The sequence below is a fragment of the Amphibalanus amphitrite genome, unplaced genomic scaffold, assembly GCF_019059575.1.
Source record: "Amphibalanus amphitrite isolate SeventyFive unplaced genomic scaffold, NRLGWU_Aamphi_draft 001914F_arrow, whole genome shotgun sequence".
Classification (NCBI taxonomy): domain Eukaryota; kingdom Metazoa; phylum Arthropoda; class Thecostraca; order Balanomorpha; family Balanidae; genus Amphibalanus; species Amphibalanus amphitrite.
Window position 1 is genome coordinate 148 of NW_024883407.1, and position 72,089 is coordinate 72,236.

Genomic DNA, 72,089 nt, shown 5'->3' on the forward strand with positions numbered 1-72,089 from the left:
ATTTGGACTGTTCCCAAGCGTACACACGTATCTAGAGGCATTTTCATTTTTCTCCATTGACTTATAATGGTAAGGTCACGCTACTGACCTGACCTTAGGTCACGGATATAAAAAATCCGAGATATACAAATTGTAGGCGCCCATAACATCATGCAATCCACCAAGTTTAAAACCTTTCTGACAAACACTGCAGGCTGGACATGATTGCAAACTTTTTTTTAGGCCTGGTCAGTTAACTTGACCTGGTGACCTGACCTGACATGACCTGGGGTCAAAAATTTCACACATTGTCCAAAATTGATGTACAAAAAGCTATGCCAAGCGGCGCGGCGCTGCGCGCCGCGGTTTTTTATTTATACGCAAAAAACGCGACAGGGTGGTAACATATGCCCCCCCCCCCACTGGGGCGAAGGTTAAATCAGTCAGCAGTGATCAACGTCAGACATGGGTGTGAAGATCAGATATTACTTTTCGCACCATGGCGGCACCATTAGGGGAGAGTGGCCATATTGCGCCACGTTAAGCGAAACTGGCTTCAGCTTGGAATACAAAGACAGCACAGGTTAGTTGTTTTCACATTATATTCAGAAACCTTTTCCCTACCTTTTTAGACACTAATTTATCGCATACTTCAACTAATTAGCCAGACACGGTCTTTTTAGAAAGTGTTGCAAAGGGCGCAATTTTCGAATGCCTTCGATAAATGCGCCCACACCATGGCGCAACTGAATTCAAATGCGCCCACCGCAAATACATGCATTAGCTATGAGCTGTAAAGATAAGAGTGATAAGTAGGTAATGCGTTGGATGATGTGTCATTATTTCATTAATTTACCATCTGTTTTTTAGAAATTTTATTAGAAGTGCACAGTGACCTCAAATTGCTTATGGTTTTGTCATCTACTAAGCCTTTCGAATATAAGCCATCATTATTAATGTTACCCATTTCATTAACATTAGCCCGGGTGTGGCGCATTTACCCCGGTCGCATTTGAAAAAACGTAGTGGTGTGACAGAACATGGCGTCCCTATTCACCGCAGCCACTATCTCTTGCATGGAGGTGCTCAAATCATTCGAAATTAACCATCTGTCCGAAAGATCACGGGCGTAGGAACGTCATGAAAAGTGGGTGGGCCGCCCTTTCTAGGGGCCTCCTTTTCTAGGGGGCCCCCTATTTTCAGGGGCCTCCAACTTTTGCCTCGTCTTGCTTTCAAGTATGACTTCCAAGTTCCAAATCCAGCTTCTGAGATCGGGCAGATGTATAGTCGACTACAGAATGATGTTCCACTTTTCACAGGCTATTATTTGCCTGGAGTGGTAGGCTGTGCCGCATCACAAGGGCTGAGTTCACAAATTATAGCTTTATCCCAATGCTCACCATCGACACGAATTGCGTGATAAACGGCACAACTTAGCGCTCCGGTCAACTGATAGCTTCTGAGGAGTGGAACATCATTCTGTAGTCGACTATACCCAGGGGCGTAACCGCTTTAGAAAGCAGCGCGGAAAGTCCGTCCTAATTTTACAAGTATTTTTTTAGTACAAGTTATTTTATAAGTGTTTCAAGTTACCTCTCTCCAATTTTTAAGAATCGATTTGACCTTAAAGGAAAAGGGCCACCTTTAACATGGGGATTGAAACTGAGATAGCCATCTTGTAGCCCGTGTCCGAAAACCTATCTGTCTACCTCCTTACGGCCGATTTCGGCCTCCATTCGTAGTTATCGGCAATTTTAAAAGAAAATACGCCAGGAATGCGTCCTTATCCCAGGAATGCGTTCTTATCCGACAATACAGCCACCCGCGGCGAGGCTTTGGTTTTTTACCAATCAGCTCCAACCAGCTCAGCTTTAACCAATCAGCTTATCTGACACAATCCGACGAGTCTGTCTTCTGAACGCTGATTGGCTTGAGTGTGACGTCATCGCTATGCCATCATACAGTAGGTGCCGTAGAGAGTATCAACATACAATGTAGTACCAATATGTTAAATAGTTTTAAATACTTTTTAGCGAATTGTGCACTTCTGGCACCAGTTTTAAAAAGAAAATGAAAAATAATAATGTCAAAATGAAAAACAACGATATCTTCATATTTCACGAAGGTGGCCCTTTTCCTTTAACGGTGCATGGCACCTGAAAAAGTTACACAAATGTCTCCCTCGCTTCCCAAGCGCCCCGTAAGCTTTATATATTATATAGGCGCCCTTCTTTCGCACGTAAGCGCCCTTTAGCCATCTGAGACATCCCTATGTCTCACAGGCACCCCTTTGTTGCATACAATGTGCCCCTATGGGTTTCAATGGTGCCCATCCTCTATGGACCACCTTGGAGGCGCCTCTCTATAGCATACCGGCACACCTATTTCGAATGAAGGCACCCCTATGGCATTGCTGGGCGGTCCTCTATTCTATTGCATTTGGGCGCTCACATAGGCCTCAACGGCGCCCCTCTTTTGCATACAAGCGCCCATATGGCCATCACAGGCATATGGGCATCCTTAACCCGCGCCCTGCTGGGGGGGGGGGGTGTTTGAACACCCCCCCTTGTGGTTTTTCGCGAATACCTCAAAAACGGCGGCGCGGAGCGCCGCCGTTTTTGGTACACCTTATCATACATCAATTCTACACATGTTGTGAAAATTTCAGACCAAGGTCGTTCAAGGTCAGGTCACCAGGTCACTTGAAGTGACCTCACCTCATAAAAAGTTTCAATGTCTGTCATAGCTACACCGAGTGACCGATCGCTTTGAAACTTTCAGCGATTGCTAAGAGCAATAGCATGTACAAAATGTATATCTCAGAATTTTGATATCGATGACCTAAGGTCAGGTCAATTTTGCGACCTCCCCATTATAAGTCAACGGGAGAAAATTGAAATGCGCCTCTTTTGGACGAAAGACATTATAAACACTCCCAAACACTGAATTACAAGTGGTTTAGACACAGTGAACATGAAAATGGTGTCCGTGACCCCTGTTTATGCCCTGAGGTCATCTTAGGTCACGAATGGTATCTAACAGTTTTTCGCAAATAACTTTTGATAGAGGCATGCTAGAGCGATGAAAACGCCTTAGATGTGTTCAGCTCGACGATACGGATCGACTGATATGCAACATGACCCTTTCCGGTCAGGTCATGACCTTGACCTGAGGTCAAATTTTCAAGTTGACCTTTCAAGGTCAAGTTATAGTTCATTCGATGCGTCTTGACGAGAGGAACACGATGCCGGTAAAAGTAAGCTCGTACAAGGCTTGGGTCAAAAGTTATTGCAGAAAAACTGTTTCAGAAAAAATCGGCTATTTTTGCAGTTTTTGCCCCCTGCAGGCAAAACCGTTGACGATAGGTCAAATCTGAGAGAATTACTCAGAAAGGGCGTTAATAGGGCTATCGAATGCGCTTTTCCGCGGCGCTGTAGCTCTATTGGTTCCCGAGTTATGCGTTGGCTTCTTGGAAATTTTCGACATTCGACCTGGAAATCGGCGAAATTTTGCCTTCAATGACCTCTGGTGACCTGACCTTTGACCTGACCAAAAAATTGACCGAAGTGATTTCCTCATTATTTTTGACGCTCTTTCGAACGCCGCCTTCCGCGTATCGCTACGTGGCCCAGGAGCCGAGTTAGAAGGGGGGGTGTTCAAACACCCCCCCCCCAGCAGGGCGTGGAAATCCAGGACCCCCAGCAGGGCGCGGGTTAACCCTTTTTCGCATTGTGGCGCCCCTATGGGCTTCATAGGTGCCCCTCTATTAAGTGTGGGTGCTCTTATGGCCTCAGAGCCGCTCCCCTTTGGCATGCACGCGCCCCTCTTTTGGACATCGATGCGCCGCAATGGCATCGATGTGCACCCCTCTATTGCATGTGGACGCCCCTATAGGCCTCACAGGTGCCCTTTTTCGCAAGCAGGTGCTCCTCATTCGCATGCAGACGCCCCTATGAACATCACAGACGGCCCTATGGGCATCGCAGGCGCCCTTCTCTTGCATGCAGGCAGGCGCCCTAGTATACTATGGAGGCGACCCTATGAGGTCATATCCACTCTCTTTCGCGTGCAGGCGCCCATTTCACCTATAGGGCCAGAGACATCTCTCTTTAGGCACCGCACTTACAGTTGACCCCTCATAAGCCGGCAAAGGCCCTCATATATGTAGGCCGACAAGGGGACCTCAGAAGCCGTTGTGGGGTCCCTTATGGAGTTGAGCGTGGCTTAGGAGCCCGTGAAGTATTCTCACAAGTTATGTGGGCCCTTCCCTGTCGAAATATGACCAGCGTTTTTCAGCGGCCAATTGGTGCCGCAGGGCCCCTCGGTGCCTTCGGGCGGCCCCTTGGACCCGATGGGAGGGATACGTGCTCCCCTTGGCAACGGCACTGCTTGGAGATGCCGACAGAGCTATGAGAACGCTGGCGTAAATCCCTCAGAGGCCGGTATGGGACCTACTAGAGCCCAGTGAGAGCTTGTGTGGTGCCTTAAGTGGCCTTGAGGAGCCGTTAGACATCAACATGGTGCTCTTAGGCGCCGATGGGCCTTCAGAGTCACCGGTGTAGGGCCCTCAGAGCCGCCGGTGTGGGGCCTTTAGAGGCACTGGTGTGGGACCCTCAGAGGTGTCGGTGTGGGTCCCTCAGATTCCCAGGTATGTGGCCTCCGGAGGCGCCGATGTGGGGCACTCAGAGCCGCCGATATAGGGCCTTTAGAGACATACATATACCGGGGTTCATGAGCGATCCGTTCCAAATACGTACTACGGTAAAGCGCATCAGCTCCCCAAAAACGTATCTACGGCACCGGTTACATGAGACTAATTCGTTTTATCTACGTCAAACGGATCTTGTTTGGCTCACCCGGGCTCACTCCTCGACGGCCGGTTATTCGTATCACAAACGGAATAGGATTAGCGTACAGTCATGGCGCAGTTGCGTCATTTACCGGGACGACTGAACTAAATTTTAACTATTTATATTATTTGATAGGCTCAAAAACATTTAAAATTAACATGAAATCAAAAAAATGAAAACAAAGTTTTATTGTTTTAAGTCACTGGGCACTGATTTGCCATGCAGCGACAGCAGGGTGGTCAGAAAAAAATTATCTATCAAAATATTTCATTCATTTTATTTTTGATCTTCATCAAATTCACCTTCAAAGACTAAACCAAAATACCAACATTTTTTTTTTGCTATTTTCTACGAGGCAGCCAATACAAAAATGCTTAGTATTTTGCATTTTGACGCTGCCATTCAGCAAAGAATAGTCCTTGTGAAATACGGCCCGAATCGTGTGCCTCGGTTACATGAGCGATCCGTTCCAAATACGTACTACGCTAATTCGCATCAGCTGCCCAAGAACGCATTCAGTGCACCGACTACATGAGCAAATTCGTATCAGTGACGTCAAACGGATCTAGTTTGGCTCTCGGCCTGACGGAAGGTAATGCGCACTACAAACGGAATAGCATACAAATGTGGCGCATTTCCGTAGCAATAGAGGTGACTGAATTAAGAACTTAATATCTTATGTCTTTTTTGCATTTAATCTGGTCAAAACATTCTCAATTAACCCTATTAGTGGCAGGCTCCTGGCTACCCCTATTAGTGGCAGGGGGGGGGGCTGTTTACGACCCCCCCCCCCCCTTGATATCTCGAGATCTAACGGGCCGATTTTCAAAATTCAAACGGCATTCGATTTCGCTCAACGTGATCTACATTTCTAAAAAATAAAAATTAAAAAAATGTCAATAGGGGGGTAGAGGGGGGTAAAAACGGGCAAATTGCAGATACATTTTAGACTGTTTATCACGGCCAGGTTTCTGAACCAATCTTAACGCAACTTTTGCCGATCGATAGAGAATGAACCAGGAATTCACATGGATCCTAAAAATTTGCATTTCCAAAAATCATAGGCGGATACAGATCATTGAGATTAGTGGTACACAAAAAGTATAGTAAATAAGGTTTTTGTTGGTACTGTTTCTAAAAAGGGTGGTAATGGTCTTGTTATGTTACAATTTTCTTATGAGAGAACGACTACAATTGTATTGGTCATGCATAGGCGGTGTCAGGGCACCTATGTTGGGAGGTAAAACATAACCCCCCTTTTTGGACGCCTGGATCCGCCTATTATAGCAAAAACGTGTCAAAAGAGGATGCACAATAACTTTGTATATGTTATCACATGATACCTTTCATTCACTATTCGTAAAACTGGTGCAGCATCGTGATCTTCGCCCAAATGACTCGCTTCACGAATAGGACCCCCCAATTCCCAGTGTTCTGGAGCCGCCCCTGGTAAAGTTATGAACTTGAAATTTTCAGGGAATGTGCCCAATTTAGTTTTAGGAAAAGTCAGAAAATTTCAGCATCGTAGCTTCAGCGGTTTCGGAGATATTCCCGAAAAACCTGAGGGGTGGATAAAAACAACCCCCTTGCCACTAATAGGGTTAACCTAACAAAAAAAGTTAAACATAAAGTTGTCTTGCTTTGACGCATTGAGCACTTGCCTCTCTTGATTCGTCTGTAGTGCTGTCAGAAAAATGTTTCAACTGAAAGTACTTTGATATTTTCTTTTTGGTTTTCACTATATTTATTTTTGAAAACTTGACAAAATACCGACATATTTTTTTAATTATTATTTCAAAAGAAGCAAATGAAAAAATACCTATTATTTTGCATTTTAATGTTTCTTTTTGGAAAGAAATAGTTCCTGTAATACGTATCTTGGTCCTATTCGCTTCTAAACCTTTCTCAGCGGATTTTGTTCGGACCGCCGATTCGTATTAGCAGATGGATACATGAGTCGGTAGTACGCTCCTGATTCGCATTAGCGGTGAATCCGATCGTGATACGCATTTGCTTTGCTCATGTAACCGCGGATCGGATCGCCGATTCGTACTAGCAGGTGGCTACATGAGTCGGTAATGCGTTCCTAATTCGAATTAGCGGCTAAATACGTATTTACTGTGCTCATGTAACCCCGATAACTGGTGTGTGTGGCCGTCAAAGGCGCCCATGTGTGGCGCTCATAATAGTCACCGGTGTGCAGCCATCACACGCGGGTGTGGGACCCTTAGAGTTGACCCCTCATAGGCCGGAAAGGGCCCTCAGATGCGTACAAGGAGCCTTCAGAAGCCAGCGTGGGACCCTTATGGAGATAAACGTGGCTACTTAGGAGCCCATGAGGTGCTCTCACGTGCTCTGTGGGGCCCTTCAGAGTCGAAATATGGCCAGCGTTTCTTTTTTCAACGGACACTTGCCGCCGCACGACTCTTCGGAACATTAGTCTCAGGGTCCTCCTCTGCCTTCTTTGAATAGAAGGGCCTCTCAGACTATCAGTCTCAGGGGCCCCCTTTGGCTAGTATAAATAGAAGGGTCTCTTAGACCATCAATCCCACTCCCAGGGGCCTCTCGCTAGTATGAATAGCGGAGCCTCTCAGATCATTGATTTCATAGGCCTTCTCTGGCTAGTATGCATAGAAGAGCCTCTCAGACCGTTAATCTCAGGGGGCTCCTGTGGCCAGTATACCTAAATAGAAGGGCCTCTCAGACCATACCATCAGTCTCAGGGGTCTCCCCGGGCCAGTGTGGATAGAGGGGCCTCCTCAGATCCACTAGGGCCTCTCTGATCATCGGTATCAAGAGCCTCCTGAGCCCATATGAATAGAAGGGCCTCTGAACCCAGTAGTCTCGGGGCCTCCTCTGACTAGTGTGTATAGAGGGGCATCCCAGACCACCAGTCTCGGGGGCCTCCTGTGGCTAGTATGAATAAAAGGGCCTCCCGGCCCATCAGTCTCAGGGGCCTCCTTTGCCTCTTGTGAATATAAGGGCCTCTCAGACCACCAGTCTCAGGGGCCTCCTCTGACTAGTGTGGATAGAGGGGCCTCCATGACCGCCAGTGCCAGGGGCCTCCTCAGTCCTCTGACTAGTGTGGATGGGTGGGCCTTCCAGACCAACAGTGTCAGGGGCCTCTCCAGACCAGTGTGGATGCTAGTGTGGCCTTCTTAAATCTACTAGGGCCTCTCAGGCCATCAGTCTCGAGGGCCTCGAGACGAGAGGGCCTCGAGTAAAAAGTGGGGAGGGGCAAAACATATAGTTGCCCCCCCCCACCTCAAAAAGTGGGTGGGCACTTGCCCACCTGCCCCCCCCCCCCTGTTCCTACGCCTATGCGAAAAATTAGCAGCACATGTGTCCAAACATTCACTAAACCTTATTCTACAGCTTTGAATAATGCTTTTTTCGCTAAGAAACCCCAACATTTAAACAAAATCGTTGCTTAAGCTCATGCTGCCTTACCTCTGCCAAGGTTCCACCGGAAAAGGAAGTATGATCGAGGTGGGCAACTTTTGCAACCACCACTAGGTACTTATGGTGTGCCAATTTTTCTGGAGCTTGGGAGGGCGCATTTATCTAGGGTCGCAATTAGGGTACTCTCCCCTAGTCGTGTTCCAAAGATACCTAGTTACGTCAACATCAAAGCACAACCAGGCACCACTACTAACAGCTATGCCGAAAGCACACAACACAATTTTTCAATGATTTTGATAACCTACAGGATGTTTGAAAGCTACCTACTGGCTACTGGCCCTGACTCCGAAATCTACACCTTTTTAGGCTCAAGTTCAAATAAGTCAAGTTCAAATTCGAATAAGTCAAATTCATATTGGAAGATGCCAAATGCAAAATCGAATACCTCAAGCTCAAATTGAGATATGCCAACATCAAATTGGAAGAAGTCAAACGCAATTTCGACTTACTCCAGATCGAATTCGAATACGTCAAATTCAAATTAGAATAAGACAAATTTTCTTGTTCCAGTAAAAATATATTTCACCGGGAACAGAACCAAGCACACAGCATTGGCACAGGATTTTATCGCAAACGAACAACAGTAGCGATATTTTTAAACATCGCAGCAACTATAAAAAAATAGGCATGTCTCGGGGCGTTCAAGCCCTGGACCCACTTGTGAAAGTGGGACATGCGCATGCTCCGGGGCAGCACAGAGAGGAGGACCGAGAGCGTGTCACGCATCGCTCCTCACGAAAGCCGTCCGCAGGGGTCGGTGGTGGTGGGTGTGTCGGCGGATCAGCCTCTGAGTCGAGTGGCGGCCCCGCAACTGGCTCTTCTTCCGGTGCCTGGAGTGACTGAGGGATCCTGGTCGGGGTCAGTCCGGACGATGGCGGCGGCGACGGTCCCGGTCTGGTGCCCACTGCTGGCCTGGCTGTGGCTAGCATAGAGGCAGCGTCAGGGGGATGTCGTCCCGGTTCTCCCCATGTATTATTCGCCGATCAGCTTAACACTACCAGTGACGTCACTGGTGGATCACCAATCGGGGCCGTCCGGCCGGCCGGGCCCGTAGGAGGCCAAACGCAGACGTTTTCAGAAAAGCGTAAGCCGTATATGTAGATACAGTCGTGGATGTAGTTTTGCTGTGATTCGGCTCTCCAAGAGTGCGTCAGCGGACCAGGACCAGGATAAAGGTCATAGTGAACCGGCATCTGATAAAATCCGCTCACGGCTTAGCAGCCGACTTCGACCCTTCGCCCTCGTAAAATACAAAAGCTTGCCGGTTATCAACCCACCTGCTTACTGCCTATATCGACCAGTGCAGCCGTTTTGGAGCGGCTCACGGCTGATAACACGCCGGGCGTGCGCAAGCCGCCGGTGCTAAGCGCTAACCATTGAGTGCGCGTGGCCGACTGCCGCCCCGATGGCGCTGGCCCCCAGCACACAGTGATGCAAATGGGGTCCACGAGTGGCCATAAATACCGAAAAGGCCCAAATTTCAAGTTCACCTAATCGAATAAATCGTAATATGGCCAGTCAAGCAAATGTTCGGGGTGTCTGAAAAAACATGATTTTCATATTTTTGTCAAAACCGGCCTCGTATATGATTGTCAGAAGTCGTGACATTTTCTATGTCGTAAAAATGACTGTCAGATACTCGCAAGTTCAAACGCCGCTAGCGTGCGTCCATTTCGTATAAATGGCAAAAATTATGCATGGCAATGACCCCCAAAGTCTTCTGCTTTGAATGCAGGGTCACAAAAAGCCGTAGCTTTTTTGGTTTGGCGTTGATCTAACTATTTGTCATCATGTTGCAATCGCAATTTTTTACTAAAAAAATATTTGCTTTCGTTTCACCTACAGCAGTTTACACAGTGTGTGCCCGTTTAGTGCACCATGCCATAGCATTCGCTAATCATTTCTGAGCCGCACTGTGAAAGAATTAAAGGGACTATCCCACCTTTAACATGGGGTTTGAGTTGAGATAGCCAAGTTTGCGGCGAGGTTCAGAAACCACTATCTATCTAGGTTGCAACCCCCGCGGCCTCTTGGTGTTGAAGAAATTCGTTCCCTTCATTTGAAAATGGGCCTTGTACAAGGCCCTATCTTCAACATGGAGCGACCGTTAGTGTGACGTCACCTCGTTTAGTCATTCTGATTTAAATGGGTTTGTTCGTTGAAAAATCGCTTAAAACTTGGTCTGAACTTTGTTGTGGTGCCTACAGAGTAAAAAGAATCAGCTTTATGACAGTAATGTGGCCTGGGGAAGGAGGTAATTTTGGGCTGTGACGTCACATATTTGAAAGTTTGTGTTTGGAATATGGGAAGCCTAAGATGTTTAATGAAAAATAAATGCCAGAACCGTGTTCCTGGTCATCCAATCTATAAAGTCGGGCACAATTTAACTGGTTTTAACAACATTTTAGAAGGTGGGATAGTCCCTTTAAGGCGCTAGCACAGGGCTGACCGGCGCTACTTAAGTTTTCGTCCGTTGCGGTCGGGTGCCGCGGTGGGCGGGCGGCCGCGCCGCGGGCGGGCGGCCACAGCGGGGGTTCGCCGGTGCATCCCTCTTCTGTTCGGGGCATTCCATGTCAACCGGGACAGCCAAAATCGGTCACCTCTGCGATTTTGTTCAAACTTGGTATACTGATTGCCTATTGGGTGAAACCTCTGAGGGTGAAAGGATTTTGTCATATGCCCTCGGGCTACAGAGATACAAGCTGCTAAACTTCTGCTTTTTTAGCAGAATTGGACGTGTACTGCAATCTTGAAAGATCTATAGCTTCAACATTTTTGAAGCTATTAATTTCAAACAAACTGAAACGTGTACATAAGGAGTTATTCTAGTAAAGTTTGACAATTTTTACATTTTTTGATGATTTTGAATTTATTTTATTTTGAATTAATTTCTTAAAATGTAATTTGTGAAAAATGGGTACCCTTCGATTTTGCTCAAATTTAGATATTGTTTTCCACTACACGTAAGGCACAGGTGCTGAGAAAATTAGAGTGGGCCAAAGATAACTTTGGATGATATAGCAACAAGAAGTGCAACGTAGCACGGGCGGTGGAAGGGGCCGATTTCGCTAACCCCACCTGTTTATCGCCAATAACTCACGCCATAATTATCATATTAACGTCAAACTTTCAGTATCTGTCCAGAATCGAATTGAAAATCCTCCCGTGCAAGAAATAGGTAAATCGGTTCACAACTTTTCTAGTAATGGCGGTGTAAAGTTAAACATTCCTGCCGGAGCGGCTCGGCGGCCGGCGCCGGCCGTTAACGCCTGAATGGTAGACTGTGCCGGCGCGGGACGGTTCATCTTTGCACCGCGCTTCTTACCGCTGATTATGATCGATTCGTGTCAAATTTTGTGTGAAGGCTTAAAAATGTACAGGCAATCTAATGGTCAAATACCTACATGCGAAAATCAACAGATAAAAATTGAATTATTAGGGCGCAAACACAATCTGTGAATGAAACGTTTCCCGCGTCGGCCGAACTCCGCCTCTGTCGGCGACATCTTACTCTTAGCAGGCCAATAACTGCCAAATTTATGGTCACATTAGCTAGAGATTATCATAACACTACAAATGTCGTATAAAGGAAGAAATAGGGAAATCGGCCATTAACTCTTAGCGCTACGGGCGTATAAACGCAAAATATTCACTACCTATAGCAAATTTAATCACGTTTAACCTCATTTGATCTTGAAGATATTGATCTAGGGCCATGAAATTGGCACACGATAAAGTTCCCCACCGCCCCACCTACAATTCAAATTCCGTTTTTTAATACCCTTTTTCGACTAAACCGGGCCTTTCTCCCCTAGCGCTGGGAGTCAGGCGTATTTCCTTTTTGCAACCAAAGAGAGGCGCTGCCGGGAGAATGCTCAATTGCATCATTAAAAAAGAAAACTGGCTTACAGTTCAGCGATGACCAGCTATCTTCGTGGCTTAGTAGTTAGTGTGCCGAGTGTACCTAACCCACCTCGTAATCTAAAGGTCGCTGGCTCGTGGCTGGTCAGCCTCAAGTGTTTTAACACGCGTTCATTTTTGTTTTATAGTGTTCGTATCTAAGTAGCATTTGGCCAGCCAGCAACTGCCGTGAGGGCTATACATAAGTTTACGCGTGTTAGATTAGGTCAGGTCAGGTCAGGTTAGGTTTGCTTTGGTTTGATTGAGGTAGAAAGAACCAAGGCCCTAAATACAGAAAGAACCATCTCCGCGTAGCGCCTCTCCTTGGTTGCTAAAACGAAACGCGCGAGTGCCAGACATTACGAAGCCCAAAAGACAGTTACGTAGACGTCGGCCCATTCTGAAATTTTCATATGAAGTAGCTAATGTATGGAAGAATAAAATATGCAAAAATCAGCAAAATCGAAGGGTACCCATTTTTCAGAAATTCAAAATTTATTTTTTGAATTTTAATTATGATCACTAATTAGTTAATGACGTCCATATTGTGATCCTCAACTTAAAGCCTGATCTATTCCCTCCATTTCAAACTTTGTCGCGTGGTGATGTCTAAAACTTTGACCCGGCGGCCGCTGGGCCTCCGCGCCACCCGCCGGCCGCTGGGGGGGGGGGGGCATATAGTTGCCCCCCCTTTACTTCCGCGGCGATATCGTCGCAACGCGAAGAGATAGAGAAGCGAAACTTTGCACACATCTTCCTGAATACCTAGCCGAGGTTGTGTCCAAATTTGGTGTCGATCCCATTTGAAATGACGTCACAGTGACGTCATAAGTCAAATTGTAGATTTGCGACTCTCAGTTTCCTCACGATACATCAGGTATATGGGACCGAATATAAAGGGCCGATTATTGGTTAGGAACTAGATGGAAGTGTACTTAGCTGTTTTAGGATGACAGCAGGTCCTGTCTAGTTCATTTACAGTTGAGTTTCATGCTCAGCGTCATCAGAAACGGTCCATATCGGAAAACGACAAAACTTTATGACGTCACTGTGACGTCATCTTAGATGCTACAACCACCAAACTTTCTTCAAACATTGCCTAGGTATTCATTTGAAGCTATGCCAAGTTTCACGCTCGTAGCTCATCAGGTTTCGGAGATATTCCACAAAACGTAAAGGGGGGGGGGGCAACTTTATGCCCCCCCAGCGGCTCGTGGGTTAAAAGTTATGACGCTTTAAAGATGATAATGTGCCTTGCCGAAGTCAATGTTTGATGACGTGTATCTCGGAAACGTGACGTCATATCTTGGCAAAAAAATGTCTCCTTTCCTTTCACATATAGATGAGTAGTTTCACAAAGTTTCGCAAAAATTGGAGGAGGTGAGGTTCAAACTCGTCATTTTTTGTCCCACTTGACGTGGAATGCCCCGTTCCTAAATGAAGTGTCCTAGCGCCTCGCAGCAAAAACCAACGAATTGCCCTTGATAAGATCTCGCGAGTGAGCATATTACTTTTGACTGAAGGTCAATATTTGACCTACTTATAGCAGGTCAAAGTCAAACGTCTGTCGAAATTGCAATCCGCGGTGAAAGCAATCCGCCCCGACCGCGGCACCCGACCGCGCCGGACAAAAACTTCAGTAGCGCCGGTCTGCCCTGTGCTAGCGCCTAATTCTTTCACGGTGTGTCTAAGAAATGATTGGAGAATGCTATGGTAATTGGTATGGTGCACTAACGGGCACACACTGTGTTAGCTGCTGTAGGTGAAACGAAAGCAAATATTTTTCACTAAAAAATTGTTACTGCAACATGATGACAGATGATTAGATCAACGCCAAACCAAGAGAGATACGGCTTTTTGTGACCCAGCAGGAGAAGCAGCAGGCTTTAGGGATCATTGCCATGTATAATTTTTGTAGTTTGTTTTAAATGAACGCACGCTAGCGGCGTTTGAACTTGCAAGTATCTGACAGTCATTTTACGACACAGAAAATGTCCCGACTTCTGACAATCATACACGAGGCCGGTTTTGACAAAAACATGAAAGCTATGTGATTTCAGATGCACCAAACATTTCTTTGGTTAGCCATATCGCGATTTACTTGGTTTGGTTAACTTGACTTTTTGGTATTTATGGCCACTCGTGAACCCCATTTGCATCACTGTGCAGCACCGACACCGGCGCGGCGTCGCTGACCCATGGGGGGGGGGATTGCTAGAGCCGGAATTGGGATAGAAGCCGGTATGGGATTGGGATGGAAACTCAGCGAGACTAAGGGATTGTGTTGTGCCTTCGGTAGGCCCTCAAAAATCACCGGTGTAGTGCCCTCAGGGCCGCCGGTTATGAAGCCTTTGGAGGCACTGGTGTGGGCCCTCAGAGGCATTGGTGCGGGGCTCCGGAGGTGCCGCTGTGGGCCCTCTGAGGTGCTAGTGTGTGGCCCTCAGAGGCGCCGGTGAGGGTCCTCACAGTTGCCATTGTGGGCTCTCTGAGACACTGCAGTGTGGGGTCGTCGCAGTCGGATGTGGGACCCTTAGAGCTGCTGGCTCGAACCCTTTATAAGCCGACAGGGGCTCTCAGAGACCGACAAAGGGCCCTAAGAGGTCTGCGGTGTATTCAGGAGCCCTGTGGAGTCCTCAGAGACTAGCAAGGTACTCTCAGACGCCGGTGGGGGCCCTCAGAGTCGTCGGTGCGGGGCCCTCAAAAGTCACCGGTGAGTGGCCGTCCGATGCGAAGGTCCCGTCTTAGGCCGTCAGAGGCTCCGGCGTTGAGCCCTCAGAGCCGCCGATATATGGCCTTAAGAAGCACTGGTTTGGGCCTTTGGAACTTCATTCAGGGGTGTCGGTTGAACTCAGAGTGGCAGGGTGGGGCCCTCAGCTGGGCACCGCTTTGGGGCTTTCACAGCCGCCGGTGAGGGCCAGCTCGCAGGCGCCGTTGTGGGGGCCTTCAACCATTGGTTTAGGGGGTCATTACAGGCGTGTGTGGAACCCTTAGAGCTGCTGGTCCCTGATAGGCCGGTAAGGGCCCTCAGAGGCCGGCAAGTAGCCCTCAGAGGTCGCCAATGGGCCCTGGGAGGCCGGCAAGGGGCCCTCAAATGCCGACAAGGAACAATAAAAAGCCGGTGTGTGGCTCTTATGGAGAGAAGTGTGGCTATTGTGTGGCTATTCGGAGCACATAAGGTGTCCTTTCGAGCCCTGTGGGGCCCTTCTGAGTCGAAAATGCCAGCGTGGACCCTCAGCCCCTCGGGCCCGAGAGGCCCCCTGATCCGATGGGGGCACGTGCCCCTGCCCCCCCTCCGGGTGCAGATAGAGAATGCAATCGGCGGTGCGGGACACAACAATTGCAATCGTTCCTTCTCCCGTCGCGAGGTCGCCCATCCGACCCATATATCCCAAGATTGTCAACCCTGGGGCTCGGGCCTCGGGTCGGCAATGTATCGGCAAGGAAATCAGCTTTAGGTCGGTAAAAAAGTTATTAAGAGTCATAAGTTGTCGTTACGTTCAGTAATAGCAACGATAAAGTGCCAAATGTACCCGACGTACGCCTTGGAGCCGGGCGCCGCGCGGTATCCACCCGTGACGTCACGCTAATGCTTAGCGACCGGTCCATTGGAAATTGCGGGATGATTCTACCTCTCTTATACGGCCTTGGGCAGCGTTACCTCTGGCCAGGGCTGCGGAGTCGATGGATTTTCGGCGACTCCGACTCCGACTCCTTCTTTCAAAAACCAGCTCCGACTCCGACTCCGACTCCGGGCAGAATTATCGACTCCGACCGACTCCAACTCCCGACTCCGACTCCGCAGACCTAGCAGGGCTGCGGAGTCGACAGATCTTCGGTGGCTCCGACTCCTACTCCGGCTCGGGTTTCTAAAATTGACTCCGACTCCGACTCCGGTCACAACTGTCAACTCCGACCGACTCCGACTCCGACTCCGACTCCGCAGCCCTGCCTCTGGCCACGGCGATGGAGACTCGAGCCAGACTGTTTCGCGCTTGTCGCCAGTGCGGGCTGTCAGTCGACGGCCAAGCTCCTTCAGGAGACCGGCTGCAGCCGGACCCAGGACGCCAGACGTTTCGACCGCAAAAGGGACGAAGACGTATCGCTCACAGAGAGCTGCATATCGGGTGCGCTTGCGCTCTTCCGCACAGCGGGCGGCGCTCCCAGGATTCAAGGCGGAGCTGATGATGGCCGTTGATCAGTAAGTGTCGCAGCAGGTAGCGTCCCATACGAGGCTCATTCCCCGGCTGAAAGGGAAGAGTGTAATCCCATCGGGACGTCGGCCATCTCCTGTGTCAAATTCAATTCAATCGCAGCAACCTACCGTAAATAAGTGGAATTCTTATTATGCTATTATGCTTTTATTATTATTATTATTATTATATTATGCTATTATTATTATGATATGCTAATCGCCATCCACCTTCGATCGAATTTGGCTGTCGACTCCCTTCTCGCCCCGTGTCGTTTCGATAAAAGGTTGTGCGTCATATACTAGGTTTGTATTAAGTAGTTCGCAGCTTTGTCAGGGCGACGCGGTCTATGCTTGAGACGAAACGGAAATCTACCATTTGAAAACTTTTGCCCATATTATGCAAAAATATCCCGCCATCATGAACTCATATTTACACAAAACTGTCAGCCATGAGCGGCGATGTCAGACTGGGCAGTGGCGGGGAGAGCGAGCCGTGTAGCGGCCAACTGTTTCACGTATAGCGGAACTGTCTGACAGCTCAAGATCGCTGACATCCGTGACGGTGTCCAAGCCGGCCATTGCTTCGAGTCAATTTTCACTATAGGTATACGTGCAATTACTTTTGCTCCAATTGTAAAGCTTAATTTTTACTTTAAGACTTCATAGTGCATATGCTTTGCATTTACCCTGAAAATATTTTAGCGCAACATATGTACGGTTCTCCAGTAAAAGTCTTGTTGGTTTTGCTTTTTCGGACATATCTGGTCCTATATAATGTTCAAATGCATAAGTATCAACCCAAATTATGTGTATGCACATTTACCACGAGGCTGTGAAATTGCATCGTTGTATGCCAAATACTTTCCGAGATATCCACAAAAAACCTCATTTTCTGCCGTTTGGGGCATTCTGGCCGCAATCTTCCTGGGATCGCCTATGACATCTATGGTGCCACCTAGCGAGAGGGAGGCGGAAACACAGAATCATGAATGAATCGAGCGCGTAGTAAACGGTGTATGGAAGGGAGACTCGGCAGAGGCTATCCGGGTGGCCGGCGCGCGGCGCGCCCTTAGGCATCGGCCGACCCTTCGGACCGCGTGGGGTCAGAGGTCGCGCTCGGGAAGTCTCGGCCGTGGGTTTTAGCCCTGTGCAGTCAGGAAGGGAGGGGAGGATAGCGCTAGCCCGACTGACTAGTATCTCGGCTGATTCGTGTGGGGTGGAAGGGATCACAGAACGGGATGGTGGCTAGTGGTGGATGATGGGATGGTGGTTAGGTTAGTGCGCACTGCGTAGAACGTAGCTGAACATGCTTTTTTCATGGCAAACGACATGCAGCATAATAAGTGGGATTATGCCAGAACTCATACAAAAAGGAGCTAATATTTCGGCCGAGGGAGTGGATGAGTGCCGTGACAAAGCATGACGATGCTGCCAAAATCGGGATGTTTTTTGCCCCCATTTTTTTTTTGTAACCCATAACATGCAGCGCTTGATCGGAACTTAAAGGTCCCCGACTGACCTTAGACCTTAAAATCGCACCCGTCCGGTGCGCCACCTTTTCTTCAGGGGCGCTCTTCTTGGTTGTATCTGTTCTTATCAATAACTAAAGCAAATCGAATGTATAATAAAAAGGCATACCTCAAACACAGTTTTATTCACATCTGCTCGTGTGCATACTTGTTTTGACCTATACCTTCTCGCATCATAATAATCACTTCAGTGCTTAACCCTCAACGGAATTTTGGGTTTTCTGCATATACCCCGGCCGAGGGGGGGGGGGGGGGGGGCGATTACGACCCCTCTCCGTCTTTTTGCCCCTAATTGAGCTAGCGCCTTGCGGATAAAACTGAGCGCGTGCGTCGTATGAGATGCAGCAACTGGTACCCGAGTTGAATGTCTCAGGTCCACCGATAAACTCTGAGGTCAGTATAAGTGCTCCAAGTCGCGGGATCGGTTTTTGGTAAACAACTTCACCATAAGTGGTTACAGAGCCAAGGAAATGGCACCATCGAGTTTTGCAGCATGCTCAAGTGCGTCGAATAGTATACGCTTTGTTTTGGTTGAGGTCAATTTAAGGTGTTTACCTCAGGTCATGTCAAGGCACAGCCACTCAGGCAGGCCACGAGGCTGGCTCAAGGAGGTAATATCGGTTCTTCGATTCGGTAGGTCCTTACAAGTCCACTGGTGGCTTCCCGACTCGCTAGCTCAATTTGTTCGGGACTTTTTGGTGAAATCTCCTGTGACCTTAGTGACGTCATAAATGAAGTCGCCTAACTTTAAGAATGGAATAGTGAATGCTGGGGCTTGCAAAGATTGTATAGAATCGCGAATTCATGCGCTTGAGACAGCTTTAGATGGCTCCCGGCACCAAAATAACAGTTTTCATTTTTCCCAATTGATTAATAATCGTGAGGCTGCGTGACCGACCTGACTTCAGGTGACTCTTAAGAAAAATACGAGATAGCTACATATTAATAGTACTAGATCTAATAATACAAGTTGTGAGGCCTCTGGGAGATAGTACTAGATCATATAAGCTTTATTCCCCGTTGAAAAGTCCCCTGGCACGAAGGGTGCTGCGACGTCGCGACATTTTGGGACCTTACAGAGGTTCACTTTTGACGTTATTGGTCAACGGCCTGACCTTAACCTTCGCACTTGTAGGAGGGTGTCGAACAGACCTCCTACCCTCAGTTTTTCGTAAATAACTTGCGCAAAAAGCGGCTGATTGCGACGAAACTTTCAGTACCCTCGAGTTAATCAATATTAAGCCTATCCTATAATTTGCATGACCCTGACTCAAAAGACCTTTGACTTGTGACCTGTTTTCCGAGACCATGTTTGGCCGGAATCGCGTTTTGGCGTATTTCGAGAAGAGCGCGTTTTATTGTCTTTTTGTGGCTTTAAGCGATCGAACATGTGAAAGGATGTTGATCCCATGGATTCTAGTGGGTATCAAGATCACGTGAAGGTCAGTCAGGTCACTGACCTTTGATGACCTTTGTTCACTCTTTCGAGTTCTACATGTTTCCCTGATCTGACCCGACCTGGCCTAAATGCATGAAAACACCATCTGTGATCAAAACTAACTTGAATTTCGTGATCAGCACCCCGCAAAACCCTGTTACAGCTTCACTTTACGAAGCTCTAACAGGTCCCGATTCCCCGACTTTTGAGTTATATTGACCTGTCAACCAATGACCTAGGACCTTAAAAGTTGGTATCATCGGCCTCCTGTCGTCACGGGCAACACGCTCTTTTTCCGCGAAGCTCTAGCTCGATTAGGGGCTGAACGGCAAAGGGGTCCAACGAACCCTCCTCCCCCCCTTTACGATAGATGCTGGCAAAACACCAATATGGGCGAGGGTGAAAATACAGCTGCTGTCATAAAAATTCAGCTTGAATCAAAGGTCAGGCTTGCCAAATTTCAGCTCTCGCAGCTATCAACAAAAATAAACATGTGGAGGCGGCACCCGCCTCCCCCCCCCTCTCCTCTCGGCCACTGCCAGCGAGGTTTTAAGCGTATCATACATGTTACAAAGCATCATATTAAGATGACACACCCCAGCAGCCATATGCGCTGAACAAAAACTTATTACCCACGCTAGTCTATCGGCACCATAGCACATGGTCGAGACTGTCGTCAACCACGGACGCGCACTCGACCAACCCTCTGAGCTCGTTGACTGCGGGTGACCTTGACATGTCAAGCCTGATCGGCGGCCGGCCGCTGTCGTGCGGTCGTTACACGCGGAGGGGAGGGAGACACAAAGTTCTACGTTATAGCTGACCTCTGACCTTTCCTTGCGCCGGTCACTGACCCCGCTCCATGTCGTTGGGCGGTGGCATGACGGTGGAAACCGGTTCTAGCCTCTACACATGCCACCATCCTAACCCTCCCCTCCCCACGCTACTACGCGGCGTGGAATACGCTCGTGGGTAACTGGGCGGAGCAAGGGGTCACGCGATACAGGGGCGGAACTGGTTGCCCTCCCGCTCGCCGAGCGACCAACGACTAATACCCTGGAGAACCGTACGTACATATTTCGCGACATTTTATTTTTCGCGCGCTCGTAAAAAAAAAACGCATTCGTTCATTATCAAAGTACTTGCATTGCGACTGAAAATGTCGTGCATTCGGTGACGAAGAAATTATTTACAGTGATAAAAAAATGACAAGTAAACAATTACTACTAATACAAGACGAAACTGAAGTTGTCTTATTCTAATTTGAATTTGGCGTATTCGAATTTGATCTTGAGTAAGACGAAATTGCATTTGACTTATTCCAATTTGATGTTGGTATATCTCAATTTGAGCTTGATGTATCCGATTTTGTATTTGACGTCAGCCAATATGGAGTTGACTTATTCGAATTTGAACTTGACTTATTCGAACTTGAGCCTAAAAAGGTGTAGAATCATATTGAACATCAGATGGGTACCTAAATTAACGTAAATTCAACCCAAAGTCAAGTTTCTGAACTGTTCTGCATCGTGAATTTTGTCATGCATGGCTTAAATTATTGATGAGGTTCAGCACTTCGTAATTCAAATTATTATAAATTTGACTTTGATTCACCAGTGTTCCATGATCCATCCAATCAAGGCAGTAGGATATACCAATATTCTCCATGGCTATATCACTTTAAAGTTTCATTACCAAAGCCTTTTTGAGTCACAAGTAGGACGAACTTTGGTTCGTTTCAAAAATAAAATACAAATAAAATTACTTGAAAATGTTACGTTGAAAAAAAATGCACACAAATAGCCATAACACAGCCATAAACACTTTTGCGTAATTATCGAAACGTGTGCGCAATGTCTGTAGCACATTGATACACCATAACTTGTAGCGAATTGTAGTTCGCTTCTTTCACATCAGGTGGCTTTGTGTCGTGTATGACGTCATATCCATAAATTACGTCATTACTTTAAATTTAGTTTTTCATTATTTTCATCAAAATTCGGCCAATTAATGGCATGTAGCCATCCATTTAGGTATTATCGACTATTTTCAAGTGTTCTGGAACCATCCACTCCACTTTTTCAAGGTGAACATATCCCTTTAACCTTCGCCCCAGTGGGGGGGGGGGGGGGGGGGGGGGGCATATGTTACCACCCTGTCGCGTTTTTTGCGTGTGAATAAAAAACCACGGCGCGTAGCGCCGCGCCGCTTGGGGTAGCTTTTGGTACATCAATTTTGGACAATGTGTGAAATTTTTGACCCCAGGTAATGTCAGGTCAGGTCACCAGGTCAAGTTAATTGACCAAGCCTAAAAAAGTTTGCAATCATGTCCAGCCTGCAGTGTTTGTCAGAAAGGTTTGAAACTTGGTGGATTGCATGATGTTATGGGCGCCTACAATTTGTATATCTCGGATTTTTTATATCCGTGACCTAAAGTCAGGTCAGTGGCGTGACCTTTCCATTACAAGTCAATGGAGAAAAATGAAAATGCCTCTAGATCCGTGTGTACGCATCGGAACAGTCCAAATATTTCAGAATCACAATGATTTAGTCCACTCGTGATGACCAAGGTGTCATTTTTACTGATAGCCTCTAGACAGGTCATCCGAGGTCACTTGAGGCTACAAACAGTTTTTTGCCAATAACTCGCGATTGGAAAGAGATAGAACGCTGGGGATGGTCTCATTGTGTTTGCCTTGTTGAGACGCATCGACTGATATGCAACATGACCTTTTCCGGTAAGGTCATGAACTTGACCTGAGGTCAAATTTTGAAGTTGACCTTTCAAGGTCAAATTATAGTTCATTCGACGCGTCTCGGCAAGGGGAACACGATTCTGGCAATAGAAATGTCGTGGCTTTTTGTAGTCGAAAGTTATTGTCGAAAAACACTTTTCGTAAAAACAGCTATTTTTGGAGTTTTTGCCCTCTGGAGGCTAAACCGTTGACCTGAGGTCAATATTGATAATGACCTTTTCAAAAGAAGAGTTCAAAAGCTATCGATTGCTCTTCCATGCGTTATTCTAGCTACCATAGTTCCTGAGATAGCGGCATGTTTTCTGAAAAATATAATGACAATTCGCAAATTTTGACCTTTGATGACCTCTGGTGACCCCGATATTGCTCTAAGATGAAAAATGACCGAAATACTTTCCAACGTACGCATTGAGAGCTATCGACTGCTTTTTACCGCGTCTTTCTATCCTTCTTAGTTTTTGAGTTATAGGTGGGTGGTAACATATGCCCCCCCCCCCCCCCACTAGGGCGAAGTTGGCCGAGACCGCCACTGGGGCGCGGGTTAAGCTTTTTATTGTTGAAGATGCGATCGACTTGTTGGGTAACAAGCCGGCCATGATCGTGTAAAATGGCTTCATCGTAGATCGAGGATCGATTAGTTGCTGAGATATAATCGGAAATGTAAAAGTGCAAAACCTACCGCTTAACCTCGCGAGACCTGCTGTGGGTACTACACGGCAGCGGATCTTATTTCATGTATCGTTTGCCAGAGTAGACACTATCAGAAGCGGACTGTTTGTGAGACTGCCGAGGGTTGTGAACGAGTTCTTGTTGTAACGTCCGCTGGCAGACATTTTAGATGATTCTCTGTATACATTTCGCACTCACGTACTTGCACAAGTATTTCACTTTAGATAGTCTTGTGATCAGTGTTTGTGTCTCGTTTATCAACGTATTCATTTTATTAGTTTATTTTTACAATTGCCTTTAGAATGATTATTTTATCATGCATTTTAACTTCATGAATGCCTGTAATTGGGAGTTCCCGTTAGCGATGAGTTGAATAAATAAATAAACATGCCATTGTTACGGATAGGTCCAATTGACCTCATGGGCTGGTTCAATTGACCCTCGCATCGGGGTCATTTGAAACGGGCGTAGAGTTGTTTTATAAGCATGCGTTTGGCAGCAAAATATGTTTGAAACATAATTTCACATATCTTAAAATAAAGCCAAAAGAGTAGGTATATTCTTCCATGGTATTGTGCATTTTTAAACATGGCAACTAGATCTCGCTGTGCATGCCAATATATAGGTAAAAAGTGGTTCAACTGGCCCCACTCTCCCCTATCAGGAGACCTCCACGCCAGAAACTGATTTTGCTCGAAACTTTGACATGACGCGGCAGGATAGGTTTTAATTTCTCGAAAGTTTTTCTTATACAGCTGGTCTTCGGTTGTCCTGGAGCAAAGGAAAATCATTGGAGCACCGTGATCTGTGACTACTGACTAGCGACACGCCCTATTATACAACTTTTTTTAACAGAAGTAAAAGTTGCCATTTTCTAATGAAATTAACGTTTTATTAATTTTGAATAAAACTACGAGAGGTTAAGTTTTGACATTTGTCCTCCAGTTAGTTCTACCCTACCCATGACAAATGATTAGAAACTGGTTATTTCACTCACTTATATTAGACATCGTACAGGTGGGGCGGCCAATTTACACCACCGGCCAAATTACCCCAACCTCCCCTACCAATTGAACAGAACTTTGAGTGCGAATGCTACTAGCGTGCTGATGGTGCTGGCGCCGGGGCTCCAGCGTTTTGCGATGACGTCATAGCGTAGCGTCAGAGTGAAGTTTCTTGATATTGCCATGGAAACCCAACGTACCGCCGCGCGCAGCGCTCTGCCGTGAAACACCGCCCCGCAGAGCCGAGGGCCACCCACGGCGGCCATTCGACGCGCGGCGAACCGTGGCGCCGATGGATTCATGGTTTTCGTTCAATGACTAATACAAAAAAAAAACGTTCAAATGTGTTTGATAGCAATGTGCCACCAAAAATAGTGATAATGATACACAAAAAAAAAACAAAAAAAAAACGAAGATACAAACCGCTTATAATAAAAATATAGGACGGTTAACTTTAGTTCGCGTCACTTTCGCCTGCTTTAGCTACTATTTTCTTGCTGCATGAAACTGAAATATTTAGCGATTGCCGATGTCACACATGTGACGTCATACGCCGAAGGGCGGAGCCTGTCACCCGAGACCCCTACTGCGCATTCCTGCTGCAAAATCTTACAGTAGGATGCTCTTGCCGAACAGGGCCCTTATCAACCTCCGACGCTGATAAAGCAACTAAACTCGCTACGGGCAAATACTCTCGGAGCTATATACCCGAAGGAGACAAACACTATTCTTTAGAATTGTTTTTCTATTGAAAAACAAACTAAGGGTAGGTACAGCCACGGGTTGGGTTTCCAAAATACCCACTTAGTTTTCAATGCGTTATCTGTTGTTTACACACCAGCATCAAAGTTTAGAATTTTCGGTTGGTTCTCATATGCTTTATTGGCACTTACGGGACACCTCCTGGACGCCGGGTTTATGCCCAAAAAACTTCTTTTCACGAAAATATTTATTAGATGAACGAATCTTCTCTTGGCTAAGAGCAGAACAGCCGCCGCCGAGTGCTATCCCACACGGCCACGAACACAGGACGCTCCGCTGGACCAGCGCTACCCGCGCCACTTCTCAGTCCAGGAACATAGCAAATAATCCACATCAGAAAAGCTCTGAACCCTGCTGCCCGAGTGCTGGAGGGGGTACAGGCGCGACACCACTTGGCGGATGGCGGAGCGCTCCGGCAGACCTCCCGCGGACCGGTCCGAAATATTTACACACAGAGAGACGGACACAGTGCTGGCGGCCCGGTGGCCGGTTGTACTGGGCTGGGTGGCCGTCGAGCGCCATCGGCAGGAATGTGCACCGGCCGCTCTTGGCTGCGCTGTCCGTCCTACAGGAAGAACAGCTCGTTGGCCAGGTCCAGGTGATGCTGCTGGTGCAGAGACTGGCCCACCAGGAACGCCAGACGGTGGGCGTAGTGGCTCGGCGCTGGCACACGCACCGTAGACTGTGGGACAGCAGCACGGCGCCTAGTCAGCCGGGGCGCACTAGCCCCTCCTCCCACCCAGCCAGGCCATTTACATTAGGGGCTTGTGGCGTTAAAGGGAAAACATGTGACTGACGACTGTGATGAGCATCATTGTTTCATTGTTAGTCTAGTTTTAGTGAGAATGATGAAGTAGCCTTTACTCACAATCGAAAAATGACGAAAACTCTCTCTCTCTCTCTCTCTCTCTCTCTCTCTCTCTCTCTCTCTCTCTCTCTCTCTCTCTCTCTCTCTCTCTCTCTCTCTCTCTCTCTCTCTCTCTCTCTCTCTCTCTCTCGCTCTGTTACAGGGATTTTGAGAAATCCATGATATTGCAATCAGTGAGCTTGCAAATTCACTAGGGAGTTTGCAAACTCACTGACCGGTCAGGGAGTTTGAGAAATACCAGAGTGATTGGGACATCTAAAAACAAGTGTGCAGCATGTGGGTGTCATACGTGCCGTCCGTGATGTTAAAACAAAGGCGGCTAGTTGTACGGCCTTTCTAACAGTCGCACGCTGACAAAAAGCATACAGATCATATGCACACCATACTTAGATTTTAAACTGTTCAGTGATCTAGTCCAAACATGTACCGCCGCTTTATTTAGTCATACATTTATTAAGTTCACGGCCAAATTGTATCCGTTGGCTATTCCAGAGTCAGGCTTAATATATCGAAGTAGAAACAGCTCAGTTGGTCATTTATGCTAAAGCATGTAAGGCATACGTGTGGAACGGATACAATTGGGCCGTGAACTAAATAAATGTATGACTAAATAAAGCGGCGCTACATGTTTGGGCTAGATCACTGAACAGTTTAAAATCAAAAGTATGGTGTGCATATGATCTGTAAGCTTTTTGTTAGCGTGCGACTGTTAACTCGCGCCCCACTGGGGTCTGTGTATAACACGCCCTACTGGGGGGGGGGGGGGGGGCTATTCATAGCCCCCCTCCTAACCCCGAAACTACTGGGCCGATCGTCAAAATTCAAACGGCGTCTGATAGCCCCGGAAAAACTGTCGAGCGAAACCTAATTTCATTGACCTCGAGGTCACCGATGACGTCACAGGTCAGGTCAAAGTAAAAATTATTAGCATTTTGGCTTGTTCACATTTTGGGCTCTGGCCGCCGTCTTAGAAGTCAGATCAGGCTAATTTTTGGTTTCCACACTCGTGAACAGATGCTCTAGATACCTTGAGGGTACCAAACTTGTACTTTGATTTTCAGGTCAGGGTCAGGTCATCACAGGTCACGAAAATATTATATCATCCGTCGGTCACGTGACACATGTTTTATGGTCCATTTAGGCCATAGATTTCGAATTTGATGTCGTCTGTGTCATTCGAGGTCATTTTGAGTCGAATTTAGCTTAGGTCAGGTCACTTTCAGGTCAAAAAAGGTCAATTTTTGAAGTTAAAATTTTTCAAGAAAAAAGGTGTCTATTGGATGCAGTTTGAGCTCAGGAACACGATGGTGCCATTTATATTGGTGTGTGATGTCAAATACGTACTGAAAAATTGATTTGAAAAATTAATAATTGTGAATTTTTTGCAATAATGCGTATAACTTGGCCATTTTTGAAGATATTTAGCTAAAACTTGCTAGAGTTAGTCATAATCATGCGTTCTGTCACATATATTCCGTTTTTTTTCGAAAAGTCAAAAACTTTTTGAAAAATATAAAAATATAAATTTTGAATATTATTATATAAAATTTTCGAAATTTTCAAAATTTTGAAAATCCGAGATAGCAGTTTGATAGCGCGGTCAATTCTGAGTACTTTCATGCAAAGAAATTGGACCTAGCTTAAAAACTGAGCCCTTGGGAGCGATTGCCGTGGTTCAATGTTTTGCGTCGAAATCGGACGAACATGACGTCACTCTGACGTCATTTCCGGCCGACCTATGGTAGCTACAAAGTTCAAATTTTGACACAAGGTGTCAAATTGATGCAGCCGAAGGTACTGAAAGTTTGGCGTCGATCCGTCAAGCGGTTTGGAAGTTATTGCAGAAAAACAGGAGGGGGGCTACCCCCCCAGTGGGGCGCGGGTTAAATAGGCCGTACAACTAGCCGCCTTTGTTTTACCATCACGGACGGCACGTATGCCACCCACATGCTGAACACTTGTTTTTATTTGTCCCAATCGCTCTGGAATTTCTACACGACAGCATGTTTGGTGTTATTCAGCTTTTTTGTTTCATTTTCGAGACGTCGGACAGAAACTTGGGACGCTGCATGAATGCTAAAGGCGACTGTACCGATTCATACCAGCGAGGAGTTATCCGGTCGTATGTACGTCGAGCTCTGACTCATTGTTCTATCTGGCCACTTATCCACAGTGAGCTGTGGATATATCCACACCGATATCCACTCCGATACAGTAATAGTGACTTTGACGACGTATCACGTTACCTTCTTGACAAGTACAGGTCTCGCGGGTTTTAGAGGTAGGTTTTGCACCTGGAAAATTTAGTGTACTTCACGCTATATCTTCGTCGTCTTAAGCTTTTACGTGTCGAAGATGCGATCGACTTGTTGGGTAACAAGCCGGCCATGATCGGGTAAAATGGCTTCATCGTAGATCGATTAGTTTCTGAGATATAACTGGAAATGTAAAAGTGCAAAACCTACCGCTTAATCTCGCGAGACCTGTACATGACAAAGTCGACAAACACGATGCACAACAAAAACGACCAAGCTACCAACATAGCCATATACTACAGAAACACCCTCACACCATCCTTGAAAAAAAGATGAAAAAGCTATGCGTGACATCATCACAAAAAACGTCACTCCGGTCAATCCTGAGCACCGCATACGCTTCAAAATTTACTACTAGTCACCACGGACCTCCTCACTTATAATGCGTAACAATCAACAGACCACTACACCACAGCAAGAAACCAATGTAGTATACCGTTTTAACTTAAGTTTTCTACCGGGGACTGTGCAACCCGCAACGTATACTACATTGGTGACACAACTACAGGGTGTTTCACAATTACCGTTACAAGAGTTCCCACTCTATTTTGGTGCACTTAAAGGTGTTTTTTTCTGAAAACACTATACACCATTGGAAAGAGCACATAATTCTGGTCCTGGTTAATTGCATTTTGAATGCCCTTTGGACAGATAATGGGTGTAGCAGATGAAAGACTGACCCAAATGAGGTCCGAGTCTGCGATTATCTCGAATATCAGGATCAGAGACTGTGTGATAAGCTTGTTGCTCGCGGACCTGTTTGAAGACGGCTGTACATGGCTGCGTGATGTAGTCAACAGGTATCTATTACGCACCTCCTGTATGGATTTCAAGTCTTCAACGCACAGGCTTCAATGGCAATGACGTCATTTTCTACCTCGTGCCTGGCAGAAGATCCCCGACGCGGTTGTGAGTGCCGCAGTCCGTGACTTCAGGAGACGGTTGGCTGCCGCTGTGAAGGCTGGAGGCGGCCACTTCGAGTAGGACTTAAGGATGTTGGTCTCTGTGGTTTTGGGTGCATATGGTGCAATTTTGGCGGAAATAAAGTCATTATGCCCAGTCCCCAGAGATATTGAGCTTTGATCTTGTAACGTCAATTGTGAAACACCCTGTACATCACTGAGCCGCCGACTGACTAGACTATGCACTTACAAGACGGAGGACCCAAGGCACGTCTTCATGACCAACACGGAACCCGACTCACGAGAGACTTACTGACAAACAACAACACAATAATAGCGCGACAAAACGACAAACGACGACTGGCCATCACTGAAACCATCAATCATCCGCGACACATCACCCATCATCAACACACACATGAAAACTCTGACAAACACTCCACTGTTCGACGGACAAATGATGTAATGCGTGAAAGTTGAAACGATGTGTCATCTGTGAATTGTGGTGGTTTGTTGCTGTTATGCACGATCCAATGTGAATATTCACGGTAACGATGTTATGACCTGTGTATTTAGCTGGATGTAGATTTGTGTTCGAAAGAGTGGTGCCATGAAACAAATAGGACGATGTTTGAAGAAATGTTAATATTTTATTCATCTGTGACATATATTGCGCGGCATCATTTGTGTATATTCATTTCTCTGATGATGATCAATGTTGATCGAATAATGTTCCAAAATTTGTCGATTTGGATGGGTAAAGACATCCAAATGAAATTCATTTTACACTCTCGCACCCAATTTTTAAGAACAATTTTCCACTCCCAGCCAAGAAAATCTAATTTTTTTGCCTATAGAAAGAGCAGTTGTGTGGATGCCCAGCTTAGCATCAAGCATCCTACACCTTAGAATCAAATGCATGCTTTTTGTTGTTTTTCACTCTTTTTGGATCTAATCAAATCAGCAGTTTTTCATTCTCTCTCCCCTCTTTTTGGTGGGTAATTTTCCCCTCTGACACCCAAGACAAAACTCAATTTTGGGACACTGTGATCGAAAGCTAAGATAAATATAACAGCGAACGAATTATGAACGAACTTTAATTTACATCCTAATGAGTTACCGATTTACGACAACTTGAATCTCGATCGCAGCCATTGCTTCCTTTGTTGATTTACTTTTCTCTTTGAACGATGAGGAAAGAAGTACTGTCCGACGTCTCGAAAATAAAAAAGCTGAATAACACCAAACATGCTGTGGTGTTTAATGACATATGTATCAGAGAGAACCTGCTTCCCAAATATTCTGATATATATATATATATATATATATATATATATATATATATATATATATATATATATATATATATATATATATATATATATATATATATATATATTTATATATATATATATTTGTGAAGTTAGGGAGCAGTCCATCTTTAATACATTTTTTTGTCAAACACGATAGCGTAATGGGCGTTGGTGATCTTCTTGTGGTTTTGCTCAATACTCCGCACTATGCTTTTCGTACCCGGGTCAAGTTGGCTAAGCACCTCTCCAAAAGTCGACATTTTATTCCAACGTTTCGTCAAACTTATGACATTATCAAGGAACAAATGATGAGTGATACAATGATGATGTTGATATGATACATTGCAGTTCGGTCGATACTAGTCGTTACTCATAGTTGATTACATTGATAACATGATAACATTCGGTCGATACTAGTCGTTACTCATAGTTGATTACATTGATAACATGTAAGAAGCATATACCTATGTCGCATTCGTTATGAACACACGAAAATTCAAAATAAATGTCACGAAAAAACTAGCTCACAAAAAATCATTACACACGGATAATCACAAGGAGTCCCTCCGGGCAGGTGACCCCAGTTTCAGGACAGCGACAAATCAAAAAAGGTTCCACAATGTAAGTATGCCATCATGATCCTGTTGAGTGTTAATTAGGAGCTTTCGCATCCTGATGAGCACAGCTTCAGTAATTTGAAGTCTATGGCGATTACTCTCATGAGCGAGGATGGTAGTATTGTCGGTGAGGTCAGTACGAGTAAGTTTCCGTTTGTGTGCATCTTGCAAAAACGTAATAATTCTTCATTCAACGAGCTGCCCAGGACATTCTTGAAATCATAGGCATGTTTTTTCGTTTTCCAGTGAAAGCTGAATGCCAAAATAACAACATATAGCGAAAAAAATGTTATCAAATATTAATATGCGTCTCTCACAGCCGGCAACAAGGCGCAATAACACAACTCAGTGTCACGATGGATCAAAGTAAGCCACACAAAAGCGTGAAATGACCCTTATCGACTCGCAGACCCGGCGCTATCGGCTGTCTGTCTGACGGGGCACGGAAGGGACGTTTAGCTGCCGTCCTACTAAACGGACGTCATATATGTTAGTTAAACGGTTCATAAAACAAGCAACCACCAGCCCACCGCTGCCCAACTGATAATTTCCAGGTTTGATTTTTTTTTCGCCGTTAGAGGGGGTCTTTCCCACCCTGGGCATCTTATCCCACTCTCCCTATAAGCTTCGCAAAAACGTGACCACGACCGGAAAGCCGGCCGCTTATACTCAGAAATTTCCGTTTACCTACGAAAGACTACGCTCGCTTCGCTAGCTCCGTAAGTAACAAAAAATGTTACAATTGACCCCAGTCTCCCCTATGTAATCAATAATCATGCAATGAATGATATAAAAAACAATAATAGCCTTCAAATATGGATTTGAAGTTATTTTCACAAAGTTACGTCAACATCGGAAAGGATGAGGTCGGAATTGCCAGTTTTGCATCCGGTTGGCGTGGAATATGCCCCATGGATGATGTCAGCAAACGTGTAGGTCATCAAATGAGACGACTTCACCCTAAGTCGGCCCAGCCTAATGGTGATATGTGATTCACGAGTCTGCTCCCAGTATGCCATTTGGCCGAATGGACGCGCGCCGGCTACTCACCGAGAGGTTGAAGTACATGTGCGCCAGCTTGTACGAGAGCATCTGCAGGTGCTTGGGCATGTAGCTCGTCTCGTCCAGAATCACGTTGTACATGGTGGGGGTGACGGTGCCAATCCGAGTCTTCTGCGAGATGAGGTAGAAGTCGTACCTGCGGCGGAGGCGAGTGGTCAGCGGCGGCCGGTCCAACCGCGGACCGCTGGCACCCACCAAACACACCCTGGGCGCGGCGCGCCGACTCACCTCTCCGGACGGGTGATGACGTCGTCAACCACAGTGCCCGGCGGCGGGTTGTCCACGCCGCCGCCTCTCCCCTGCGCGAACACGCGCGTGTTGATGTTCTTGGTGACGATGATAAAGCAGAGCCGCGTCGGGGCGTTCAGCTCGGTGATGGCCGCCTTGATGCGGTCGATCTCATGCTGGTGCACGTAGCGCAGCGATCCCTCGCCGATGCCGTCGCGGTAGACGATGACATTGGTCGGGAAGCTGCCGTTGATCTCACGGTAGCGGCACATGGACACTGCCGGCACACAACACATTCTAACTGAGGCACGCGCCAACACGCAGGACATACACCGCCGAGAGCACGCACGGGCAGAACCGTGCGCGCTTCACCGAATGGGAGATGGCAACAACTCAGCTCTTATCACTGCTGTAGGCAACGTGCATTGCTTTTGGATGGTGGCTCGCCACTTAAAGGTAGTGTGCCACCTTTGAAAGATTTCCCATTTTATTTTTCCTAGGATAAGAAGCTTCTGTTTTTACCTAATATCACAAAGAAAATCAAAAATGGGCCTGGAATAGTGCCTTTTTCGCCTAAAAGTTTATCGGTTTTTCGATATGTATAACAACTGTAGTGGGCTGACCTGCAAACAGGCGTCGGCAACAATCGCGAATGCGGGGCACATGTGACAATAAGCAAAGGTCATTATAGAGGGACGCCGGTGAAAACAGGGCGCCGGAGGGCATATTAGTCACGTGACATTTGGAGGTTCTCCCCCTCCGTGGGCCCTCTATATGCTAAACGTCACGTGTAAATTTCACGAACCTTGATCAAATCGTCCCAGGCGCCCTGCTTTCACCGTCGTCCTTATAGAGTTACGACGTACGGGAATGAGTTATCAGCTGTCTCATCGTAGACAACACAATGTCGAGCCTTAAACTGTAAGCCTGTATTGGTATTGTTTCTTTTATTTGGCTGTCGAACATTATTTATGGTTTGAAATATGATTTTATGTAAAATAATTGATATGAAACAGCCGTCTCTAAAGTTATGACCCCATCTCACCACATGAAAGTGGCAGAAATGACAATGATCAGCTGACGCATTTTTCTTGGCCGAAGTCAGAGCGCGCGGCCCGACGCACCACCACCGCACCACAAAGTATGAGCAGAAGCCGCGCCCAAAGCCAGGGCCCCGGTAACGTGAGGTAGCCGAGTCGAGGCACCGTGCGCTGACCCAAGCCGGGGCCGCAGCTTTGGGCGCGGTCTACCGCATCCCCGCGGGCAGCCCCGGGCTACCACATGACACCGGGAGGACGCGCGGCCCCGGCTTGGGTCAGCGCACGCTGCCCCGACTCGGCTACCTCACGTTACCGGGGCCCTGGCTTTGGGCGCGGTCTACCGCACCACCTAACAGGCGTGTTCGAAACCGCAGGAGATGATGATGAACGGGTTTATCGAAACTTGATTGGATGAGCATATCGGTAATAGCGATTTCAGTGTGTGCATTTATTGTTCGTAGTGGTGTGAAATGTGGTTGGGGTACGACCGACAACCCGTCGGGGCGAATTTCGCACTGGGGTACTCAAAATTTGAAGAATTTAACCCTCGCATGTGTAGGGGGGGGGGGGGGTCGGATGGACACCCCCCATGGTTTTTCGCGAATAACTCGCGTAAAAAGCGGCCGATCGCGACGAAACTTTCAGTACCCTCACATTGATCAATTTTACACCTACCCTGAAAATTTCATGACCCTGACCCAAATGACCTTTGACCTGTGACCTCTTTTCCGAGACCATGTTTGGCCGGAATCGCGATTCTGCGTATGTCGGCTCGCATTAGCCGCGCGTTTGCAAGCTTTTCGTGGTTTCAAACGTTCAAACATGTGATTTGATGTTGCTTCCATGCATTAGGGTGGGTGTCAAGGTCACCGGAAGGTCAGGTCAGGTCATTGACCTTTGGTGACCTCGGGTGACCTCGGTTCACTTTTTCGAGCTGTACATGTTTCTAGGCTAGTTTTTGGAGCTGAATTCGAATTTAGCAACCATTTGAACATTTACGAAGTAGTTTTGGTACCTTCGCAACATGTTACGAAGCTGTCAGAGGCGGTTGACACGTACTACGAATACCCGTCACGACGCCTACTGGTTGACCTGACCTGACCTGACCCGACCTGGTCTAAATGCTTAAAGACATCATCTGTGATCAAAACTAACACGATATTCGTGATCAGCACCCCGAAAAACCCCTTAACAACCACACTTTACGACTTTCTAACAGGTCCCGATTTTCCCGACTTTGGGTCATTGACCTGACCTGGAAGGTCAACCAATGACCTAGGACCTTAAAATTGGGTATCATCGGCTTCCTCTCGTCACGGGCAACACGCTCGTTTTTTCTGCGAAGCTCTAGCTCGATCAGGGGCCAAACGGCAAGGGGGGTCCAACCGACCCCCCCCCCCTACACATTAGTAGCTGGCAAACGCCGCACACATGCGAGGGTTAAGACGTTTCCACGAGTTTTGAAGGTATGGTTAAGTTCTAAAAATCCGGTTCTCCTTATCTGGGCCATTAACTCAATACGGTCCAGGAAAGCTGGCACACTACCTTTAACTCATTAACGCCGAGTGGCAACTACATTTGTACAAAATTTGTATAGTTGCCAGCTACAAAAACCTACCGCGGAAGGCAAGGTAATAAATTCAGAACAACAATTGTGGGATGCGTGCAATTTTTGAAACTGGGTAACCTCTGTCTGTGAGCTTCTAGTCAGTTTTCAATTGATAGGACTGCATTTTCAGCTGCTTTCCGGAACACGAGTCTGCTGCCGTACAAGGGTCGTTCAAAACGCTGTTAGTCTCGCATGGTTTCGTCCTTTTAGCCACCGTTTCTATTAAATGATCATCATGTTGTACTCATCCTTGCCGACACTTTGCCATGTGTCATTTCCGACCTAACCATTCCCATTACTCCTGAAGCAGAGTTTCTCAGCCGACCCAATTTTGCGACCTCCATTTTCATGCCTGATCCATGGTCACAGGTGAACCCTTTTTGTGTGCTCAAGAAGGGTCGAATGCGCTTGAAAACAATAAAACTGCTTGAGGAAGGTTGTTACCAATGCCCATGCAAAATTTCGACTGTTAATTTCTTTCGTTCGAGTTCGGAACGGTCATTTGGGCAGGCGCAGCCACTTCCCACACAGTTCGCGTCGATCGGATTCAGCACAAGTTTCTCCTCTGGTTAAACCACCACTCCAACAATCCTTGCCCATCACTTACCTATCCAGATTTATCCAAGCATTTCCGTGTCCCGTTCCTTTCCTCTCGAAGAGCCCAACACGACCTCCTGTTCCTAAAGAGTCTGTTCTCCGAGAAACTGAACTCTGAGATACTCTTATCCCGATTCCCCTTACGCGTGCCTATCCGACCGACGCGCACTGCAGCACTGTTCGCTGAGAGTCGCGCCCGAATCAGCACGGTCCAGAACGGGTTGGTCTGTCGTGTCGCGAGAGAGACAAACTCATTCCTCGCTCATTCCAAAGACGACTTTTTCACGACCAGCTTTTTTGTGTACAAAGCTCATGTTATCAAATACGTTGCGAACTTACCACCACCTCCGGGCTACTAGTCACTGTTGGTAGGTGATTCTTATTGATTTTATATTTTTATGATTTTAAATATGTCTATTTTTAATGTTTTCTTATATTTTTTATTTCACTTTATACTTTTTTACGTGTTTTTAAAGTACCTATACATCGTTTATCTCTGTGTTCATATTTACTGTTTGTTCAGCTATTCTGGTTTACCTTGTATCATGATTTCTTTCCCACCTTACATGGGATTTTAAAACTTATGCTCAGTGGTCGTTCACACATTTTTTTTTCTTCATATTTTCACTTCATCGCCTATTTCATTATATTGTTCATTGTTTTCTATTTTAGTTACATGTGTATCTGCGTTTTTATCCCGGCGTGTGTATGCTGCCTGTGTGTGCCATATTTATTGTTTTTAGTCTTGTGACTCCGTCTTTTAGTGGGTCAAGTGCCTGTTGACGGTCTGTTGAATAAATACAAAATACAAATACAAATTTTTGATTCCGAATTATTGAAAAAAAGCATGGCTGGTACCTGTCAACGAACTTTTGAGACACCCTGTAGATTTGTAGGTACTTGGCAACTATAGACTCGCCACTCGGCGTAGGCGTAGTCAAAAATATGGGCAGTTCATAGTTAACCCTCGCCGGACGAGGGGGGGGGGGGAGGGGCCACGGCCCCCCCCCCCCCTTTGGTGCTGAAAGGTGGGGCCATACTATCTTTTGGCCCCACCTTTCAGATCGAACAAAAGTCCTAGAAAAGCTTTTTGTATGTTTCATTTTCTCTCTTACGCCATCAAAGGACGTAAATTTCACTCATGAGTGGGCTCAGTTTCGCATTCTGTCAATTTGGCGGTCAGCGTCGCTGGCACCGGTTCACGAGTATGGCCGGATCTTATATGGAATATCAGCGTGGGTTTACTTGAGGCTCTCGTAGGCCCAGCAATGGCTTGCATGAGACCCTCTTCGCCAGTGGCGGGTGGGCCCTGCCAAATGAGCGTGGCTCTACGACACAAAAGACCTCATGGGTTGGTGCTGTGCACCTCAGAAGCCCGGTGGTGACGCCGTATGCCGGCTTGGTTTCTTAAGGATTAGCGTGGGACCTCCGGGGCCTGCATAGAGTTTGCATGAGCTAGTACATATGTAATCTCAGAGGCCTGTATGTAATGTGTACACAGTGGCGATCGCTGGGGGGGGGGGCATCAGCCCCCCCCAAAGGCACATAAAGGGGGCCGTCATATCATTTGCCCCCCCCCCCTCAAGCAACCGATGGGCCCCCATAGGTGTATGGGGCCCTGTCCCTGATTCGATTGTCATGAGGCTAAAAAAAAAAAACATGCCCAGCTATTAATATAGCTCCCACACCGGTCTTTGAGCGTCCTACACTGACCTCTGATGGAACTTCAGTGGCGGTCAAGCGCCCACGTTGACCGCTAAGATCCCACATCGACCTCTGAGGCCCCACATCTGGCATATGAGGGCCTCTAACCGTCCTCAGGGGCCCCAACCGGCGTCTGAGGGTCTCACACCGGTCTCTAATGGCCTTGTTGCCGTCTCTGGTGTCCCAAGACGAACATTTAGGTGCCAATGAGGGCCCGCACTGGCTGCTGAAGACCCGATGCCGGCCTCTAAGGGCCTGCATTGGCCTCTGAGGAGGGCCCATCTTGGCCTTTGAGGGCCCTCTGCTGGCCTCTGGGGTCCAACGACGGCTCATGCCGGTCTCTTAGGGCCCCACGCTGACCTCTGAGGGCCCCATGTTGGCCTGTAATGAGTAAGGACCCATATTAGACTCTGAGAGCCCAACTCGGTCTCTGATGGTCTCAAACTACTGGCCTTTGCAGTCTGCAGGCCCTGTACTGGTCTCTGAGGGCCCTAAACTGGCCTCTAAGTGAGAACATACATGGGTGGGCTTCTGAAGATCACATGGCTCACACAGACTCCTGCACAGCCTTACGTTGGTCCTGATCGAGATTACATACTTTACGTCCTGATGGTCCCGCGCAGATTCCCTCATATTTCGACGTCGGGACCCCATGAGCCGGTGTGTGGGGCTGGCAGAGACTGATGAAGTCCTTAGGGCTCAGGGCCAGTCTTTTTAGCAGTGGGACTATAAGACAGGTTGAGTGAGCCGAGCCCCAATAGAGCCGTTGCGAAGCCCCGCACGAGTCCCGCGCGGCCCTCAGATGCCAATTTTGAAAACCAGGAACCTGTGGGGCCGGGGGTCTCCAGAGGTCGGTGTACCTACTTTCTCCCGCCGCTACACATCTATATGGGTAAATGTCATGGTTTGAAAATGCTCTCTGGGTTTCACAAGCTTGTTCAAAGCAAGAGGTATCTGTACTTTTCCGAATTGTTTTATAGTGGTAATGTCATGAATCCGCGTGCCCGACCTTTCAGTATATGCTTCACCGATTCGTCGCCATGGTGCAGTGGCCCGACCGGTGGAAAGACCGTGGGACGGGAAATGGAACTGGTGATTTTGCCTTAAATTGAGCTTAAAGATTTCACGCAAGAATGAGGTGGATGAAGCATAAGTAATGCCAACTTTTTCGGCGCCTCGTGGACGTAAAAAATTAGACGATCACCCCCCCCCCCTCCCGGGTGACGGATAAATGTTATGTCCCGCGAGTGTGACTTTGGCTCCCCCCCCCCCTTTTGCTAGCGGCTGCGACCGCCAGTGTTCGCGATAGCTCCGAACACGCTGGCAAGAGCTGAAACTTGGCATACCTGACCTTTGATTCAAGCCGGAGCCTTTTTTACACCAACCGCATTTTTCGGGTCAGGTCAGGTCAATGAGCTATGACGTCATAAGCAAACCTCTGCACGGTCTTCGGGGCCCTGTTTCAACGGTGATAGCAGCACGCTGCTATCACACTGCTATCACACGTGTCAAATTGGGTTTCCATGGAGACATCAACAAACCTTGCCGTCGTCAATCTGTGTGATGTCATCAAATATTGCTGCTAACATCTTCACGGCCGTGCAAATGTATAAAACTCATTCAACGATGCGGCAACTCTGCTCCAAACGTAGCTATGAAAAAGCTCACAGATTACACGAAACATCATTAGTGTGACGTCATCACATTACGTCAGCTCGCGCAATTTGATAGTAGCGTGCTGCTATCACCGGTGAAACAGGGCCCGGATGTCGCAACTTCGCAACGCCCTCACTGCCAGAGGAGCTTTCACAGGGAAACGAAACTTGCAGGATCTAGTATCTATTACGAGTCTCACAACTGGGATATCTCGGATTTTTCCTCAAGGTCATATGAGGGCAGGTCATTTTCGTGACCTCACCATTACAAGTCAATGGGGAAAAATGAAAACTGCTATTCTGGCGCCGGCGGGAACGATCTCCAACTATCTAAAACACACATAATCGTGATTTCATGCACACCTTGCAAGGTTAGATGCGTCACTTTTGCAATCTTGCCCTTGCGTGACTATGAGGTCATCAAGGTCATATTAGTTTTTCGTCAATAACTCCCGATCGAATTGAGCTAGCGAGTCGGGAAAGCCACCAATGGACTCAGGAAGACCTGCCGAATCGAATGATATGCGACATGACCTCCTTCGACCAACTTCGTGACCTGGGGGCGCTGACCTGACCGTGACCTGAGGTCAACACCCTAAGTTGACCTCACCCAAACAAAAAGTATATCATTCGACGCGCCTGAGCGAGGCAAACACGATGCTGCCAAAATCGCGGCTCTGCGGCCGTTTTTTGCGAAGTTATTCACCAAAAACTGAACCGTACCTTTGGGCACTTGACCTGACCTCAGAGGTCACCGGTTGACCTAGGACCTTAAAATCGGGTATCAATCTCTGCGTCTCGTAACGGCGCACACGCTCGTTTTTTCCGCGACGCGCTAGCTCCACCAGGGGCGAAACGGCGAGGGGGGTCGTATCCGCCCCCCTCCCCCTCGGCCGGCACGTATGTAGAAAACCAATAGGTCCGGCGAGGGTTAAATAGATGATTTTTTTTTTTTTGGTGCGGGCCGGATGGTTGGATATTCTGTACCAAAACATATGTTATTTAACCAGACTGATCCCGTGCATCCCTAAGACGTGAATACATGGATATTGGCAAATAAATTAGTAATTAAGGCAGAAAAAAATTAAAAATGCATGTGTTTATACATTACCATAGTAAACCCTACACCAGGGGTCGGCAACCTTTTTTTGGGTGCGGGCCGGATAGAGATTCGGAAGCGGCCGGCGGGCCGGACCACAGTAACTATGTTTATAATTTTCTACAAGCATACGCATAGGCGCGAGAACCGGGGGGGGGCAGCTTGCCCCCCCCCCACTCAACTCTGGGGCCATGGGGGCGGTGCCCCCACAACTTGAAGACGGAATATCGCACTTTTTTGGACATGTTTTTTTTTTAAGTCAAGACCTGAAAAATAAGTGGCCTAAAACCGGTGAGAAAACTAGATTTAGGGGTACCCTAGCTTGATTCCTATTATGCTGTGCCTCCCCCCCAGTCTGCAAGTAGCCCCCGCGCCCCTGATCATACGCAATATTTGGGAAAAATGACAGCGTTGGTTTTTAGTTGTAACAGCTCACATGCTTTGCACTGCGTCATATGCAACATGCCCTTTTAAGACAGACCCTGGCAGAGAGAAGCAAGGCCCTATATACCGAGGGAAGGCGAGTTTGAAAATAGATGGAATGTTTGTGTCCATTTTATTATCTGACCAGGTACTTATACGGTACCTATAGATATTAGATAGTATGGGAAGAAATATTGTGCCACCGGCGGACCCTACCAGGGGGGGGGGGGGGCGTTTCGGCCCCCCTAAGATCTCGGAAATTTACCGGAAGATTTTCAAAATTCAAAAGACGTTCGATAGCCACACCGGGGAACTACCTTGTGACCAAATTTCTTTGACCTAGGTCACACCGATGACGTCACAGGTCAGGTCAAAGGTCAGAATTTCACCGTTCACAGGCATTTCAAGAAATGTGTTGTGATGATGATGATTTGGAGTGACAGGGCGCACCAGCTGCGAGGCTATATCGCGCCCATTTCTTATTTGACTTCCTCAGTGTCGGGCGTTAAAAATCACCTGAAGAATGTGTTGTGAAATCGAGTAGATTGCTAAGTTATTGAAAGCCATCGATCGTACAGGTCTCGCGGGTTTTAGCGGTAGGTTTTGCACCTATAAAATTTAGTGTACTTCAGGCTATATCTTCGTCGTCTTAAGCTTTTAAGTGTTGAAGATGCGATCGACTTGTTGGTTCACAAGCCGGCCATGATCGTGTAAAATGGCTTCATCGTAGATCGATTAGTTTCGGATATAACCGGAAATGTTTAAGTGCGAAACCTACCGCTTAATCTCGCGAGAGCCGTACTTACAGCACTTTTATTAGTGATGTCAATTTCAGAAATTTTGGAAACCGATACCAAACTGATACCGACCAAAACCACTGAGAGTATACCGAAACCGAACCCATGCTGAACCATCAAACGTTCTTTCAATGCAAGTCATTCAATTCGAGTCCGGTCAAGACAGGGTTAAGTGTGTTATCATGATCCAAAAAAGGTGACCAATTGACAATGATAGGCTATACCATTAATGTTAACATAATCCATGATACCTACAGTTCAACCCAAGTAGCGATGGTGACGATACTGACGGAGCCAATTTTTCGTCATAACCAAATGTTTAACACAACAAATCTTGATAAATAATTACTTACGAGGCACACTGATAGATAGCAGACACCACTGTAATGATATCTCGATGAAAGCTAAGTAAAATGTCCATAATTTTACGGAAGCATTGACACATGTCACGTGTCATCTCTTCCGCAATGGCAGCCTTGATGGCGGAGGCCATTTGCATTTAGGCACAGAACTGCATAAAACCAGTATAACGCCTTTTGGGGCGACTAACGGAGCGAGCGAGAGGGTGAGCCTTGCACGTGCGAAATTTCGACGAGGTACCTCCAGCTGACTTGTGCACGGCACCCTACTAACCGGTCTCTAGCGATGTGCCAAATTTGAGCACAATCGGCCCAGCCGTTCTCGAGATCTGGAAGCGGCACCCTGCACGTGCAAAATGGGTCCCAACTGACTTTTGCACGGCACCCTACTAACCGGTCCCTAACCATGTGCAAAATTTGAGCGCCATCGGTCCAGTCGTTCTCGAGATCTGGAATCGACCCCTGCACGTGCGCACGTGCAGCAGCACCCAAACTCTGGCACATGGATATGCATTGCCTAGTGGGTGTCTACCTACATGCCAACTTTCAGCGCAATCGGCCAGGTAGTTACCGAGATATTGCAACAATTACAAAAGTGACAGGCGCATCGAGCTCAGGCAGCATCGGCTAGCTCAGGCGCATCGAATGGTATAGGTACTTTTTGCTAGGGTGAGGTCAACTTAAGTAGTTGACCTCGGGTCAAGGTCAGGTCAGATCCCCTCAGGTCACGAAGCTGGGCAAAGGGTATCACCGCATATCATTCGATTCGGAAGGTCTTCCCGAGTCCATTGGTGGCTTTCCCGACTCTCTAGCTTCATTTGATCGGTAGTTATTGACGAAAAACTCGTGCGACCCTAGTGACGTCATAAATGACGTCACGCAAGGTTAACAATGCAGAAGTGAAGCATTGGACTTTGCAAGGAGTGCATGAAATCACGATGCCATGTACGTGAGATAGTTTTAGAACATTCTCGGCGCCAAAATAACAGTTTTTATATTTCCCCATTGACTTATGACAGCAATGTCACGTGACCGACCTGACCTCATGTTACCTTAAAAAATTCCCAGATATAGGGGAGAGTGGGGTAAGATGCCCAGGGTGGGAAAGACGCCCCACCCCCTCTAGCGGCGAAACAAAGAATCGGACCTGGAAATTAATGTTCTTAGCGTAAAGCGGAAGCCTGCCTTGTTAACTGCACAAAAAAAAAATTGCGAAGCTCAGTTGGGCAACGGCTGGCTGATGATTGCATGTTTTTTATTTGCTGCTTTCAAAAAATATTTTGGTGTCAAAACATTGTAAATATCAAAGAAGGTAAATAATTTTTGCGTCCCTTGCTATAGTCGTGATACATTAGCATGCGTGTACTGTGTCCCAAACAGTTTGTTTCAGGGTGTAGTTTTATGGCTAACAAATTGTACTGATTTAATGTTACTTCGGTACCTTGGGGTAAGATGCCCCCGATGTGGTGATGGCAGAGCCGGCCGGAGACAGGGCGGAGCGGACTGCCGCGGAGGGGGAGCCCACAGAGTCACCGGACACCGGCGGGACGCAGCAGACTGATCCGGACGGCCAGGCGCAGGGCGAGGTGGTGCGTGAGCACGGTACTGGCGACGCCGGAGCTGAGGAGCCGCCCGCCGGCCTGGTCCGTCGGCTACTGACCGGACGGGCTGAGACTACGTTCACCTGTCTCACGTGCGGCGGCGCTTCGCGCCACCAGAACAGCGTGACGGACCTGCACCTGGCTCTGCCGGAGTCGGTGACACGGTCACTGACGGCAGCTGCCGCGGGCGCCGGGGGAGCCGAAACTGCGCCGGCGTTCGGCCCCGCGCCGCGGCCGGTCGGTTGGCGGGGCACGCCACCGACGGACAACCAGACAGAGATCGAGCTAACCGTATCGCAGCTGCTGCTCGACTACCTGACGCCGGAACGACTGTGCGGTGATAACCAGTATTACTGTACCAAGTGCACCGGCCTGCGGGACGCCGATCGCCAGCTGCGACTGCTCTCTCCGCCAGCCAACCTGGTCGTCTCCTTGATGAGGTTCGCGGTTGACCGGCGCACCGGTGCACGCTGTTTCTCACCAAGGTTCTCACCCCTGTGGAGCTCACCGAGTGGCTGACAGTGCCGCTAGCCACCGGCCCGCCCGCCCAGTACCGGCTGTATGCAGTGATAGTCCACGCGGGCCATTCGCTGGACGCTGGCCACTATTTCTCATTCTGTCGCGCCTCCGGTGGCGGTGGTATTGATGGGATGGACGATACCGGCTGGTGGCGGCTGGACGATACGTCAGCGGTGCCGGTGCCGGCGGCCACCGCGCTGGGCTTACCGCGCCGCTCCACCGAGGCAGCCTACACGCTGCTGTACCGGCTGACCGATACAGCGGTGGCAGGCGGGCGGCTTGTCGGCGCTGGCCGCCCTGCCTGGCCCGCTGCGAGCTGCCGTGGAACGAGACAACGCCGTTTTCCGACGGGAGCGGCAGGGCCGGACGGCCGGCGCACTGCCGATGGTCCACGACGGACGGCCGCCGCCGGGTGCCGGCTGCGGCGGCGACAGCGGGCCCGGCGTCCCTCGGATGCGTCAGCCGACGACGAGGCGAAGCGGTCCAAGCAGGAGAACGGCCACAACGGCGTCAACGGCCAGGCGGCGCCCCTGATATGCGTCCGCCCCGACCTAGACCCGCTGCCCCGCCCTTCTGATCTGGTTCACCCGTGCATGATGTCTCGCCGCATCATTTTATTGTGCTGTTAAATGTACCTGTTTTGGTGTAAATAAAAATAAACTTGTAAAAAAAGATGCCCCCTGTCCTGATGGGGAAAGACGCCCCCTAAATCCGTAGGCTGTCCTTCAAACAGCCCGTCAAATCATTTATTACATACTTGTGATGTAGACAAAAGCCGATCTGGGACTATTGAGAGTCCAGTACGGTCGGGTGCTCCCCATGCCGGTCTCTCGGCCCACATAGCGACTTTTTGGGCGGCATCTGACTCTGAGAGCCCTCACGACGGCCTCTGTGGGCCTCATTATTGGCTCCAAGGCCCCTCACGACATCCTTTGAGGGCTCCCACGTTGACCCCACGGGCCGCGCTGGCATCGGAGGTCCCCACGATGGGCTCGAGGGCCCTCAAGCATCATGAAGACCTATAAGAGCCCCACAGTGGTCTCCGAACGCCACCACGGAGGCTTGTTTGGCCGCGCTGGACTACGATGGCCCTAACGATGACCTCTGAAGCCCCTTACGACTACTTTTGAGGGCCCTTATGATGACGTTTAGTGTCTACTGCAGGCTCGAAGGGACTACTGATTCGTTCAGGCGATTCACGTGCCCATTTATGTCACTTATAGTGCAGGGGGCATCTTTCCCAACGCCAGGGGGCGTCTTTCCCACCCTGTGGGGTAAGATGTCCCCTTTCACTTCTTCAGGAAAATGCTTAATAGCAAAAAAAGTTATAATATTTCAGGCACGAAAGTGATATTTTTGGAGAAAAATGATGTCGGCTTCCGTTGAAACTCCAAGTTTTTGCTTTCCCATCGTCATTTTCGAATAATATATGACGTAACAAAACCCTGGGCATCTTTCCCCACTCTCCCCTACAAGTTGTGAGACCTCTGGAGGACACCATGTATGCGTCCTGTAACTTTCATCTCGGACAGCTATGGTCATTGGCGTGCAAAACAATGTCAGAACCAAACAGCCTTTTTCACCCTCGCGCTTATAGGAAAGAGGGTTGGATAAACCCTCTTTTCACTTTTTTCAGATGACTCAGGCTTGAATTGAAATTTCAGTAACCCGTGATGTCACTAGGCAGCTTTACCACGCAATTTGTAAGCTCCCCTCCCAAAATCACTATTCGAAACCGTTATCGTGACGTAAAATAAATACATTTGTAAAAAGAACACCTTCCTAATTTTTTGCATACTTCTTAACAATGAGCCAAATATTTTTTTTAAAGAAATAAAAATTCAAAAAAAAATTGGTCCAAAAGTCCAAAAAATACAAATGAAAGAAAACTCGATATGTCATATATCAAAAATAGCGTATTTTTCGAAATTTAAAAAATACATATTAATCTCTGTTTCATTGCAAGTTCAATGTTATATAACATTTGGCATTTGAATAATCCGTCTTAGAGTTACAGCCCGCCAAACTTAGCGCTGCAAAGCAAGATCCAAAAAATGTTATACACCATAACTCAAAAAATACTTATCTGATAAGCCTGAAAGGGGCTTACCCTGAGACCAATTCTCGTCAAATTCCGAGAGATGAGGGTGTCAAATTGGAAAAAAGTGGTACGATCTATCATGGAATGCCCCAGCTGGCTGCGCCGCTACGTGGCCGCTGGGCGTCCGTCCCTGACCCTGACGGGCCACCAGCAATTCAAGGCCGAGGTCAACAGTGGGGAGAGCCGCCAGCGGCGTGTTTACGCAGACTGTTTACGGGACGGCGTGTTTACGGGACTCACTGAATAGGACTCACTGTCACTGAATAGTTTTCGGTAAAAAGGGCACCCTTAAACTCAGCTAAGAATACTGTACCACACGAGCCATGAGCCCTACTTTTCAAAAATTCGTTTTTTATAACAACCCTACTAAACGGTCCCGTAGCTCAGTCGGTAGAGCGTTGGACTCCGCGTGGTAAGAGCACGCGTTCCCGGTTACCACAGTCCGTGTTCGAAGCGTGACGGGCGCTTGACATTTATGGGCCTCCTGACAGGTATGGTTGCGGTTGGTGGCAGGCCATAGCCAGGCGAAGTCATTGAGGGGACCGGCCGTGCGCGGCTTTGTGCGCACGTTAAACTTTGGACTCCAAATTCTGCCATAGAACCGGAATTGCGCGATCGGAGGGTAGAGGGCGGGGTCAACGCAACAAGCTTCGCTGAGCGGGAGCTCTGCCCTTGTGAATCCTTCCATTCAAAAGGTTCGGACTAACTTTATAAAAAAAAACGGCCAGCAGTGTTTCGCTGTACGAGCAGCAGACAGGGAAAGGGACAAGGCAGGGCATTCCAATAAGGACCCGCACTCACGCATCATGTTGCTCTGCATGTGCGAGCAGATCTCCTCCTTGTCCTTGTGGATGGTGGCCAGCGAGTAGTACTTGCTGGCGTTGGCGTTCATACTGGCCACCCAGGCGCCGGCGCTGGCGCCCTTGTGCTGAGACTCGTGATACGTGTCATAGCCGACGATCATCGATCCGCTCATGGGGATCTTCACTTCCCAGGGGACGCCACCCAGTTTACAGTTCATCTGCAGCGCGATCTTTGTGGCCACGCCGAGCGTGTTCTTGTTGGTCTGGATGAGCCGGGCCGTGACCACCTGGGAGGGCACCGGACGGCGCAGACACAGCAGCTGCTTGATGGCGTCATACTTGGTCTTGTCTTTGCTGGGGATGATGCACATCACTAGCTGCGCCTCCGGCGAAAAGTTCTGCTCGATGGCCTGCACGTAGCCCTGGACGCGGTCCTCGCTCACCAGGATCTTGCGCGGCTCGTCAATCATCATGCCGAAGTTGCGCGCCACGTTCTTGACGCTGGTCAGGCATTTGGCGGCCTGCTCCTGTGTGCGCGCCGTGTAAAACAGCAGCCAGCGCTAAGAAACTCTTGGAGGAGGGGCAAACGTATATTCTTGCCCCTCCATAATTTGTGCCCTAAACATGTGGAAAATTTCCATAACCTGATATTGCAGCTATGCGCTCCTACAGTTTGTTCAACGGTGCCTTTTGAATATGTGTAAATGCTAACCATTTCCGCTTTATATCATTTTTTGTCTTTTTAGATTCGATTTAGATATTTTAAGTGTGCAAGAGACGCAACTCATACCTTCAGTGGTCGTTTGCCGCTATTTTGTACCTACATAAATGCCAAATCGCTAGCGAGCGGAGACGGAAGGGCTAGACATTCGCTTGCGGGTAGTTAGGAGTAGGACTGATGAGCGCTCATAATAAGCCACTCATCTTATTTTTTTTCAAGCGGAACAGTTTCCAGCGCATAAAATGGTAAACGCCAAGGTCGTACACATTGACCACATTGACCAATGCACGGTATGGTATGACACCCAAAGGCCAGTCATCAGAGATCTACTTTGGGCATTCGGAGGCTTGTGTGGGGCCAGTGTAAAAACTGGATGTTCACAGTTCAGTATCCGCTTTATTTCAGTTTCACTATTAAAAAAGTAAAAATTAATGATGGAAACTCTTGAGGGTTAGGGCACTGATCATTAGTGGGCCCCCCTCTGTCTAAAGGCTGGCTATACATAGAATAAAGAGCATCAAACACGAACAGTAGCGGCGGAACACCTTCAATTAAGGGGGGCGGGGGGCACTGCCGACTTTTGGTCCAATTCTTTCCATGCAACGCCCATAGTGCTAACGTTAAAATGCCAAAATCAAAGGGGGCACGGTGCCCCGGTGCCCTCCCCGTTCCGCCGCCTATGAACACGAAAGCAAATTCTAAGACATTTGGGAAAATGAGTATGCCCCGCAGCGTCCGATAACTACCACCTTCCAGTGGGTCAAGCCAACGGGGCCCAAGTCTATAATGGCACTTAACGATAGCACTAACCTTGTTTCACTTTTCGTTGAAGTCTGTTCCGAATGGTTTCGGCCACAGACTGGCTGCACTGAGGTCGTTTGGTATGTGCAACTGTAATTAAAGCCACCTGAGGCGCCCTGACACCAGGCTGAAGCTGGGTTGGAAATGCTTCGTCTTTGCAGATATCACTGACCACTGATTCTCGAGTGCCTGAACCGGTAATGTCGTGGCAAAATTTGGTGTGATAATTTGGACCTTACCGCAGTCAGCACACCCTAAAGCCCTAATAAAGAAACGCCCCACCCAGAGCTTCTGGATTCTCGTTCCAGTCCACCGTTCCTTCACCTCAGCCCGCCGCCGCGCTCCCTCACCCTCCGTTCCCAGCTTGACGAGCGTTTGGGCCTTAGTTAAGCCCTGCTGTAGGCTTACTGTATAAACCCATCGAGACAGCCCGTCTCGGTGAGCTTATTTGGCGAACTACTGCCTTGGGGAGGGTATCTGGCGGATCGCTGTCCCAATAGGTTTAGATGTGACCGACTGTCTCTGAATGTTTGAGCGGTCTCCTCCCGCTGTGAGTTAGTTTCAGTTGATATCTGTCTCAGAAATACTTTTTAATGGAAGGTTAAACGGAAATCGAACGTAAAATGAACAGAGGAAACGGTAACGAGTTACCTCATTGAAGAATAGCGCTCGCCTACTTCAAAAGGTTTGGCACCGTTCTTCAACATCTGATATGCGATCGGGTTATGGCACAATTTTTCCTATTTGAGCTTTTTTCTAATACAGCAATACGAAAAGCGTTACATCGTCCACTGGCGGATCCAGAGAGCGGGCATTTAAAGCAAATATTAACTCCCCTCCCCCTGGCCCCTGCATCGCCCGAAATAGACAAAACGTACCTTATGTTTCCTAATAATAACACTTTTATCAGGATTTTTTTTTTTTTGCTTTATACTGTTCAGCATTATAAAGTAAGGAATCGAAATCCGAGGAGTTTTTGGATTTTGGACACTTTTTTGGGGGGGGTATGTCCCCTACAGCGTCGAAAACGTCTTTCTGGATCCGCCTATGACATCATCTCGACTGGGATCTTGCCCCCCCACGCCAAAATCGAATCCGCCGCCACTGGTAGCGAATCATTAAATTTCCACAGTCCCGGACCTGGCTTTGACGCACCTATTACTAAACTCATTGACACCATTGTGACACATTGTGGCGCAAGGTAAATTGGGACGCAGTGTGTCTGGACCTTCTGCGGGCGGACTGGAATGCTGTCTATGACTCAGTCTCGATTGACGACAAAGTGAGTGCTTTTCTGGCCATCTGGTGGAGCGTACTTGACGTGCACTGTCCTGTGAAGCGTGTCACACCTCGCCGGCCCCACTGCCCGTGGCTGGAGGACTGCCCGGAGCTGCGGGAGTTAATGAGTAGGCGAGACGCAGCGTACCGCGTGTGGCGCCGCTCTCGGACGGACACGGACAGGGACGAGTATCGGAGACTGAGGAACTGTGTGAAAAGTGGACTGATCAAGTGCAAGCGCGACTTTTTAGCCAGTGACATGCTTTCCGATCGCCGAGCCTTTTGGCGCAAACATCAGGGATTTCGCTTTCCGTCCTTCCCGTGGTGGAGCTGGTGCTTGCGAGGGGGTACCACTGGGTCAAGAGGACACTTTTAACGCCCATTTCGCAGCTGTTGGGCCTCGAATCGCTGCTGAGCTGTCCGCCAGTGACCCCTTCCCACTCCCGCCGCGGCCGCCGTGTGTTACGTCGGCGGGGCTGCGTCTGCAGCCTGCCACGCTGCCGGAGCTGTCGCTGGCTCTGAGCCGGTTGTCTTCGTCCCGCGCAGTCGGGCATGATGGTGTACCGCTGCAGGCTATAAGATCGTGTTTTACTGTCATAGGCTCTCATATTTTACACATTGTGAACGCGTCCATCATTTCTTGTACTTTTCCCGACACATGGAAGCTCGCTACAGTCGTGCCTTTGCACAAGTCCGGTGCCAAAGATCTACCAGGCAATTTTAGGCCAATCTCTATTTTACCTGTGTTATCAAAAGTGTGTGAAAAAATTGTTTGTACTCAGCTGTCATCTTATCTCGCTCGCTGTCACCTTTTAGCTCCGTCACAGTATGCTTACCGATCTAGACACTCAACGGAGGACGCGCTGATCGACGCGGTAGAGTGGATGACGCGGCGTGTCGACGATGGCGATGTTGTCGCCGTCACGTCCATCGACTTGAGCCGGGCGTTTGACAGTGTTGACCATGACGTTCTGCTTAGAAAGCTGTGCTGGTATGGTATTGATCCTAGATGGTTTCGTAGCTACCTGACTGGTCGACGGCAGGTGGTGAGAGGTGGTTCCTTGTCCTTGCCTCTTTCCCATGGGGTTCCGCAAGGTTCCCTAGTCGGTCCCATCCTCTTCAGCATCTTCACAAATGACCTTCCATCCTATCTTCCTCACGGTCGCCTCATCTCCTACGCCGACGACACCCAATTACTTGACTCGGCCCGTCCTAAAGATCTATCCATCCTTAAATCCCGACAGGAGGATACCCTCCGTGCTGTCCTCTCCTACTTCACATCCAACTCCTTAAAAATGAACCCATCCAAGACCACTCTGCTCCTTGTCGGCACTGCCCAAAACCTTAAGAAAACCTCATCCTTCCACCTTAACCTGTCAGGCTACTTACTAACACCCTCGCCATTTGTGAAGATGCTGGGAGTGACCCTAGACCCCACCTTATCCTGGGAAAAGCACATCTCCAACGTTGTCAAAAAGTGCAATTCCATCCTTATATGTCTGTATAAAATTCGCCATCATCTCAGTCCCGACATCCTCAAGCTCCTTATCCAGTGTCATACCTTTCCTCACATCCTGTACTGCCTCTCTGTCTGGGGTGGCGCCGCTGCATGCCACCTTCACCGTGTGCAGAAGGCGATGAATTTTGGTGCGAGGGTTGTCTCTGGCGTGCCCAGGCATCACCATGTATCGCCGATCCTAGCTGCGCTGGGCTGGTGTGACGTGCGCGAGCTGGTTGAGCGCCGTGACTGCCTCGGCGTCTACAGGGCGCTGAGGGACCCGCACGCTCCCGCGGCGATCCGCTCCCTGTTCGTCCCTCGTACAGCGGTTTCCCGGCGCAGCACCCGGTCGACTGAGGCGGGCGCTCTCGAGCTGCCTCCATACCGCCTGTCCGCGTCGCGCCGCGCGTTTTCTTACCGAGCGGCCGCGGCGTGGAACCGCCTGTCGCCGGCTGTCACCGGCTCTGTAACCCGCGCCGAGTTTCTGCGCCGGCTATCGAACTAGTCGAGGGTCTGGTTTGTCCGACTTTGGACCGTGTTTTTATATACCCATCTCTTGATTGTGATTTACTGTGATATTGACTGTGTCATGTTTTTATCTATGTACTCTGACTCGGACTAAATATTAAGCCACTATGTGGAAATGTCCTCAATACACCGAACTTGAAACTTGAACTTGGACACCATGTTATGATCCGTTCTATAGCCGGGACTAATCTCTACGTCTGAGCACTGATTGGACAAGTGTTCGCTTATATATAGCATGTCCATTGTCCAGTCTTGCACCTTTACTTAAATTTGGGTTGTGCCATGTGTAATCCTGAGAATTTTTGTTTTCAGATCTCCAGACGTCAAGCAAGTTGAATTTTTCGCAGACAATCATAAATTTTCTTTTAGCCCGAATGTTATTCTCGCACACGTAACCGTAACAATCTTTATTGAAATCTATAACGAAGTTAAAGTCTCCGCCGATGACACAATTTTCAGAATTCGTCTGTTCTAGTATGCTCTCTATTTCACTATAAAACTTTAGATCATCTTGGTTAGGACCATATATGCTTCCTAATAAGTAACTCTCCAAGCCGATCTTACATTCTACAATACGTAGTTACCATTTCTGTTTGTGTGTTTATTTATGATCTCGTGTCCTATCCTGTTGCTTATAAGAATGAAAGATCCTCTGCTATTGTCTGTATGAAACGAGTGATGCGCTTTTCCTTTCCATAGGGTGTTAAATGCAGATATTTTTCGTTCTGTTAAATGTGTATCCTGAAGGAATATTATGTCACATTTCAAACTTCTTATAAAGTTCATTACATCTCTGCGCTTATGTTTGGACCCGAGTCCTCTTGTGAAGAACAAGTTCGATCAGAGCGTTAGTACACTTACTTGTTGACAATTTGTAAGCTAGCAATGCCCAGTCAAAGGCTAGTTCATCAACAAACCAGGGGTTGGTGAACCGACAAGGAAACGACTATGTCTATCCAGAAGTTGGTAGGTCCACAAGGCCCAGACTAGTACATCAACAGAGAGAGAGAGAGAGAGAGAGAGAGAGAGAGAGAGAGAGAGAGGGAGAGAGAGAGAGAGAGAGAGAAAGAGAGAGAGAGAGAGAAAGAGAGAGAGAGAGAGAGAGAGAGAGAGAGAGAGAGAGAGAGAGAGAGAGAGAGAGAGAGAGAATTTATTGGATCTATGTACACAAATTTAAAGATAACATACACGATTGGCGTAAAAGCGCCCGAGGCGCTTAATACGAGACGCCGTTCGAGAAAAAGTTTTGTACAGCATCTAAAACACTCTTGTGAACAAGGTGACGCCTAAGCGAATTGGAACCAAACTTGTAGACAAACCGTTAGTTTGTTGGCCAACAAGCCTGGGGCTGGTGAATCGACAAAGTGACGCCTATGCGAATTGGAACCAAACTTATAACAAGCCGCAGGGGCGGATCCAGGAATTTTCGGGAGGGGGGGGGGCGGCAAGTCGAGATAGGGGCGACCTGGCAATCCGGGGGCGCTCCATACAAAGGGGGCGCCAAACCGTCAAAATCGGGAGCTAAAAGCCCGCGGCGTGCTAGGGGGCGTTATCGCGGTCCCCCTCAGGTTTTTCGCAAATATCTGAAAAACTGCTGCGCGCAGCGCCGCCATTTTCAGCATACCTTATCATGCATCTTTTTTGCACATGTTGCAAAAATGTCTGACGCGGGTCATGGAAGGTCAGGTCACCAGGTTATGCCAAGTGACCTAGCCTAAGAAAAAGTTCAAATGCTTACCATTGCTAATGCTATACCGACCGAAGGATTGCTTTGAACCTTTCAGCGATTGATGAAAGCAACACTGTTCATGAAATGTATATCTCGGAATTTCGATATCTGTGACCTAAGGTCAGGTCAGTTGTGCGACGTCTCCATTAGGTAGGTAGGTCCATTAAGTCTTTGGGAGAAAACTGAAAAGCATCTCTTTTGGACGAGCGCCATTCTAGACAATATCAAGCATTGGGATACATATAAAATTATCACACTGAATAAGAACATTGCACCTAGTGTGACCACTCATTATGTCCCAGAGGTCATCCCATGTCATGAAAGGTCCGCAGCAGTTTTTTTTAAATAACTTTTGATGAATTCAAGCTAGAGCGATAAAAACACCTCAGTTGTGTTCAGCTCGACGATACGCATCGACTGCTATGCAGCATGACCTTTCCCGGTCAGGTCATGACCTTGACCTGAGGTTAAATTCTCAAAATTACCTTTCATAAGGTCAATCTTTAGTTTGTTCGACGTGTCTCGACGACAAAAACGCAATGCTGGCAAACGTAATGTCGAGACTCTCTTGAGTCAAAAGTTATTGCAGGAAAACATTGTTCGTAAAAAGGCTATTTTTAGAGTCTTTTGCCCTCTGAAGGCTAAACCGTTGACCTGAGGTCAAATCTGAGCGCAGCTTGCAGAAACACCTTTAAAAGGGCTATCGAATGCGCTTTTCTGCGGCGCTATAGCTCTAGTGGTTTCCGAGTTATGTGCCGCTGCTTCGAAAACGGAAAAATGTTGAAACAGGCAATATTTTACCTTTGATGACCTCTGGTGACCTGACATTCGACCTGGCCTAAAAAATGACCGTTTTGTTTTCGTCCTGTTTTTTGACGATCTTTCGAATGCCGCTTATCGCGTGTCACTACGCGGCCCAGGAGCCGAGTTAGACGAGGGAGTGTGCCTGCCCCCCCCCCCCCTCCCGAACAGGACACGGAAAACTCAGACCACCAGCACGGCACGGGTTAAAAGTCGTAGATGGGCACCGCTACTCTAGCAAAAGATATTAGCAAAAAGGTGGCCTCCATTTACTGGTGCAGTCCTTCTTCTCCCGGTGATGCCCCCTCCTTTTTCTGGAAGCGTCTCACTTATGCTGGTATGCCTCACTTCCTGGGGGCGCCCAACCTCTGCTTGGATCGCCTAATCCATTATGTCCTCTCCGTGGCCGAGTGGATAAAAGCGCCGGAATTCGACGCTTCGCCGGAAGTGAGAGCCCGGTTCAAGCCCCGGTGCGGGCGGCCACATTTAGCTCCTACGTGTAATGGCGTGCGCGTCTGTGGCAGGGGCCGCACAGAAGCCAGGTAACGTGAGTGAGCGGAGGGGACCGTGTCCAGTCGTGAGGGCACGTTAAACGTTCGGACCAAATTCTGCCATACAACTGGAATTGCGCGATCGGGTGGTGGGGTCAGGGTCAGCACAACAAGCTATGCTTAGTGCGGGCTCTGATTCCTCAAATCCGCCCATTCAGCCATTCGGACTAAATTTATAAAAAAAAAATGGAGAGACCCACTTTGCTTAAGTCGCCTCATTTCTTCCTTCTAAGAACGACCAATTTGCTGTAGGCGGCCCACTTATCTGGGACGCCCATCTTCTGCTAGAACTCATAGAAGTGCCCCTCTTCTTCCTGATGCGTCCCACTTCTACTACGAGTGCACCTTTTCTGTTAGGGCGCCCCTTTGCTGCTGAGGAGTCTTTTTATACTGTGAATAGGGCGGCCCTCTCCTGTTGGCTGTTGGGCGACCCCAAATTCTGCTGAAGGCGCCCCACTTCTGCCCAGCTTTTGGTGGGGGTGCCCCTCTCTTGCAGGGGGCACTTCTCTTTTGCTGGAGACGCCTCTCTTGTGGGGGCGCCCTTCCACTGCGGGGAACGTCTCTCTTCTGCCAGAGGCACCCCTTTTCTTCTTATGGGGCTCCTTTTTTTTCTGGGGCGAGGCGACCCTCTGCTGCTCGGAACGAGGCACACCTCTCCTTTTACTGGGGCACCGCCCCTCTGCTGGGGTTGCCCTTCCGCTGTCGTCAGGGGCGCCCCTCTTGGTAGAATATACTCCTTTTCTTTTTGTAATGGGGCGCCCCTCTTCTACCGGGGGCGCCCATCTGCTGCTGGGGCGTCTGTCTTCTGCCGGATATTGTCAATGGGGCGCCCATATCCTGTTTGGCGGGCCCAACCTCTGCTGGAGGCTCCCTATTTCTGATTAACTTTTGCTGTGGCGTCTCTCTTCTGCTGGGGCGCCCCTCTTCTGCTTGGGGCGCCCGTCTCCTGCTGGAGACCCCTCTCTTCTGCTGGGGCGCCCCTCTTCTGCCAGTGGCACCCATTTTCTTATTATGGGGCTCCTTTTTTGCTGGGGCGCCCAGCTGCTGTCAGGGCGCCCCTCTTCTCGGAATGGGGGCGCCTCTCTCCTTTTGCTGGGGCGTCAGTCGCTCCTCTTCAGGGGGACACGTCTCCTGCTAAGGGTGCCCTTCCGCTGCCAGGGGCGCCCCTCTTGAACAGAAGGTATTTTATATTCTTGTAACGAGACGCCCTCTTCTGCTGGGGGCGCCCATCTGCTGCTGGGGCGACTCTCATCTGCTGGGAATAGGCAATTGGGCGTCACTCTCCTGCTTGGTGAGCCCAACTTCTGCTGGAGGCGCCCTATTCCGGCGGAACCTTTGCTGTGTCGCCGCTCTTCTACTCGGGGCGCCCTCTCTGCCGCGGGATATGGGCGCCTTTTTCGGATGGCGGGGGGGGGGGGCGGCCGCCCCCGTCGCCCCCCCCCCTGGATCCGCGCCTGTAACAAGGAGCCAACTTGTAGATTTGGTTTACAGTGTACTTCAAAGAGACCTCGAAGGTGTGCGCCGCTGGGCCCACATGTGGAAATTAAAACTTAACCCTGCGAAGTGTAAGGCGTTTACTATGACGCTCAAGGCAAAACCGGTAGAAGCAACATTTTTCACTGATCAGGCAGCATTGGAACACGTGGACACAATTAGAGATCTAGGTGTTAATACTAGATACGAAACTTACATTTGGACCTCAGGTGCATCACACTGTCGTGAAAGCCAATATAGGGCGCTCGGAATTCTAATAAGTTCATTTCAAGTGGCTAATCCGAGAGGTTACCTAAAATCATCGGCAGTCCTTACGTCCTATTTTGCTCACGTTCGTTCCGTGTTGGAGCATTGCAGCGTCATATGGGGAGGGGCGGCCGCCATACACAAGGACCGCATCGAACGAACCCAACACAAGTTTCTTATTTGGTTGAGCGCCCATTCAAAGAAGCAGTCAGCTTCGCTGTCGTACTCTGAGTTACTTAAACATTTTAACATCTGTTCTTTGGCTGCACGCAGAGTACAACACGCTATAATGTTCTTGCGCAGTGTGATGACTGGTAGGATCAGTTCGTCTTTTCTGTTACGATCCTTCTCTTTCGAGGTACAGGTCTCGCGGGTTTTAGCGGTAGGTTTTGCACCTAGAAAATTTAGTGTACTTCAGGCTATATCTTCGTCGTCTTAAAGGGACATGTTCATGTCTAACATGGGGAATGGAGTTGAGATAGCATTTATACTCGTTATGTGCTAAAACCTCATAATCCGGACAGGGGTGGATTTTTTTGTTTTTCATTGGGGTTGCACAGCCCTGAAAGGGCGCCCAAAGCGGTTCCGAGGGGAGCAATGGTCCGAAAGTGGGCGCTTGCAGGGGCGGTCGTAAACTTGGCGTGGGGGGGGGGGGGCGAATTGGCAAAGGGGCCCTGTCGACCCTCGGGGGGAGGGGGCGGTGTTTTAGCTTAACCCGCGTACCGCCGGGGGGGGCGGATATCCGCCCCTCCTGAGGTTTTTCGTAAATAACGGAAAACCGCGAAATTTCGCATGACTATTTCCCCTATCAATTTTACATACTATGTGCAAGTTTGAACCGGCCTATCTTTCAAGATCAAGTCACCAGGTCACTTCGAATGACCCGACCTCAAATCACTTTTTTGAAACTTTGTCACCGTGTCAGAGTTATAGTAGATGACGGAGTCCTTTGCAAGTTGCAGGATGTAATGAGGTCATTGGTAGCTACAATTTGTTTATCTCTTTTTTATACCGATGACCTAAGTTTAGGTTAAGTTCTTGGCCTCCCCATTATAAGTCAAGGGGAAAAATCAATTGCCTTATTTTTCCCCCTAAAACGCGTCGGAATGGCCTAAAATACCATGAATGACTTGATATAAGATCAATCTTGACTACCTTTAGGCCTTTTTTTGCTCTTGGGAAACTGTAAAGTCATGTGAAGTCATCAAAGGACACCGATTTTTTGCAAATAACTCCTTACAGGAACGAGATAATGCCGCGCAGATGGTCTCATGCATCGCTCCTCGGAGATCGGCATGACTTGTCTGCGTTGGGCCTAAGAGAACCGAACCGATTGGGATGCTTGAAAGCCGCCTTGAGGCCCTTTGAAACCCGTAAGAGTCCACCTGAGGATTATTTGCGGCACGTTGAGGACGGCAAGGAGTACATACCTATATAGGCTAGTATGGATTCCTAAGAAGCCAGTATAGAGCCCTAAGAAGTGGGTGGGGGGAGCAAAAAGTATAACTTTTGGTCCTTCAGACTTCAGAGGCCTATAGGTATAGCGTTTGGAGAGACCTGCGTGGGGCATTAACGACCCACGTGGGATCTCCAAGGATCGACGTGGGGTCATCAGATGCCGGTGGGGCTCTCATCTGACGGAATGGGGATGGTCCTTAGAGAGCGGAAAGGAGCCATAAAAGAACAGTTTTGCCCCTCAGGAGCAGACAAGAGTCTTCTGACACCCAAGGGCGCACACAAGGGGGGGCACACGGGCCCGTGCCCCCCCCCCCATTCGAGTTGGGGGGCCCAACTCGAAGGAAGGGGCCCATTTGAGCTCAAATGGGCCTCTAACTAATCCTTAGACCACCGAAGACCGTGTACAAAGGGCCCTCAAATGGCCTTAAAGGGCCCTCAGATGGTCTCCAAAAGCCCTCAGATGGCCTCGAAGAGCCCTCAGTTAGCGTCATAGGGCCCTCATCTGGTGTCAAAGGGCCCTTAGATGGTGTCAAGGGGCCCTCAGATGGCCTTAAGGAGCCCTCAGATGACCTCAAAGGACTCTCAGATGGCCTTAAAGGGCCCTCAGATAGCCTCAAAGGGCCCTCAGCTAACGTCAAACGGACGTCAGAAGGCCTTAAAGGGTGTCAAAGGTCCCTGAGCTGGCGTCAGAGGGCCATGCCCTTGCGTCAAACGGCTCTCCGAAGGCTCTAAAGGGTCCTTTGCTGGTGACAGAGGGCCCCCAGCTGGCGCCAAATGGCCATCAGAAGGTCTCAAACGGTCCTCAGCTGGCGTCAAGCGGCCCTCAAAAAGCCTCAAGGGGCCCTTAGAAAGCCTCAAGGGGCCCTTAGAAGACCTCAAGGGCCCTCAGAAGACCTTAAAGAGCGTCAAAGGGCCTTGAGCTAGCGTGAGGGGCCCCCCCAGCTAATGCCAGAGGGCCCTGAGCTAGCGTCAAACTTAAAGTGCCCTTAGCTGGTGTCAGAGGGCCCCAGTTGGTGTCAGAGGGTCATCCATTGGCGTCTAATGGCCATCAGAAGGCCCAAAAACACGATCCTCAGCTGGCGTCCAACGGTTCTCAGCTGACGTCAAGAGGCCCTCAAAAGGGTTCAAAGGCCCCTCGACTGCTCAAAGGGCCCTTAGAAGGCCTCAATGGGAACTCAAGAGACGTTAAACGGCCCTCAAAAGGCTTGAAAAGGCCCTCTGCTGATGGCAAAGGGCTCGCACCTGAGTCAATAAGAGCCTTGTCAAAAAACGGACCTGAGAAACCTTGCCGGCCCTGGTTATCTGCGGGACTCCTACACTTACCTGAGTGGCCCCCGTTTACTGAGGGGCCCTGGTTATTGATGGGGTCCCTGGTTACTTAAGGGGCGCCTGGTTACCAGAGGGGCCCATGGTTACCTGGTGGGCCCCTGATCAATTGAAAACCCCTGGTCATCTGAAACGCCCCTGATTACCTAAAGGGTCCCTAATCACTTGGATTCAGTGACATAGCAAGGGAGCGAGGGGGTACGTGCCCGTTCTCGGGTTTAGGGTTCCTTCGAAACCGAGGGGCCCTGCGGCGCCAGTTGGTAGCAGAGGGTTCGCGCTGGCCGCACTTCAACTCGGAAGGACACCACAGGGCTTGTGGGGGCACGTTATTGGCTCCTATGTAGCCACAATTATCTTCATAAAGGCCCAATGCCGGTTTCTGAGAGACCTCGCCGGCCGCTCAGGGCCCTAGTAACGGCCAACGAAGGATTGGCTGCTATGGCTCCACATCCGTCTGTGATAGACACACGGTCCACACCAGTGTTTCTAAAGGCACCCACAACGGCAACTGCGAGGCCCCTCGCCCCACCTCCAAGGGACCCCCCACCAGCGCATCTTAAGGGCCTACATCGGCGGCTCTGAGAGTCCCCACACCGACGCCTCTGAGGGCCACGTACCAGTGACTCTGAGGGCCTCTTACCAGCCTCCGAGTGTCCTTGCCAGCCTATGACGGGCCACTTTCCACTTGCAGGCCATTTTGCAGGGCCACACACATGCCAATGATGGCCCCACCAGTGTCTCTAAGCCCTAAGACCCCGCAACGGCGCCTGTGAGGACCCAACACCAGCGCATCTGACGGCCTTTCACTGGCACCTCTGAGCGCGCCACACACCGGTGACTCTGAGGAGCTCGCTCGCTTCGCTCGCTCGTAAAATATCATGTAAATTAGGCATTAGTGTACATTAGGCACGCTCCTCGGGCATTAATGATACATTTGCTTGCCGATTTTCCACACTTTCTCATGCAAAGACCGTTTTAAAGAGACCCGTCTGCCAGTGAGACTGGACCCACCGTGCCTCCCTCCTCCCATCGAAAGGTCCTGGATACAGCCTTGCCTGAGCTGACCCCGGGCCCCCGGGTGACTCGCGGGCCCGGGGTCCGCGAAAAAAAACATGCTAAAAAAAACATGCTTGCGTAAAAATATATATGTTTTGAAAATTAAGCTGGTACCGAAATAATTGTTTTACCTACCATGCATTGACAAACCAATTGCTCAAGCTTCAAACCAACCGAAATATAGCCCCGTGGGCCGTATTTTTTTTTGGGGGGGGGGGGGCCTGCGGCATGGGGGGGCTCAGTTCGAAGGTCGTGCCCCCCCCCCCATTCAAAAATCCTGTGTGCGCGCCTGCTGACACCAGTATGAGGCCCTTATATAAGTCCGGCGTTAGATCATTTAAGGCTAGTATTGACCCTCTTAAACCGGGTGAGAGCTCGCGCAGCAGTTTGGATCTTAGAACTCCAACGTGGGTCCTACAAGACCTGGCTGAGCCATCAGAGGCCAATGCGGGGTCATCAAAGGCCAGTTCGGAACCTCTGAGGTGATGTGAGCCCTTGGAGACCAGCATTGGGCCTTGACAGGTCAATGTGGGACTCCTTGACTGGTATGGGCCCTAAGAGATATGTGTGGTGTCAATGCTACCCACAATAGACACAAATAACGACATGGGGTCTCAGAGACTAGCAGAGGCCCTTAAAGACCAGCATGGGCCAAAAAGATCGACAGGGGCCCTCCGAGACCGGCAGAGACTAAAAAGATAGCATGAGGCGCCCATGATGCCATCAGAAGCCTCAGAAGCCCATGATGCCTCAGAAGCCCGGGCTCTCAAGGACCGAAATGGAACTATCAGAGACCAGTGTGGGCCCCATGGCAGCAGACATGAGCCCTCAGAAACCGATATGACTTCGATATGGCACTAGTCCATAATGGGCTCGCTGCGACAAGATAACGGCCCTCAAGTTCCGAAATTCCGACATGGGGACCAACAGAGACTGACAGAGAACCTTGGAGGACGGCATGAAACGCCAAAAGTTCTTCCTTGGACCACAGAGACTAAAGATGGGACTCTCAGAGCCTGTTGTTGGGTCCTCTGAGGCCTGTTTCGGGCTACCAGGGTCCGGTTCGGTCCATCAAATGCCGGTCATGCCCCTCAAAAGCCGGTTTGGGACCCTGAGCGGCCAGTACTGGCCCTCCAAGGCCAGTTGGTCATCAGAGGCCAGCCCAATATGGGCCCTTACAGGCCAGTGTGGAGCTCTCAGAGGTCAATGTTCCTCAGAGCCCAGTGCGAGATACCCACAGGAGTGGGTTCATCAGAATTCAGAGGCTAGTGTGGGTCCCTCCAAGGAGCCCGGTTCGGCGCCCTCAGAGGTCGGTGTAAGGCCCTCAAAGGCCAGTATTGGTTCTCAAAGACCAGTATGGGCCAGAATGGGCCATCAGAGGTCAATGTGGGCCCTAAGAGGCCGGCAACGGGCCTTCAGAAGCCAGTACGGGCCCTCAGAAGTGCCCAAGGGTCAATCTTTATCTGCCAGAGACAGAAATTGGGCCATCCGAGGCCGGTGTTGGGCCCTAGCAGGTCAGTTTGGGCCATAAGAGACCAATTTGGACCCTATAAAAACCAGCGTGGGTCCGTACAGGCCAGTGTGGGGCCCTCGGAGACCAGTACAGAGCCTTCAAAGGGCAGTTTGGAACCACCAGAGGCCGACGTGGGCCCTCAGATGCCGGTGTGGTATCTTACAGGCCAGCGTGGAGCCCTCAGAAGACAGAGGTCAGTGTGGGGTCCTAAAAGACCAGCATGGGTCGGTGTTGGACCCCAGAGGTCAGCAGAGGGCCCTCAAAGGCCAGTATGGGCCCTCAGAGGCCAATGTGGACCTGTAGAGACCGGCATCGGGCCTTCAGAAGTCAGTCGAGCCCTCGGGGGCACCCAAAGGCCAGTCTTGGGCCCCCAGAAACAAAAATGAGGCCTTGAGAGGCGTGGACCCTCAGAAACCGGTTTGGGAGCCCTCGAGACCAGTACAGGGCTCTCAAGGGCCAGTGGAGGGCATGGCCCTGATGCCCCGTGCGACCGCCACTGGGCCCCACCCCCACCCCCACCCACACACATACACACGCGCACACGCACACACGCATATAATATTATCATTTTGGTACTTGGCTAGGTAGAGCAATGTCTCAATGATGACCAGTCACAAATTACATTTCAGCTGGGCGGTATGTTTACGGACGCCATTTAATTGCGTCCCAGAAAAGCTATTTCTGGCACCTAAAAGCTGACTCGCCCCAAAATTGGTCCTCAGCACCTATTTGGTGGATACCAGCACCAATCATGGAAAATGACCTTAATTAGCTGTTTCTGGCACCTATTCATCGGTACGCCTTACTCTTTTTTCTGAATCTGGCACCTAAATGCTGAGCGTAGCACCAATCTAGTCAGGGGCGGATCCAAGGGGGGGGTCACATGGGTCATGCCCCCCCCCCTTGAGGCCCGGGGGCCCAAAGACCTGCCAGGGGCACCACCGGCCTATCAGGGGTATCACAGTCCTGACAGGGGCACCACAGGACCGCCAGGGGCACCACAGGCCTAGCAGGGACACCACGGGCCTGGTGCCCCTGGGCCCTGACAGGACTGTAACGCCCCTGACAAGCCCGAAGTGTCCCCGGTAGGCACGTGATGCCCCTGACAGGCCTGAGGCGCCCCTGCAAGGGCGGTGGTGCCCCTGGCAGGCCTGTGGTGTCCATGGCAGGCCTGTGGTGCCCTTGCTAGGCCTCTGGTGCCCCTGACAGGCTTGTAATGCCCCTGGAAGGACTGTGGTGCCCCTGGGCCCTGACAAGCCTGAGGTGCCCCTGACAGGCCAGTGGTGCCCTTGCTAGGCCTGCTGGTGCCCCTGGCAGGCCTCTGGTGCCCCTGACAGGCTTGCGGTGCCCTTGGAAGGACTGTGGTGTCCCTGGGCCCTGACAAGCCTGAGGTGCCCCTGACAGGCCCGTGGTGCCCTTGTTAGGCCTGTGGTGCCCCTGGCAGGCCTCTGGTGCCCTTGCTAGGCCGCTGGTGCCCCTGGCAGGCCTCTGGTGTCTTTGCTAGGCCGCTGGTACCCCTGCGCCCGGAGAGGACTGGTGCCCCTGAAAAGTCTGAAGTGCCCCTCGGCAGGCCCGTGGTGCCCCTGACAGGCCCAAGGTGCCCCTGCGAGGCCGGTGGTGCCCCTGGCAGACCTCTGGTGCCCCTGGCAGGTCTGTGGTGCCCCTGGCAGGTCTGTGGTGCCCCTGGCAGGTCTGTGGCGCCCCTGGCAGACCTGTGTTGACTGGTGCCCCTGCTAGGTCGCTGGTGCCCCTCACAGACCTGTGGTGCCCCTGGGCCTTGACAAGCCTGAGATGCCTGGCTATGACAGGCTCGTGGTGCCCCTGATAGACCAGTGGTGCCCTTGCTAGGCCTGTAGTGCCCCTGGCAGGCCTCTGGTGCCCCTGCTACCCCTGCGCCCGGAGAGGACTATGGTTCCCCTGAAAAGCCTGAAGTGCCTCTCGACAGGCCCGTGGTGCCCCTGGCCCCTGACAGGCCCAAGTTACCCCTGCGAGGTCGGTGGTGCTCCTGGCAGACCTCTGGTGCCCCTTGCAGGTCTATGGTGCCCCTGGCAGGCCTGTGTTGACTGGTGCCCCTGCTAGGCCGCTGGTGCCCCTCACAGGCCTGCGGTGCCCCTGGAAGGGCTGTGGTGCCCCTGCCCCTAGGGGTGCTCATGGGCCCAACAGGTCCGTTGTGCCCCTGACAGGCCTGTCGTGTATACTTGCTAGACCTTTGGTGCCCCTACTTCCTGGCAGGCCTGTGGTGCCCCTGGCGGGCCTGTGGCGCCCCTACAAGGCCGTAGGTGCCCCTGAAAGGTTTGTGGTGTCCCTGGAAGGACTTTGGTGCCCCTGACAAGCCTGAAGTGTCAAGGACAGACCCTTTAGACGCCAGGGTCAAGTTCGTCGGACTGACAACGATTTGCTTACCTGATAACGTTCCTGGTAAGTACTCACTACTCAGCGTCCACAACATATATACACATAGCATCTATGCACATAGCACATTCATATATACTTGCTTATAATTGGTAAGTGTGGTTGTGGCTAAGAGTTAAGATACTGACTAAAAATAAAAAATAAAAAGAAAAAAACTGAAAATGGGGGCACCACCAAAATGAAGTGGACGAAATCCGTTGAGTTTTTAATTTTGGGTATAGGTAGGGGCACCACTTCGATTCATGACCCTCCCCTTGGAGTTTTCCTGGATCCGCCCCTGAATCTAGTAGAAAAATGAACTACTGGCTGGTAGAATCATGTTGTTCTGGTATAATGACCCCTGGAGTCTAGCCTAAAGGTTGCCAGTGCAGCTACACTCTAAGACAGCCCCGTAGTGATCTCAGCATTGTATATGACGTTTAAGTAAGCAAATAATATTGATTTGTTTGAAAAAACAATGTCATTTAAATATTTAAAAGTACTTATTTGTAATGGTTCAAGGGAAACATTTTTGTGAGTAATTGTCTCGATTTTGACCATTAAAACGGGTGTTGTATTTTTTGACGTCATCAAATAGCTCCAAAAAAGAAATGTAATGTTTTCATTCCGTTCAAGGCCGCTGAAGAAACGCGGGATCTTGCGTGGGACATTGTACGTTGTTTGCCGCGCAGAGTTGTGCCGTGGTTGTGCCTTTTTTCATCCGTTTCTTACTTATGTCATATGTGTGCATGAAGCTTTGATTTTGTTTTTGGTTATTGTGTGGCCGGTCAGTCAAACGCCCCTGTAGAAACCGGATGCTGCGTTTGATCGAGATGGAGTCAGACGATGATTGCAGAAAGCTAATAGTATTGAAAAGAGGGCCGGTTGCGTGGCATGTCTGTTCAGAGTTGACATTTTGCTTTACTCCAGTTTATGACCTGAGAGCCTGGCTGGAAGTGACGGATCCAAACTTTTCACGTTAAAATGGCTGAGGGTGCAATAATCTCTAGTCTCTACATAGCGGGCTGGTATAGGAGCGTCTTGCTATGCTGCACCATAGCTGGCTAGTGATTCTCTTTTGGCTAGAAATGGCATTAATCATTATCTCCACTGGCGAAAATGGCACTTGACATCACCGAATGCACCGTTCATGTTGTTAGGATACATAAAATCAGGAAGATTACGCGAATTAGGTAGGCAAACGTGGAATAAAATAGGTGCTGGATGTTTTGGTTTTGGTGCTGAATCAGCAAACAGCAAATACGGAGTTCAACTAGACGATCTGGCAACTTTAGGCTGTGTGGAAGCAATTAGGTGCCAGATTCAGATATTAGGGTCGAATAAGCATTTTGGGGCTGATCAGCAATTAGGTGCCAGAAACAGTTTTTTAGGGACCAGAAACAAATATTCCCCTATGTTTACTTGTGGGGCGGCAGCCGCACCTACATCTGAAGAGCATGCAGCCTGTACCTACACTTAAGGGGCGGCACGTGTACTTGTGGGGGCGGCAACTACACATAAGGGGGCGGTACTTACACTCTAGGGACGGAACCTTCATTTGAGGGGGCGGCATCCACACTTTAGGATACTTAAAGAGGCGGCACCTACATTTGCTGGGGTCGTCAACTACACCTGAGGGGGCAGCACCTATGTACATTCGAGGGGGCGGCACCTACATTCGAGCGGGTGATAGCTACCTTTTAGGGGGCGGCATTTACATTTGAGGTGACAGCATTTACACTTTAGGGGGCGGCACCTGCATTTTAGGGGCGGCACTCACACTTGACAGGGCGGCACATACATTTTATAGGCGGCACCCACACATGAGGGGGCGGCACCTATCTACATTTGAAGGGAAGGCACATACACTTAAGAGGGCGGCACCTGCATTTTAACCCGCGCCCTGGTGGGGTCTGTTTATAACGCGACCTGGTGGGGGGGGGGGGGCTATTTTTTGCCCCCCCCCCTCGTATCTCCGAAACTACTGGACGGATCCGCAAAATTCAAACGGCGTTCGAAAGGCCTGTCAGATTTGTCGAAGGAAACCAAATTTCATTGACCTCGGGGTCACCGATGACGTCACAGGTCAGGTCAAAGATGAAATGTTTCACCGTTCACGGGTCTTCTAGGGAATGCAATATAACACCGAGGAAAACGCATTTTGTCGAGAATCAGCGGTAGGGCGTCAGTTGCCTAGTAGATATGTTGCTACTAGAGGTCACTGGCAATACCAGGTCAGGTCACAGGTCAGGTCACCAAGGGTCACAGGTCAGGTCACATGAGCCCAAGTTTACTAAGGTTGTGTGATACATGTTTTATGGCCAATTTTTCATTTCCAACTCAATGCTGTTGGTTATACGACTATCAGGTACGGCTTAGGTCACTTTCTGGTGAAGTTCAGGTCAAGGTCAGGTCAAGGTCAGGCCAAAAAAGGTCAAATTTTAAAGTTGATAGTTTTGCATAAAATGGGTATTGATTCGATGCAGCTCGTCACGGGGAGTCTAATGGTGGTCTTTGTTTTGCGCTACGGGGTCTAGAATTGCTAAAAATTGAGTTTGAAAATTTGACGTCATCAATTTTGAACAGTTTTTTTCGCTATAACTTCGCCAAAAAAAGAGGTATCAATCTCAAATTTGGTATGTGGATGGAAGGCGGTAAGGACTATCACATATATTCCGGTTTTTGCGAAATTCAAAAAACTTTTTGGATTTTTCGATTATTATATCCAAAAAATCTATTTTTTGATTTTTGGGGGTCCAAATCCAAAAATTTCAAAAACCCGAGATAGCAGTTTTGTAGCCCTGTCCAATCTACAACTTTTATGTCTTTATCATTTTTCTGTATTTGCAAAGCTATGGGCCTGACAGCTCTTCCCGCGAAACCCTTCTTTGGGTCGAAAACGGCAGAACATGACGTCACTCTGACGTCATTTCCGGCCAACCTATCATAGCCTTTGGAAAAATTTTTGGTCACAATGTGTAAAATTGATGTCCGGGAGGGTACTGAAAGTTTGGTGACGATCGGCGCAGTGGTTCTGGAGATATATCGAAAAGTCTAGAGGGGGGGGGGGGCAAAAAATAGCCCCCCCCCCACCAGGTCGCGGGTTAAGGGGTGGCACCTACCTTAAGGGGCGGCAACTACATTTGAGGGGGCGGCAACTACACCTCAGGGGGCGGCACCTACATTCGAGGGGCGGCACCTACACTTAAAGGGGCGGTTCCTACACTTAAAGGGGCGGCACCTACACTTAAAGGGGCGGCACCTACACTTAAAGGGGCGGCACCTACATTTGAGGAGACGGCACCTACACTTGAGAGTTGAGGGGTGACCCTTATTACATTATGGGTGGAGCTCTTGAAGATGGTGCGAAGTCAACAGGCGGCATTGAGTTTTGGTGTGGTACACTCGGGGGCAGATTGATGTTCCACCACTTCCTACCCATCGGGCTCTCATGGCTCAGCACTGGCTGCTGCCAGTGGCAGCACTGGCAGCACTGGCACTGGCAGGCAGTGCTGAGCAGTGCTGAGGGCAGGCAACACTGACAGCAGCCAGTGCTGAGCCATGGGAGCCCGATGGGTAGGGATTGGTGGAACATCAATCTGCCCCCGAGTGTACATGGTTATGGGGGCGGCACACTTTGAGTCGCCCGCCGGTTTACTTCAATTTTGAAGTTGGGGTTGCACATTGCACAAATTGATGTTGGGGTTGCACAATTCAAAGTTGGGGTTGCACGTGCAACCCCAACTTGATATAAAAATCCAACCCTGAATCCGGAGCCATTCGACTCAAAAATATAAAGTGACTGCGCTAGAGAGCAATTTCGATGGTCTTTACCAGATCGCCAAGGTCTTTACCCGATATGACCAGAGGCAGTGGCGCAGCCAGGATTTCGTTTCGGGGGGGGTCATCGCTTCCAAAGCGGGCCCCCTAGTGTGCGGGCCCCCACCCATTTTTCAGAATCTCTCCATATTTCATACGCATTCTGCTGGGCGGGCCCCCTTTACCTGCACGATAACCCTGAGCGAGTTTGAATCAGAAACTTTGCATAGAACAGTAGCTCGGTAATCACCCGGTCTTCACTTTTTACGCAAATTGACTACGACAGAAATATGTTACTATGACGTATGACTTCGTATCTTTCGAGTCCGATATGAGCCCCAATTCCGCAATATGCATAGCATATTATATGCAATCGGAACTGTTGCCTGCTTCTGTCGCACAAGATTTAAAAGTAGTCCCATGTGCCTGTCCTAAGTCATCTATTGGCTGCTGTAGTAGATTGTGCTTTTATTCTTCTTCATTACGTGAATTCGCTCGTAAGAAGTTTTAACCCTCGCCGGCACAGGGGGGAGGGGTTGATGCAACCTCCTAAGGTTTTTTTTTCGCGAAGAACTCGCGTAAAAAAGCGGCTGATCGCGACGTAACTTCCATAGTGCGCTGAAATTCGCGCAACTTATAGAACAAGGATGGGTAACGTGCCTGTGAAGAGTCACAGCTCGATCGGGCCGGTGGTGAGCACATGGCGCGTGCTCAAAAAGTGCAAATTCGCGTCATAGACTTTACATGCATAAATCGGCTTGCAAAAATGGGCGACAATGGCTCAACTTGCCCGACACGGGTCCGGTCCCCGTGCAGTATCTCGGTAACCGTGGGTCCGATCGGCACGAGGAACACAGTATCGTGCATGAGAATCGAACGGGCTATCGAATGGTGTGCGGTGCAGGGATGGCACGCGCCACGTGCACCCGTGAGGGCACTTATGCTTGAAAAATTGACGTTTTGGACGGATTTTGGACTTAATGCTATTTTTGGGTGACTGTCAGACGGAGCGGGTTCAAACAACGCTTGTTGGCAAGAGAAATGTACCTACCGCCTCTCATGGGAAAATTGTGAAAAGCTAATTGATCAAAAACAAGGTGGAACAAATTGCTGGAGAAAATAGCATTTGCTTATGACTTACTTAATTACAGGGGTTTTGCTACATAACCTGGTATGTTTGACAATTGAAATGGGCATAGATTGGAAGAGCATTCAATTGTGACCAAGGTCCAATCATCGCTTTTGCATGACGAGCAACAATATTCTTAAGAATATAAATGTTTCAAACCTCTACATAGTAATTCATCGATGGCTTTCACTCTTCAATAACCTACGCCAACCTATGTCATGAAATACACTTGGCATGTTCTATAGTAGAACGCATGGTTATTATCAGACACGAGCACCTCGATGCGATGGATATTTTTTCCCAAAACCAAAATGCTTAGCCGTCAAAAGGCAATCGACCGTAATGGATACATAACCCACAGACACAAGACCAACCAAACGCCCACCGATCGAAAATACCCCTTATTCGCGTTGCGAAGCAAGCGGGTCACCCTAGCGGGCCCCATTCACCCGGGGGCTCGGGCCCTATCCACATGGGGGACCAAGCCCTATCCATACGGGGGCCCGGGCCACGTTCACCTGGGCTCCGGGCCTCGTCCACCCGGGGCTCCGGGGCCCGCCCACCAGGGGGCCCGGGCCCCATCCAGCCGGGGGCCCGGGCCCCGTCCACCCGGGGCCTGGGGTCCGTACTCCCGGGGGCCCGGACCCATCCATCGGGGGGCCCTGGCCCCATCTACCCGGGGGGGCGTGCCCCATCCACCTAAGGGGCCCGGGCCCGTTCTCCCGGGGCCCGGGCCCCATCCACCCGGGGGCCTGTGCCCTATCCACCCAGGGGCCCGTGCCCTATCCACCCAGGGGGCCCGGGCCCGTTCTCCCGGGGCCCGGGCCCCATCCAACCGGGGGTCCGGCCCCGTCCACCCGGGGCTCAGGGCCGTTCTCCCGGGGGCCCGGGCCCCATCCAGCCGGGGGCCCGGGCCCCCTCCACCCAGGGGGCCCGGGCCCGCTCTCCCGGAGCCTCGGGCCCCATCCACCCGAGGGGCCTGGACCCTTTCTCGCGGGACCCGGGGGTCCGGGCCCCGTCCACCCGGGGCCCGTTCTCCCGGTGGCTCGGATCCATCCACCGGGGCCCCATCCGCCGGGGGGCCCGGGCCCTATCCACCCGGGGGCCCGGACCCATCTACAGGGGGCCCGGGTCCCATCCACCCAGGGGGCCGGGCCCGTTCTCCTGGGGGCCCGGGCCCTGTCCACCTGGGGCCCCAGGCCGACCCCTCACCCGAGGTGTCGCAGTGGGCATTTCTCGAAGCGGGCTCGTCCGATTAGATTAGGACCTCTCTCTCTCTCTCTCTCTCTCTCTCTCTCTCTCTCTCTCTCTCTCTCTCTCTCTCTCTCTCTCTCTCTCTCTCTCTCTCTCTCTCTCTCTCTCTCTCTCTCTCTCTCTCTCTCTCTCTCTCTCTCTCTCTCTCTCTCTCTCTCTCTCTCTCTCTCTCTCTCTCTCTCTCTCTCACTCTCTCTCTCGAGCGGGCCCCTGACAGAAATTTCGGGGGGGTCAGCTGACCCTTTGACCCCCCCCCTGGCTGCGCCACTGACCAGAGGTGTATGACGTCAGCAAGAAAAAGCCTAGATTTCAAGTTAACGGGAACGGATTCGCCTAACAGACTGGTCTTTTTTAAAAAATTGCGTTCAAGATTGTCCGCAAGCAGAATGTTGAGACAACACGGGCAGATGGAGCGCGAATCGTCGTAAAGCTTTTCAGAATGCTTGCTTCTGATTGGGTAGTATTCTTTGAGGTTTAAAGCTGGAGAACTCAATAACGCTCTCCTCATACATTTTGCGCGTTTTTTGTTTGCTGGTTGTCAAGGCAAACAAACAAAAACCAAGATACATACGGCCTTGCAAGATACCAATAAGAAACCCAAAACCCTTTTGCGCGTTTGTTTTTATTTTTTCCAGTAGCTTTGCTGTCAAGCAAAGCCGTTCAACCGAAGCCGTTGTTGATGAAGCAAAGCTGTTTTCTAGTGAAACTGTAAGTTACCAGTGAGTATTCGCAATGTTGTGATTTAAAAAAAAGTAAATTGACTGAAAGGGATCCAAATTATTTCTGAAATAAAGCACCAGTTCAGGTCTAGGTCATTTTGGCAGGCAGGCAGGCAGGCAGGCAGGCAGCCAAATTATTTCTGAAATAAAGCACCAGTTCAGGTCTAGGTCATTTTGGCAGGCAGGCAGGCACGGCACGGCATGGTACGGCACGGCACACCAAATGGTTCAAATTCAACAGGTGGTATGTGTAGTATTTTTATCTATCATTGGCTTTGAAAATGAAAATTATCATTGCACAGTATTATATATATGCATCTGTTGGATTTTTCACAGGTGATTCTCACGTCTGGACCCGCGATGACTTGGAACGTCTGGACGTCGGACAGGCCGCCGCGCGTCCGTCGGGCGGTGGTCACCTGTCTGCCGGGGGTCACTGCGCGCCGGTCTGCCGGAGGTCACTGTACGCCTGTCTGCCGCGATTCCTGCTGGCTTTTGGTTTGGTCTACATTCGGTGGAGAGTAGTTAATTTTAGTAAATTCTAGTAAATCCTAGTAAATTCAAAATTGGAAGAAACTGGATTAGTTGTACGTCTGCTGAATATATCTATCGTTCTGCCAATTGGTAGCAAAATAATCTTGCTGCAACTGCTTACCTCAGCAGCTGTTGTGTTCAGTGTTTATCCTGATGTACAGAAAGAATGTGTGCAAATGTTTGAACCGCGTGGACCGAGCAAAGTGATCTGGCCTAGGTTAGGATTGCCAGTGATTTGGGAATATAACCTTGTGAAAATAATATAAATGATGGTGCTTCAGAAGTGTTATGGAGGAGCGTCCCTGAAGTTGTGTCAGTCATTGCCAGATGACCAAAACCAAGACTATATACACCGCAAAAACACTCAGTATTATCACAAAAAAATATATTTAAAAACACGCAAAGGTTGGTTACACACCAGTTCTTCAGGCAACACCACTCAAACACAGACTGCTGATGCCAACACCATTTGTCAATTCGACTCAATGTCAGCCATCAGCTCTCTACATCACATCAGGTGTTCAACGACAAGGTTTGTGCCAATTTTAGGTACAAGTTGTGCTTCCATCACACTTGATAAAATTAACCCGCGCCCCAGTGGCGGTCTCAGCCAACTTCGCCCTAGTGGGGGGGGGGGGGGCATATGTTACCACCCACCTCTAACTCAAAAACTAAGAGGGCTAGAAAGACGCGGTAAAAAGCAGTCGATAGCTCTCAATGCGTACGTTTGAAAGTATTAAGGTCATTTTTCATCTTGGAGCAATATTGGGGTCACTGGAGGTCATCAAAGGTCAAAATTTGCCAAATGTCATTATCTTCTTCAGAAAACATGCTTATATCTCAGGAACTATGATAGCTAGAAAAGCGCATTGAAAAGCAATCGATAGCTTTTGAACTCTTCTTTCGATAAGGTCATTATCAAAATTGACCTCAGGTCAACGGTTTAGCCTCCAGAGGGCAAAAACTCCAAAAATAGCTGTTTTTTCGCAAAGTGTTTTTCGACAATAACTTTTGACTAGAAAAAGCCACGACGTTTCTATTGCCAGAATCGTGTTCCTCTCGACGAGACGCGTCGAATGAACTATAATTT

The 72,089-nt window shown here is 49.2% G+C and overlaps 1 protein-coding gene across 1 annotated transcript; it reads right to left on the minus strand.

Moving 5' to 3' along the window:
- Nucleotides 1–24,713: 24,713 nt before the first annotated feature.
- LOC122375767 (piwi-like protein Siwi) lies at nt 24,714–46,708 on the minus strand. The gene is made up of 4 exons (XM_043355261.1): nt 46,152–46,708; nt 31,847–32,123; nt 31,607–31,754; nt 24,714–25,223 (listed from the first exon to the last, which is right to left on the minus strand). Exons 1-4 carry the CDS (start codon nt 46,624–46,626, stop codon nt 25,107–25,109), a joined length of 1,017 nt encoding a protein of 338 aa, XP_043211196.1. The 5' UTR covers nt 46,627–46,708; the 3' UTR covers nt 24,714–25,106.
- Between the last annotated feature and the right edge of the window lie 25,381 nt (nt 46,709–72,089).

What these genes read in the sequence shown, in the direction of transcription:
- LOC122375767 (XM_043355261.1), bottom strand. Translation starts at nt 46,626, where the DNA reads ATGATGATTGACGAGCCGCGCAAGATCCTGGTGAGCGAGGACCGCGTC. An exon ending in CATGCAGAGCAACATGATGC is followed by an intron (nt 32,124 to 46,151) that starts GTGAGTGCGGGT and finishes GTGTGCCGGCAG; the next exon opens with TGTCCATGTGCCGCTACCGT. An exon ending in ACATGTACTTCAACCTCTCG is followed by an intron (nt 25,224 to 31,606) that starts GTGAGTAGCCGG and finishes GCTGTCCCACAG; the next exon opens with TCTACGGTGCGTGTGCCAGC.